This window comes from Mauremys mutica, chromosome 13 (assembly GCF_020497125.1).
Source record: "Mauremys mutica isolate MM-2020 ecotype Southern chromosome 13, ASM2049712v1, whole genome shotgun sequence".
In the NCBI taxonomy this organism is placed as follows: domain Eukaryota; kingdom Metazoa; phylum Chordata; order Testudines; family Geoemydidae; genus Mauremys; species Mauremys mutica.
In genome coordinates this window covers 58965899-59037987 of record NC_059084.1, presented here as the reverse complement: position 1 = coordinate 59037987, position 72089 = coordinate 58965899, and the positions used below count along the sequence as shown (strand labels likewise).

Sequence of the window (72089 nt, the reverse complement as noted above, 5' to 3'; positions counted from 1 at the left end):
GAAAAGTCAGACAGAGTAAAAAATCATCTGGTGGAGATAACAATCAATGACTGAGAGTGTATTTCTAGCCCCCAAAACAGCGAAAGAAAGTAGAAAGAAATCCCCACAGAAAGACACCACAATTTTCAACAGAAATGAATGCACACACAGTGGTGGTGAGAGATCAAACCTATTAGTGAGAGAACATTAACAGTCTCATGGCTTCTAGAAGGATATTTGAGCAGAGAGAAAGAGATACTCAATATGAGTGCATAAGAGAAGTCCTTAAGGCTTAATTATATAGAAGTAAGACTGACCAACAAAAACTGCCCCCTGAATTGCAGAATGCATTCAGAAAAGAAAGACAGTTGAGCCTCGCTGAGAGAGACTATATGCACAGACACAGGAGGCCATCAAGTTCCTGAATTAGAATCTCTGTTGAAGTATGGATTTAAACAAACTGTGCATTATTACCACCACCAAGTCAAAAGTGCTCTAGAGAACAAAGAGTCTAAGATTTTTTGGGATCTGGCAATTGTCACAGACTGAGTGGTGTAGAAAAACAGGCCAAGCATGTTAACTGATATCTCCATACCAGCAGACACCATTATAAAAGAATCAAGAACAGATACTAAAGTATGAAGAAGTTCCACAAAGTAGAACGATTATTGAAAACTAGAACAAAGAGTATCCCAGCAATTACTGGAATACTTAAAGTGATCCCTAAGGGTATCGCTGAGCAGCTGAAGAACACATTAGGAGTGCAAGACATCATGGTCAGTGACTTCCAGCAAACAGAACTCTCAGGCACTGTGAGAATGTCAGGGAAAATCAAAGGAAAATGAGTGCATTTCAGCATCTAATATGCAGGAATTCTGCGGAGGGGTTAAGAAAATTCCTGATTATCGAAACCTACACAGCAGGTGCTGGGCAGGATTTACTGGTGACTCATGGGGATAAATTTTGGATAGTAGCTTTCCCCTTTTTATACTTAAAGATCTTGTATATTGTGAAAGCTATTTGTTTTTAAAAATCCCCCTTATGTAATACCGAGGAATAATAATACTGAACATAACAGATGAATGTGCCCAGCAAATACTGTCTAGGTATGATGACATGATTTGAAACAAAGGTGTCGGATTGAAAGTTAATGAGAGTTTTGTTCCTATATCAGTTACAGTAACTCCTTGCTTAACATTGTAGTTCGTTCCTGAAAAATGCTACAGTACGTGCCTTTGAAAATTCAATCCAATGGGACTTTGGACTCAGGGTCCTGCACATCTGAATTTCAGGCTGTTCGTATATAAGAGAATCTCTCCTGCCCTCATGGAAGTGAGCAGCTACTTAGACATTGATTTTGAGTGGAAATGGGAAATAAGCTAATGTTCTGTCAAAAGTCAAATCTATGTTTAATCCTGTAGTCTCCCAGACAGAACCTAAAACTTATATCCATTATCAGTTTATCAGACAAATGCCTGAGCAAAGATGGACCTTTTCCTGGAACCTAAATGATAACAAAGGCAGAGAATGCCCTGCCCCTAACACACACACACACACACGCTCCAAAACCAGAAACTACTTCTATCACACACTCATTGAACCCAGTTTTCTCAGGGATACCTTGAGAGAGAGAGAGAGAGAGTTGTGCAACTTAAGTAGTCAATGCAACTCTGCACAGAGACCGATTCCTAGATAATGGGGGGCGGGGGGGGGGGGGCAGAATCTGGTCCTTTGGAATCAAAAGGATAATAAACGGTTAAAATGAATAAAAATATGAATCAGCTCACCAGCCTCTGAAAAGTGGATCATAATTATGATGAGAACTCCCAACCTGTGATTTTCTCTTTTTGTTTTTTAGTCTATCTACTTACTTATTGATTTTTCTGTCCAATTTATCTATCTGCCCCGGGACACAGCTTCTAAGGACGTTCCATACTCTTTACCAGTAACAATGAGACCCTTCAGGGTGTGCAGGCTTATCAGCGGGAATGGAGCAAAGACCCTTTTCTTAGCTGACTCCAAGACTAAGAGCTGTTTAAATGCTGTATTGTTCCCCTGGGACAAGATCCCTGGAGTTCACGCTCTAACACAAGCTACCAGTAACACTGTGCTGGGTCAGCTCTTAAGCAACAGTGTGTGGTTCATAAAAATGAGAGCACTGTGGCTTTGACTCTCAAAGAGCCCAAGTGATTTAGGTATCCAATCTAAGGGACAGTCAATAAAAAGGCATATGTTTGGGCTCAGATTTTCAAAGCAGCAGGAGTCAGACACCCAAATAACAAATCATTTCATCTCCTTCAGACTCCCGTGAAAATGATAATGTATGAAAATGTATGAAAAGCCATAATGTATGATCACCACAGGAGGGCAGCAGAGGTGAAAGCATAGGAAATGGCAATCCATCCTTAAACTGCACCAATGGATGGACACACAGATTAAGGAATCAGAAAGGAGTAAATAGATTATAAAATGGAAGGGAAAAGTAAGGGGTTAGACAAAAGAGCAGCTATATTGTATAGAGCTAGGGATCTTAGCCAGGTTATTCATTTCCGTTTTATAAGAGGGGTGCAAACCTTTTGCATTATCACCATACGCTCTGATGTTTTCCTCAGGTCCTCTGGAATTGGGTGTAGTTGGTCTGTCGTCTCTCCAAGTGAGGAAACATCATCCACATATTTAAGATCCAGTAAAGTTGAATATTTATATTTTTCACCCTCTACTTGGGCCTCAATCAGCCTTGTCATCAGCGAGTGCATTAGAACACTGATGTCTGTTAGTCTATAAGGGGCCACAGGATTCTTTGCTGCTTTCATACAACCTGTGGAACTCATGGCCAGCGGATGTTGTGAAGGCCAAGACTACAACAAGGTTAAAAAAAGAATAGATACATTTATGTAGGATAGGTCCATCAATGGCTATTAGCCAGGATGTGCAGAGCTGATGTCCCTAACCTCTGTTTGCCAGGACCTGAGAATGGGTGACAGGGGATGGATTGCTTGATGATTATCTGTTCTGTTCAGACTGGATTAGATGGAACTTTGGTCTGACCCAGTATGGCCAGTCTTATCCTCTTATGTTCTCCCGAGTGAGTGCCCTAGTCACTGAGATACAGAATCATTCTCACTCATGCCCAGTGGTTGGCCTTCAGCTAGCCACCAGGTTTTGAATAATTGGCATCCTGTCTCCTGTAGTAATGATGGCTTTGAGCTGCATATTCCCTTTCTGTCCTTCCAAAGAGATTGTCCATTTTTTTCATGATTTTATATCTGTTACAACTCACTTGTACTAATATCCACCAAGATGACTTTCTGTCTTTCATAGTGTCTGCCTTTACAGGTGTGGTCCATTTCTATCAACCCTGGCTTCCTACTATAAGAGCATCTTGAGCATCCGAAGGATCTCTTCACCTCAGAGAAGAGGAAAGCCTTCTAAACCTGGTTATCACACCTTCAGGTTATTTCTATTTTTAATGGGACTCTCATTGTCTGAGGCCACTGTAGAAAACAACTCACCAGATTTAAACACAATCTTCTCTATGCCCTATATAGTAATAACTCCCATGTCCAACCACCTCATCTACAGTTTGAGGAACAAGGAGGTCAAAGATGCCCTGGGAAAGGTTGGAAGCAAAGTGTTGACTTTCCTAAATAAGAGAAATATTCAATAAGGTGACACAAGTGGCTGGAATCAGAGAGGATTGAGCACCAGCACTGAGGCGCCACTCCACCAGCCATCCCACAAACTGCTCTGCCAGCTGCTCAGCAATATATCTTCAGTCCATCCTACTACTTAACACAACACTCAGTGATTTCAATTCTTAGTAATTTTAGCATGCTAGTGATTTCAGCTTGTAGTAGGGAAGCCTCAGTGCTGGTGCACCATTGGCCGAAAGTGAATTCAGCTCAGCAGTCTGTAACTAGACTCCTAAGAGAACCAAAATTAGCTCTGATATTCCATAGTGGAGAGAGGAGGCAATGCAAATGGTGTTTCAGGCCCTCAAAAGGGAGGGGTGCATACCATCAGGTACAAATGCCTCTCTCTAGCCTCTCTTAATTCACTGGGTTTTGGAACCCTTGTCCCTTGTCTAGCGAGTGCTACTTAGTTGATGGCAAGACCCTCTGTCATAAAACAGTCCCACTGTCCTTGATCCACATAATCAGGGTAACAACATTTTATTCTTCCTGCCCCAATAACAGAGAAACTGGGGATTCCACAGCAGCCAAAGTGACCAATTGGGCTGCTGTGGGCTCATGCTAGGCGGGATGGGTGTGCCTATGCAAACAAGATCGGCCCCTGAAGTTCTTTTCCACAACTCGCCACAATTCACCACCAGATGTCAGAGTAGAGCTCATCCTGATTCTGCTTAAATCCTCCCCCCAGCTGAGAATTTGTCGTCCGGAGAAATCACACTCCCTATTATACCAACTCACTGGTTCCCTCCAAAGGGCCTCAGATAGCCCACTTTAGCTTCCACAGGCATGTGTGCTAAATTTATTGGCTACTCACTAATCACCCCAGGTCCATCACAAGTTAACCATTTTATTGGTCTTATTATCCTGTCTCGTCTATTGAGAATCTCTGTTGCCGTGGTAGGGGGGACATCCTCTTGAGTGACGGATGGTGAGGTTTCCTTTGAGGGTTCCTCGGCTACTGGCATAGGCCCCTGCATTTCTAGTTCTAACAGCGGAGGGTCCAAGGTGCCCAGGTCATCCTCCACCTGTATGTCTCCACTGTCCAATAACCTGTGTGTGTCATCACACACGTGTCCCATCAGTGGCACAGGGGTGTCAGAAATGGGCCTAAATACTAGCGCCATGGGGTTTAGGGCAGAGGAGGGAGCTCTGTTTTGGTTCAGCTGATCAAGACTGAAATATTGTCTCCATTACAGGATACACCATGGTTGTGTCCTTCTCCTCAGACTCACTCTCGAATGTGCTGCATAGGGGTAGGTTAGCTGCAGGGGGTCGGCTGTCCATGTTGGATGGTGGCTTTCGTCTAGCACCTTTGTTCTGCCCGGTTGCCCTGTTGTGGCCCACCTCATAAGGGGTGCCTACCAATTCCCCCAAAGGGAGCAAAAGGTTTTTATGCACTGTCTTTATTTGCCCTGGACCCTCTTCAGGTTTGATCTTGTAGACCGGCAGGCATCCCAGCTTTTCCATCACCAAGTAAGGTATTGCCTTCCATCTGTCATCTATCTTGTGTTTGCCAGCAATACCCAAATTTTGCAGCAGGACTCTGTCCCCTGGCTGGAGCTCCTGCAAATGTACCCTAGCATCATATCAATGTTTGTTGTGGTCTGCATTCTTCCAAGCTGCAGATGTAGCTAAGTGATAAGCATCCCACAGCTTTTCTCTTAGTCGGGATACATATTGCTGATGAGTTTCATAGCTATCTCCATCCTCTGATATACCAAAGCACAAGTCTATGGGTAATCTTGGTTCTCGCCCAAACATCAAGAGATATGGCGTGACTCCTGTAGCATCGTTCTTTGTGGTGTTGTAGGCATGCACCAGAAATGCGACATGTTGGCTCTAGGTTGCCTTCTGCTCTGGTCGCAAAGTCCCCAACATATCTAATAGGGTTCAGTTGGAGTTCTCTGGCTGAGGATCATCTTGTGGGTGATAAGCTGTTGTCCTAGACTTTTTAATTCCTGCTAGCCTCAGCACCTCCTTCAGAAGGTGACTCTCAAAGTTCTGCCCCCTGATCCAAGTGTATCTGGGCTGGGAATCCATAAACTGAGAAATATTTTCCCATAGTACTCGAGCGACAGTGGTGGCCCTCTGATCACGTGTGGGATATGCCTGTGCATACCACGCGAAATGGTCACTATTAGAATGTTCCAAACATTCCTCTTGTCTACTTCTAAAGACAAGAAATCAATGCAAACCAGTTCCAAGAGTTGGTTGCTGGTGATGTTCTTGAGATATGCAGCCCTCGTGGGCAGAGTTTTCCTTTGAACACATCGAGCGCAAGTCTCACATTTCCTGTGAACATCTTCAGCCATCCAGGGCCAATAGAACCTACTATGAATAAGTTCCAGAGTCCTCTCCATCCCTAAATATCCAAAGTCATCATTCAGTGCCCTCATGACCAGGGCTCTGTACTCTTTTGGCAGCACAAGTTGTGCTCATTGCTTTTGTAAACGGTCAATGATCATTCAGTGTAGCACTCCCAAATCAGTTTTAGTTTGGGCCATTCTCTCAATAGTAATTTACCCTCCGGATTAGATGGGACAACCACAGCTGGGTTTCACCCCTACCTTTTGGCAAGTAGTATATAACAAATGTCAATATCTTGCAGCTAGGTTTTTTGCCAGTCAGTTGCATTGAGCATGGGCAATGGAGATTGGTCCAATGCAATATAGTTCACTGAAGCAGAAGGCAGATATTCAGGGGGCAGGCCCAAAGCTTCTGCAACACATCCATGAAGGCTCTCATGGGCCTCTGGCTCTCAGTGACTCACACTGCAAATAGCTCACTCCATCTGTGGGTATTACAGCAACTTCTGGTGTCTGTGGATGCCTGGACATTGCATCTGCATCTACATTGCTTCTCCCTGATTGGTACTGAATGCTGAAGTCATAGCTAGCCAAAGCGGCCACCCATCTTTGCCCTGTAGCATCCAGCTTAGTACTTGTTAACACATACGTCAGTGGGTTGTTGTCTGTCCACACCTGAACTGAGCACCATAAAGTAGTCTAGAAATTTCTCAGTGATGGCCCATTTCAAAGACAAGAACTCCAGCTTGTGGGTGGGATAGCGAGTTTCACTATCAGACAGCCCTCGGCTGGCAAAGGCTACAGGTTTATGTTTGCCTTCCACTTCCTGGTACAGGACTGCTCCCAGACCCTTCAAACTGACATCAGTATGCAGGGTAAACGGCTTGCTTGGGTCAGCAAAGACTAGGTTGGGAGCATGACTTAGGCAAGTAATGATTTCTCGAAAAGCCCTTTCACATCTCTCATCCAACTGTGGCCCAAATGGTTCAAGTGGCCATAGTGTCTCTGTACAGGAGGCTTTGGGGACCTCCCCTTATTCTTGGTCTTAGATTTGTTCTTGCTGGACTGGTATCCCCTGGTAAAATCATTCAGAGGTTTTACAATCGTAGCATAGTTCTTCACAAATCTGCGGTAGTAGCCACTAAACCCAAGAAAGGTCTTGAGTTCTCTGCAGTTACTTGGACACGGCCATGTAGTGACTGCTTCTATTTTATTGGGATCAGTACTCACACCCTCTTGGGATACAATGTGACCCACATACTTCACTGAGGTTCTGCAGAACTGGCATTTGTCAGTTGAAAGCTTCAAACCATAAACTTCCAACCTATCAAGCACTTTAAGAAGTCTTTCTTCATGCTCCTCCAAGGTTCTTCCAGACACAATCAGGTCATCCAAATAAACTAACACTTGCAGTAAATTCATGTCTCCCACGGCTTTCTCCATAAGATATTGAAATGTGGCATGTGCTCCAGAAATCCCATGGGGCATATGTTCGAACTGATAAAACCCTAATGGGCAGATGAAGGCTGTCTTCTCCTTATATTCTTCTCCCAAAGGGATCTGGTAGTATTCACTCTGAAGAGCCAACACAGAGAACCACTGGCTTCCCAGCAAACAGTCTCAGGCATCTTGGACTTGGGGCATAGTGTACTGGTCAAACCACAGTATGGCTGTTTAGGGTGCAGTAGTCAATACGCATCCGGATTTTCCCATTCATTTTACGGACCACCACAATGGGTGAGGCGGATGGACTGCAGGACTCTGTAATGATGCCATTCGCAGCCAGCTCCTGAAGATGTTGTCACACATCTTCCATCCCGGACGAGCCCCCCAAAATGTAACCCTTCTGCCTGTCTGAGTTGGCAGCAACAAGGGCTGGGTTCAGTATCTAGGAGTTTAATTTCAATAACACAACGCAAAACCGGCTCGAGCCCCCACCCAGTGACCTGGGACAATTACATGCCACCCCCTGGGCAACTCTAGGAGGCAATACTTCCCCTCTTGCAAGCACGGAGTCTGAGCGTGGCAAAATGCTTTTAATAAAGGAGGGAAACAATGCGGCATTATGTTGAGGAAACACCACAAACAGGATTCATAACACAAACCATGAGCAAAAGACCCACCCTCAAGTAAGTTTGGCAGTGTCCTTTTCTCCTCAGGGTCTTAAGTCCAGCAACCCCCAAATCACCCAAAAGTCCAACAACCCCAAAGTCTCTGTCCCTGGTCAGTGCAGCCCCAGAGTTCAAAAGTTTATCTGCAGAGTTTTACCTCCCAGCCTGGGTGGAAATGGGGAGGTGCGGGGGTGTTAAGGGGCACCTTACGTGGTCCGAGGCCGACTGCCCTGCCTCTCCATGGGGTTCTGCTACAGCCTTCACCAAGAGCCACTCCACCAGCCGCTCTGCTCCACCAGCCGTCCCTTGAGCCGCTACAGCTGTTCCACAAACTTTGAAGTGACTAGCCATAATATATATAATTACCAGATGAAGGCAACATGGCCAGCCAACCTTAAACTTTACTAATAAATGGATACGCAGGTTTGGGAATGGGAAAAGGAGTAAATAGACTGTATATTACGGAAGTAAATAATAGGAGTTGAGACAAAAATTTTCAGATGAACAGTTTATTTAAAAAAAAATAAAGAAAGTTTTGGTCACCCCCAAATTATCCATGATTTTAACACATATTTTTCTGAATTTTTTCAAGCAGAAGAAAAATATTGGGCTAAATTCACAAAATAGCATGAGGAAGAGGAGTCCCTCTGCTGCTGCTGTTTCTTGCTATTTTAGTTCATTGGTTAGGCCACACTCCTTCCAGACTGAACACAATATTTTTTTCCCCCTGTCTACCTGTTGGAGGGCAATGATTTGAAATGAGATCTCCCATTGTTCAGGAAAGTGCCTCAATCTCTGGGCTATAACATATTCTGGAGTATTGAAGCTGTTCCACATTCTATAAATAATTAAATAAAATACTTGATTGACCACGGACTTGAACCTCCAACCTGGCAAAGGAATCCACTAACTGTGAGCTATCATATAATTTTACTGAAGCTCTCTTCCCCTATGACTATTCAAGTATTTTCTATAAAGTGGAAAAGATTCAATAGGAGACCTTGAGAAAACTCCACTCCTGTATACTCACAGCCCAGTGGTTGGGGCCCTGAGCATAGCAGTCAAAGGTTCAGTCCCTGCTCTACATGAGGTAGAAGGAGGAATTGAACACAGGTCTATCAGAACACCAGTAAGTAACAGTGGGATAATGGTCAAAAGAAGGAGCACTACCTCTTCTTTCAGACACTTTCATCAACCAGGAACCATTGATTTGGCTCTAACTCATTACGTGCTTCTAGAAATGCCTCTTGCACTTTCCATTTCACGAGGAAAAATGTTGTAGTTTGTAATATAGGAGAAACACTGATGGTGCGCTCTCAAGCAACTTGAGTTTTTTCTTCCTTCTTCTATTGTTCATTTTAAGGCCCACAACAGAAAAGTATGATTGTGATATGCGTGCGTAAAGCAACAGAGGCTGGGATTTTCAAAAGGGACCTAAGGGATTTAGGTACCCAACTTGCATTGAAATGCAGTTTTCACTCAGTCAGTGGGAGTTTTCCTGGGACTAGGGTCTGAGTAAAATCTGAGACTAAGCCCAAAGATTTGACTATTAAGAAGTATGTTGGGTATGAGTCTTGCACATGAAGGCTTGTCAGTCAAGGAAGAAACCAACATCTATTGTCCAGCATAGCTGATCTCAAATGGTGATTCATTGTCCTCCAAAGGTCTATGGGCCAGATTTTTAAAGGTCTTTAGGTGACTGAAGACACATACAAATACCTAGAAGTGCCTAGCTAACAATCATTTCAAAACGACTTATGTACCTGGATGCTATTGAAAATCCCAGTAAGCATCTACCTGGCTCTTTAGATGCCTAAATATCTTCATTAATCTGGCTTTGTGGGAATCCATTTTTGTCTTTCTCCTTCTGTCTCTTTGTCAGTCCTTGGTGAGGGCTGCTAAGTGGCCCTTAACCAGCCATCTGACACCTTTCGGCCCATCCTCCTCCTCCTCCAGACCCATTCTGAGTTCACACGTTCCACCTGTCAGAGTTGCTGGTGGGAAGGTGTCAATTGTTCAGTCCCTGGGGCTCCAGTTGTTTCTCTGAATGCTCCACTGAAATGGGTCAGTTCCAGATGGTCCCTAAAGACCTATTCCTATCTAGGGTTGCCAGGTGTCCTATTTTCAACTGGAACCCTGACTGGGCCATTAAAAGTCTGGTTGGTGGTGTAGGCAGGCTCCCTACCTGGGTCCACGTGATTCTGGGAAGCTGCTAGCATCTCCCTATGGCTCCTAGGTGGAGTGACAGCCACAGGGGCTCTGCACTCTGCCCCTGTCTCCGGCACAAGCTCAGTGTTCCCATTGGCCAGGAACTGCAGTCAGTGGGAGCTGAGGGGGTGGTGCTGGCATGTGTGGGCAGCATGCAGAGCCATATGGTCGCTCCTCTGCTTAGGTGCCAGAGGGAGATGCCTCTGGTTCCTGGGAGCCCCCTGAGGTAAATGCCATCCGGAGCCCACACCCCAAACCCCCTCCTGTACCCCAAGCACCTGCCCCAGCCCTGAGCCCCCTCCTGCACTCCAAACCGTAGCCCCACCCCAGAGCCCACACCCCCATCTATAGCCCTCACCCCACCCTACCCCAGCCTGGATCCCCCTCCTGCACCCTGAACCCCTCATAGTTGGCCCCACCCCAGAGTCTGCACCCCCAGCCCAGACCCCCTCCCACACCCCAACCCCCTGCCTGAGCCTGAAGCCCCCTTCCAAACCCCAAACCTCTGCCGCAGCCTGGATCCCTCTCCTGCACCCTAAACCCCTCATCTCCAGCCCCATCCCAGAACTGGCAGCAGGAGCCCTCACCCCCTTTTGCACTCCCAACCCTCTGCCAGAGCCTGGTGAAAAGGAGCAAGTGAGCGAGGGCGGAGGAGAGTGAGGGGTGGTGGTGGAGTGAGTGGGAGCGTGGCCTTGGAGAAGGGGTGGGGCAGGTGTGTTTGGTTCTCTGCAAATAGAAAGTTGGCAACCCTATTCCTACCACCCAGACAGTTACATGATACAAGCACCTCCTGTCTCCTGCTCAGCCCCAAGAGCACTTTAACCCTTTTGAACCCACTGAGTACCCATCCCTAGCAGTGGGGGATTACTGCACCATGCCTAGGTCCCTCGGCCAAATTGGGGGCCCTGGCCAGGTTCTCCAGAATCTGGCCCCTCCACCCTACTCCTCGTCTTCCCCCTGAGGCCCCACCTCCTGGCCAGGCTGGAAGCCTGAGCCCATCTGTAGTTGTGAGCACGTTTCCGCCCCCTCCCCCAGGGGCAGAGAGCTGGCCCAGCCACTTGCTGGAGCCGCGCTCTCCTGCCCCCGTTCCCCCCTCAATTGCACCAAGCCACTGGTCAGAACCCCTCTCTCCATCCCTCCCACCTCTCCACATGGAGCTGCTGGCCATAGCCCCGCTCCCCACCCTTCCCCGCCACGTGGAGCTGCTGGCCAGAGCCCCTCTTTCCCCCGCTTCCCCAGCCCCATGCAGAGCTGTTTGTGGGAGCTCCTCTCTCCCCCCCACATTGTGTGGAGCTACTGACTTGAACCCCTCTTTCCCCGCCACGGAGGTGCAGACCAGAGCCCCACAGAGAGGGTCCAAGCCATTCCCTGACCCCCCTCCTCGCCCACGTGGGGCTGGTCCAAGCCCTGCCACTCCCACCCAGCCCCTTTTTGACAAAAGTGGATGTTAGCCTTGTTTGCTCTTGCCAACTAATGATCAGCTGGCAAAAGCAAAAGGGACACATGCCCACCTACACACACAGTAAGAGCTGGTCTATACTACGAGGTTAGGTCAAATTTAGCCATGTTAGGTCGATTTTATAAGCAATGCGGCTACACAACCAACCTCATTCTGCTGACCTAAAGGACTCTTAAAATCTACTCCTCCCCGAGTAAAATCACCTTCTTGGGTTGTCAGCTTCCATGTCAGCGCCACTGGCTACCACAAAGCGCACTGGTGCTAAGGAACTCCCTTGAAAGGTTTCTTTTTTAGTTTGGACATCATTACTGAGAGTCCCTTCCTGCTAGAGTCAAGTGTTCCAATTTAACGCTGATTGCCGCAAAAAGGAAATGATCTTTGGAAGAACTCTGGGCCTTTTCTGTGTCTTGGTGATCCATGATTATGGAAAGCTGTTATATGCTTTACGGTAGCCTTCCCACACAATCACTAATTCTTTTATTTCTTTGTTTTGTATCCTCTGTGATCCTCCTGCTCAGCTTGAGATGGTCTTGTGTCCCTTTCAGGTTTAGCGTGCTGTCTTTTTGCTCAGGAGGCAGCATTCCATTCTGAGCTGGCACTATCCGCCCACATCTTCTTTGTCAGAATTGTTGATAGAAATTTCTACATAGTTGCTAAAGCCATGGTTAGTCTTTAATTCATTGGATCATTGCAGCCTTCTTTTTGTTTGGTATGAGAAGAGTTGTGCCTGTCACCATTCATCTCAGAAACCCAGTCTTCAAACATTTATTACGTTGTTCAAATAAACAGTCAGGGCGGGCTGTGCTGTGGTGGGTACCCTGTTCACCAAGGAGTATAAACCTTGCTGAGGGTCAGAAAGATCCTAGGTTTGAATCTGTGATGTCATTGCTTTTTTCCCCTGTTATAGCTTGAAATCGGTGGGCTAGTTCTTTTGGAGTTCCTCCTTTAGCTAGGATGTGGAGTTGCAGGTCCTCAGTGCTGTATGCTGAGGCTTCAAGCCCAGCTGGTGACCTGAAGAGACTGTGGTTTGAGTAGGGGAAGACACACACATTTAAGTGCAGGTGTTTTCATTCATCTATTATGTCTTTTTCTGCATCTCTTCTTCTCTATATACGTGATATTGCATGAACTTGAGTATTTTGACTAAATGGACATATCTTCACAGTCTGTCTCCATACAGAACTCCAGCCGAGGCTCACAGGACACAATCTGCAGGATTGAGCCCAATCACATTTGTGTATAATCCCAGTCCTTCAGACAGATTCACTCTCATGCTAGTGTTCCATAGTCATGCTTAACTTCAATATGATTAATCATGGGTTCAACCTGTTCTCTGGGGTAAGCCTTGAGCAGACTGGGCAATATATGAATATTTAAATGAACTTTTAAGTTTTCAGTAAGCCTATCAAATTTAAATGTAAGAACTATAAGAGTGTAATTAGGTATGCACTTTGCCAGGGCTGCAAATATTGGGTACTGAGGAAGAGACAAGAGCAGATCTTGAATACAGTGGACATGAATATATTAAGATGGGTGGTTGGAGATACAAGAATGGACCATGTTCAAAACGAATGATATAGGTGAAGTGAAAAGGTGGTACTAGCTATTAAAAAGCTGAGGGAATCCAGGTTAGATGGTTTGGCCATGTGAAAAGAACACCAGAAGAATATATAGGGAACAGAGTGTTAAAAAGTTAGAATTGGAGGGTAAGAGAAGAATTGGGAGACCCATAACCAGATGGATGGACTTCATAGTAATGGATTTTATTTGCTGTGGAGTTTCTAAGGAACTGTCTTTAAGGCAGACCTGAATGGATAAGAAGGACCCCCAAAGCCCCTGAATTGCCCTGGTCTACACAAGTTTAGGTCAAATTTAGCAGTGTTAGATTGATTTAACCCTGCACCAGTCCACATGATGAAGCCATTTTTATCGACTTAAAGGGCTGTTAAAATCAGTTTCTGTACTCCTCCCTGACAAGGGGATTAGCGCTGAAATCAACATCATCGGGTCAGATTTGGGGTAGTGTGGATGCAATTTGATGGTATTGGCCTCCGGGAGCCATCCCACAGTGCACCATTGTGACCGCTCTGGACTGCACTTTGAACTCAGATGCAGTAGCCAGGTACACAGGAAAAGCCCTGGGAACTTTTGAATTTCATTTCCTGTTTGGCCAGCATGGCGAACTCAGCAGCACAGGTGACCTTGCAGTCCCCACAGAATGTTTCTACACTCCCCCTATCATCTCCATCCCTGAGGTTATCGCAGATTAGAAGTGAAAAAAAATGCACTCGCGATGACATGTTTTCCGAGCTCATGCAGTCCTCCCGCACTGATAGGGCACAGTGTAATGAATGGAGGCATTCAGTGGCAGAGGCCAGGAAAGAATTGCTGTGTTTGCTTAACGGCAAAAGTATCATGCCTCGCTAGTGATCCTGCCTGAGACAGGTCCCTGTGTCACATGCACTCCATGCTGTGTCAGCCTTAGGCAGAGGCATGACTGCTTTGTGAGCAGGAAGGCCACAGATATAGACATTGTATTAGGTAGCTTCTGTAGCTAGAGAAAACATTCGTGTCGATTTGGCAAAGTCTGTGGCAAAAAAAGAGAAGCCCCATAGTGTAGTGGTTATCACATTCACCTAACACATGAAAGCCCCATAGTGTAGTAGTTATCATGTTTACCTAACATGAAAAATGTCTCCGGATTGAAACTGGGCAGAAACAGGTCATTGTTCCTTTTTCTGACTTCTCTCCTGCATTTTTAGTCTTAGAACAGACCATGCTGTGAATTTTTACTTTGAATTATATCAATTATGAGTTAAATAATATGGAAGCTCTCTCTAAATTATAGTCCTGGGTTCCTTACCCTTTCAGCTACTCTGATAAATTAACATTTTTGTTAGGGGCAGGGAAAAATTTTCATGAAGCCTGTTATAGGAACTAAATGTTATCTAGGACTCTGAAGTAATCTTAATGTGGCCCATACAGTGCAATCCTTCGTTCTGGATTGGTCATTCCACAAGTTGAACTGCTCCTAACTACTGTCCAGGCTTCATGAACCGTGGGAGTAAGGGGCAGGCTGGAGTAGGTGCAACCACACAGTTCTGCCAGCTGGGAGAGCGGCCTGAGGCAGAAGGCTCCAGCTCGCATGATATTCCAGGCAGGACTGACTCTACATGAGACTAAACTTAAAGAAGAGAATGACCTGGAGTCACTCCCATTCGGTGCTCTAAGAGGAGGATAGCCATGTCTATCCAGGCACCCCTGATTGAACTCACCGAGGTCTGCCAGCTGAGCTGGGCTGAGCGAGACCCTGGCTGGCGGACAGAGCCCCAGACCAGCAGCAGGCTCAGTGGGTCCAGCGGACAGACCCCAGAAAAAAGGAGCAAAATGATTGTCTGCTGTTGCTTTCACAGAAGGGGGAAGGGGGAAGGGCTGATGACATGTACCCAAAAACCACCTGCAACAAAGTTTTTGCCCCATCAGGCATTGGGAGTTTAACCCAGAATTCCAATGAGCAGCAGAGACTGCAAGAACTGTGGGATAGCTACTCACAGTGCACTGCTCTGTAAGTCGATGCTAGCCACTGTAGTGAGGACACACTCCACTGACTTAATGCGCTTAGTGTAGACATATGCAATAGACTGTATAAAATACAATTCTAAAAAAATGACTTCTATAAAATTGACCTAATTTCATAGTGTAGGCATATCCTTAAATACAAGATCATAATTGTGACAGATAGCACACTGTCCTGTAACACGCTAGACAAACCCTTTTGAGTTAAATTAAACATTGAATTAACACCTTCTGAGTTGTTTGTATTAAAATACACATTTATGTACTATTGCAAGATTGTGTGGAGCTTATTTAGGAAGAAGTCATTATTAGTTCAGTCGCTGGAAGACATTAGGAAGGTGAAGGGAATTTTGGGGATAATACATGTGAAATGGATGTCCTGGGACATTTTGGTGGGTTAAGGAAATGCAAATTTTAAAGGTACTTTAGAAGATGCACTTTGGGCAGAGACCTATTGTCTGACTGATTACCTAGCCAAGGTCTTTTCAGAGAGCCCAACTGGATAAATGAGTGACTCTGAGTTACAAGTTATTCTGCTGCCCACAAATCCTTTCTCCAATGATGATTCCTTGTATGTCCTCTCACCCACCAATTAAATTGTTGCTTTAACCCGTCTATATATGTGTTGCAGATGGGATGTATTCAGACCACTCACCATTTTTTTGGATGTACCACCCATGTATTAGACTGAAAGGACACATTGAAAAGCACTGGGTGCGCCTGCTCCCACACGTTCACCCACAGGGGAGTATTTCCGGCTCCAGGCTGTGGCCAGTTTAAATCCAGATTCTTCCAGTTTGGCATCCATACTACCTGCAAGGTTACATTCTTCAAAGCGGTTAAATTGTCATATACCCAATGTCCCAGGGGAGATTTTATGCCCAGTGTGATAGGTACATAACAACTGCACACCCTGGGATTTTCCTCTATGGAGATTCCATTGTGATTAGACATGGTAACATCACACCCTAATTATGAGACCCCATAACCCAAAGGTGGTTCAAACAGTTGGGGAGACCAGAGGGTCATATTTTTGGGGCCCTCCATGACACATCACATGTCTGGATGACTATTTTTCCTATTGTCATTGATCATGGCATAGCCTAGGGAATACCACACAATATGTCCTGATAAATTTGATATTCTTCACTGGGTTGGGATCCCGCTCCACCATCTGATCTGTACACCATGTACCAACGCTGCCAAATTCCCATGGGAGGATTGGTGGTACAAACTTTTATAGGTTGATCTTTAAAGTCTTCATTTGCCTCATTACCATAACTTGGGGGTGTAGCAGTCCACGTGTTTCCTCCTTTTGACACCTCACATTGTGGGCTCCCGGTAGAGCTTACAATAGCGACAATTGTGATTAGCAGCAACGACTGTTACATTCCAGGCCAGGGGGGTCCTTGTTTTCCTTTGTGGGTTCACCTGTAAGATACATGCAATAGAATTTATACATCATTCTTCTTAACCTCCATTTTGTGCCTTTTATTTGTGTGCAATGAACCCATCCCCACTCTTCATCCTCTGTTCCCAATAGCAGCAGGCTGGGCCCTAATCTGCCAAGGGCTATGTAGAGACCCTCCAGTGAAGAGCTGAGAATGGATGGTGCTGCTCTGAAATCCGTGGATCATGCTTTTTGGGCAGGTCACATCATGCTTTGACCTTTGCTGCTCCTTGTTCCTCTTGCCAGGCCTCTGCCTGCTGTGATCCATGGTATTCTGGGTTCCTCTTCAGCTGGTATCAGATTTTCTAAAGTTCTGAAAGAAAAAATGCACATTTTTCTACCTCCTTTAGGGGGCAGTAGATTATTGCTTAAAATAACCCTTCCTTTTACAAACTTCCTTGCTGATTGCAGGAAAAAGAATAATTGCTGCCACACTTTCTTGGGTTTTTTTTGTTCTATCAGCGGACCAGGTTTCAATGGCTTCTATCCTTAAGAGGAAGGGTGGATTATCCTACTGTTCATTTATGAAATTCATGGAGGTGGTGTAATTCAGTTTCCCTTCTTCTACAGCCGACCAGGTTTGTAATGGTTTCTCTTCTGTGCCAAGATTTAGGTTTATTTACAGGTAATATCTGAGAGGCAGCATTACCATGAGACCTTTGAACATGAGGTTTGTTTTCAATTACCATTTTTAGGATGCTTATTCCCCCCCCCCCCCAAAGCCATACATATTATACATTATTGCATGGTTACTTACTAACATTAAATTTATCCCGAGGTTTAACATTTTGACAGTCTGATTACGCAGAGCCACCTTAAAGCTCAGTGTTTCTGACATTGCTTCTTTTGTCTATTCCACCCCTGTCTTTATGTCAGAGGTACACGGTCTTAACTTTTTGTTCTGCTCCTGCAGTTCTTATCTGCTACTGATTCCCCCCCCCCCCATCCACCCCCCCAACAAAAAGAATCCAGAATCTCACTTTATTCTCCTGGTTCTGTCTGCCCCAGCCATGGCCACATTCTCTGGTCCTTATTTTACAAGATATTAAACTTTATAAAAACATGGAAGTACCCAAAGGGTTAAATACTAAATGCCAAAGCCAAATCACACTAGCTACCTGTGTCTGGCAAAAGGGATGGTAAGTGTTGCAACTTTGACTGAGAAATTCAAATGGCGTTTTAGTGACATAACAATTTTAAAACAAACAAAATAAAATCAATTTATCTTAAAACCTACAAAACGTGTTGGTTTAGGTCCTTAAAACCTTACATAATACACACACAAAAATTCCCTTTTTCCAACATTCATTGCGCTGCTTTACTGCATTTTTATTACAACTATACCCAGACTACATTTCCATAGCTTACAATTGGAGACAGTCAAGTCAAATTCCAATGGAAAACCCTTATCTCTTTTAGCAATTCTGATTAAATCATCCAATAGTTAAATAAATTAAATCAGATTGTCTCTCTGCATGCTACCTGCAGCATCCCTTTACAATTGATTATTTACAGACCATTCCTTTGGGAAGAGGGCCCATTTTCCTTTAGATTACATGTAAAGATGTTGTACGGGATTTGAAGGTTGTGTAGACCCAGAACACAATCGTAGCAATGTGTGACTCACCCCTGCAGCTCCTCCTGCTGGTTGTCCAGGGAATTAGCTCTTCCAGCCTCTGGAGCACCCTCTGCAGGCCAGTGTCCCACTGCCACTGGCCCCCCCATGTCCCTCCCAGGACCCAGTGCCCCTTGTGTTTGGGGTGCTGCCCCCCAGCAGTACCCCCCTCAGTCTCAGGGTCTCCCCTCCCCAGGGAACCCCCACCCTCTATCCCCACCTCACCTCAGTCATAGGCTACTACCAGTAACCATTAACCCCCACTCTCTGGGGCAGACTGTATAAGCCACTCATCACAGGCAAAGGGGTTTGGACCTTCTGCCTCTGGCTACCTATGGGCTGCCCCTGCAACCCAGTACTTAATAGGCCTTACCATGCCTGCAGCCTGGGGCTTTCCTAGGCCAGAGTTCCCCAGCCCTGCTCAACTCCAGATAGGGTGACCAGACGTCCCGATTTTATCAGGACTGTCCCGATATTTGCTTGTTTGTCCAGTGTCCCGACCTAACATTGGCTCCGGAACCTGGAAGGGCTCGCGCCCTTCCCCGCCCCGACTCCGCCCCTTCCTTCGCCAATTGGATCCCTCCCCAAATCCCCGCCTCTTGCCAAGCAAACCATGCCCAGGAGACGCAGGGGAACGCGGGGCCGGGGTGAGTGTGAGTCCGGCCTGGCCCCGAGCAGGCAGGACTCGGGCGCGGTACCTGTAGGGAGATTAGGGGGTGGCCTGCGGGGCCAGGCGGTGGCTGTTCTCCCCACCTGGGCAGCGGGACGTGGGAGCAACTGCTGCTGCAGCTCCCACTGCCGCGGGGGGAGGAAGCGGCCAAGCATGTGGCGCCCGGGCCCGAACCCCCCGAGCCCGGGCCTGCTGCGGGGACCCAGCAGCACACACGCTGCGCCCAGCCGCTGGCCAGTCGCGTCTGGGCTGGCTGCCCAGCTGGTGCAATCCCGCGGCGGAGGCATCGGCAGCCCAGCCCCGTTCGTTCCCCTGTGGGACCCGAGCGGGATGGGGGGGCTGGGGCCTGCTGCCCCCACTCCAGGGCCGCCCGCGGAATTGCACCAGCTGGGCAGCCAGCCCAGACGCGAGTGGCCAGGGGCTGGGTATGCGCAGCGTGCGCGCTGGGTCCCCGCAGCAGGCCCGGGCTCGGGGGGTTCGTGGGCACAAGAGCCGCAGCTGCCAAGCTTGGCCAGCGGCCGCTTCCTCCCCCCGCGGATGTGGGAGCTGCAGCAGCGGCTGCTCTCAAGTCCCACTGCCCAGGTCGGGAGAACAGCCGCCGCCGCCTGGCCCCGCAGGCCACTCCCTACTCTCCCTACAGGTACCGAGCCCGAGTCCTGCCTGCTCGGGGCCAGGCCGGACTCACACTCACCCTGGCCCCGCGCTCCCCTGAGTCTCCCGGGCCTCCCTCCAGCACTTGTGGAGGGAGGAGGAATCGGGGGTGGGGGATTTATTTATTTTTTGCTCTGCCGCCATTTTTTCCCCCTCTGCCCCCCCCGCGTCCCGATATTTGACCTGGGTGATCTGGTCACCCTAACTCCAGATACCTGGTTAACCTCCCTGCAGCCAGGCCCTTCTCTCTGTGAACACAAAGGGAGACTGCTGAGCTCCTGGTTCCCAGCCTTTTCATACAAGCCAACTGTGGCCAGATTGGGGTGTGGCCCAACTGCAGCCACTTACCCAATCAGCCCAGCTTTTAGAGCTGCAGCCCTCTCCAGGGCTGCTTTTACCCTCTTTCAGGGCTGATTTCAAGCCCTTCAGGGCAGGAATGGGTGACCACCCCACTACAGCTTTCAAGCCAGTTGCAACCATATTAGTTAAGGGTTAATTGGAAAGCAGGTTTTCAGAAGCAAGGCCATATCTAGCTGGCCATTTCTGCTAATCAGAATGGGAGGAGGGGACAGACAAGCAGACAAGTGAGACTGAAAACCTTGGTGGTTGGAAAGCCTTGAATCTAGATGCCTCTGGTATTAAAAAAAATTGAAAGTTAGAAAAATAATGATACGGTAGGGCTTATCATGACCTATGTGTTTTGTAGAAGTTAGCTATAAAAAGTTTAGATAATAGTGTGTACTTTGGAGCAGTCCTTTGAAGCCATCTTGAGAGACTTTCCTGAAACCTTTTCTCCCCAGTGGGTGAGCAACTGGCCACTACAAACCTGCTGTTAACTGCTCAATACCATTCCAGATGTTCTAAACCTATTGCTTATGTTTTTGTGTGTGTGTAAATCTAATGAACTGCAGTGTTAGACAAGAACATTCTTATTTGCATTTAATCCTTGATAGGCAGAATTGCTCTGTTCCTGTTGATTTATTCCTGACACTGCCTGGAGTGAAATAGTTAAGCTACCAGTGTTGGGGATTCTGAAAACCCTGGGTAACAAAGGCTCCTGGGGACAAAAACATAGCTGTGCTAGTGGCCAGTACCTGACCCCCTTGTATAATTTAACTAACAGGATTTCACCCAGTGTGACTGTACTGAGTTGCACACATATTTATATTTACATGACTGGGTTTTATTATCAAAGCAAGAATTCTATTCTTATAACACCACAACTGTTACTCTTCAACATTTGCACAACTCTCAACTATTTACTTCCCTCCAAACTCTCTAATATTAATTTCTGCAACAGCTACTTTTATCTCTTCACGCTCTTTCTTTAAATCACTCACTTCTGCATTCATTTCTTTAAAGTGGTGCATTTTGCCTGTAAGGACTTAGCCACTAAATACAGTCCCTGCAACACAGCTACCTTAGTTTGTGCTTTCTTTACCATGGGATTGTTGGAAAAGGCAGTATTAATATTATTTCCATGGTTGCCCATGGGTCTTTTGCTTTAAAATTTCAGTGGAATACAGCGGACCTCTGTCAGGCTTTGCCAAAAATACTTTTCACATAAGTATCCAAAATAACCTCCCTGAAAACTTCAGAAAAACAAGTGCGAGGGGGTGGTGGTGGTGGAAAGCAACCAGTTAACTCTGTGAAGTCATTTTAAAGTATGGGCTAACAGCAGCAAATTTAGCAAACTGAAAAGAAGGACGAGAGAAAAATAATGAAAAAAAGGATATTATTAGCTCCGAGCAAAGAGTAGGGCTCCCCAGGTTAAAATAATTGGGAACCATTACCTGGCTCTGTTATCCTGGCTCTGGGGGAAAATTGAGTGTTTGTTACCTGCACTTGCAAACCTGAATTTGTTCTCCCAGTGTTGCTTTTGTTTGCATGCCAAATGAATTTCAGGAGTGCCATTGCCTGCTGCAGTTGACTGTTTCTGGGCAACCCCATATATTAATCCATTAATTCTAGATGTTAACCCACTCACTCGCAGGTTTTCACTTTGAAATTCCTTTGTATTCCCTTCCCTAGGATTTGAGTTGCAGTTCCTGGTTCTTAAGGTGGTCTATTAATTTTGCTACCATACATGATTCCTGCTGTTCCCTTCAGGGAAGGCATGGGGCAAGGGACTATGACTATCTGGGATCTGTCCCCTCAGGATAATAACATGGATTGGCTCCCCCCTCTGATGTATTTACCTCCACACATCCACCTGCTCCAAAAACTGAGGTTTGAGACCCCCAAGACCATTACTTCCATGCTTACATTGATAGAGCTCATCCTATAAATCTGCTACACTCCCCGGCCGTTCATGCCTCTCCTGACAAATTGCCTCACAGGACTCCTCTGTCCATACAGCATCGTGTCTCATTAGATTCACTACCTCTACTGCTAGTATGGATTTTTTCCATTAAAATCTATTGTTGGTCCACTCCAAAGCCTTAATATGTTGGAGGAGATCAGCTTCCCTTTTTACCCAGTACACCATGCTGGAGCACAGACCTTGTAATACCATTCCTCTTTTCCAATATTCCTTTCTCTTGGGATCCCCAATAACCCCCCATCTCCTTTTCAATCTCATCTCAGGTTGACCCCCCCCTTACCTGGTATGGGCCCTGATTCCTCTGTATCAATTTATTTTAAAAGGCTGTTACCTTAGGTTACCAGAGCCCACTGTATCACCATCAAGCAGCTTTGTGGACTATTATTGAGGGCGACTTATCTGGCTGTTACTCACCTGCCGAGCACGATGCATCTGAGTCATGGCAACGTGATATTGGGGCTTGACCTTTGCCTTCCCTTGGTTCTTGTCACACAGACAGAAAGCAGAAGACCAGAAATGCAGGTAATGTGATGTTTATTGGGGTTAATCAAGCAAACTTATCCATAGCTCTCCATACCAGTAGCGCCTTTTCCCTTCTCTTTCTCAGAAGACATAATTATACCTTTACTGCATGCCCTTGGCAGCACCCCTTACAATTATTAGTCATGTTCCATTTTAGCAGGTCTTGAGTCTTGGGGCTTCGATTCCACCTCTTTGTACCCCATGGGAGGGAGAGGAATGGAGGTTGTGTACTGGCCAGGCTTTTCTTTAGCTTTTAGTGTTTCTTATGTCACTCTCCCATCCCCCCTTGTCCCTCCTAACTGGTTGCTTGACCTTGGCTAGAGGGAGGAGTCAGGCAATCTTCAAGTGTATGCTTGTATATTACACTCCCCACCATACCCAGCAACATTTCAACTCTCTTCCTTATCTTTTCTCACTGTGCTATAAACCCTGTCTGGTTGTGAGCAGATCCAATACACCGTGTCTTTGTTCTCACATGTTAGTAAGACTATAAAAGTATCACAAGTCAAACGAGCAAAAAAAGCCCAAAATTCTATCTAAGGCAAATATACAGGCCTGAATACTATGTTATCATCACTAGCATGGACCTCCCACATAACTTTTATCCCAGTGCTTAGGGTAGTTAACTAGGATGTGGCAGACCCCCACTTCAAGTGTATGATGAAGAAAAATATTTGAACAAATCCCATACGTGTGCCTTGACCACTGGAATATGGGATCTCTCTCTCAATTTCTCCTGTTGAAGACCCTTTGTGAATCTAACTCCAGCACCCATTGGTTACCATGTAGTTATGCTATTTTACACATGCATGCTGGGGATCTGGCCAATTTACTTCACTGGATCTACACTGATTAAATTAGTGGAAGATTGGCTCAAAATGTCTGTCAGATACCTTAGCTGAGAATGTCTCAAACACCAGTTACCCAGAAATCTGTGGTCTCTGATTTTTGTTTTTTTTAAAGATAAGAACATCAACACTGGTTGAGAAACCTGAATTTCCCTAATAGATTCCTTAGAGCTGTTTTCACCTCCTTGTTTTTCAGGCTGTAGATGATGGGGTTTAACATGGGGGTCAAAATGCTGTACTGGACAGAGAACATTTCATCCAGAAGCACAGAGGAGACTGAGCTGGGCTTTGTGTACTGGAAAAAAGCTGTCAGATACAACAAACCAACCACAATCAAGTGGGAGCTGCAGGTGGAGAAGGCTTTCCGCCTGCCCTCCGCAGAGCGTATCCTCAAGATGGTGGAGATGACGTGAACGTAGGAGATGAGGGTGAAGAGGAAGGAGCTTGATCCTAGTATCACAACAGAAGTAAGAAGCACCATTTGATTGGTGAGAATGTCAGTACAGGAGAGTTGTAACAGAGGAGGGAGCTCACAGCAAAAATGGCTGATTTGATTGGGTCCACAGAAGTGCAACTCGAGGGCAAAAACTGTGTTAATTAAGGCATAAAAGAAGCCCGTGATCCATGCACCACTCACGAGCTGAACCCAGATCTCTTTGTTGATTGCATCCACGTAATGCAATGGGTCACAGATGGCAGCATAGCGGTCATAAGCCATGGCTGAGAGAATGAAAACTTCTGTACCAGCTAAGAGAAAAAAGAAGAACATCTGGGCAATGCAGCCATTGACTGAAATTGTTTTGTGGTCTGCAAGAAAGTTCATCAGCATATTAGGCACCGTGACTGAGGAATAGCAGATATCAACAAAGGATAAGTGGAAGAGGAAGAAATACATGGGGGTGTGAAGGTGAAAATCAGCTCTTATCACCAGCATGATCACTATGTTCCCAACCAGGGTGATTAGGTAAATAACTAAAAACACCAGGAAGAGGAAAATCTGTATCTGTGGTTCACTGGAAAGTCCGAGGAGAATAAATTCGGTCACTGCGGTTTGATTTTCCATTGACATATATTCAGGAAAACTGTGACCTGGGAAATGAGGGGATAAAACCCAAATGAAATTAGCATTTATAACCAAGGTAAATTGAAACAGCATGTGGAGATAATCTGATCAGCAGCATGAAAGTAAAAATAATCCTATTCCAGCCTGTAAAATATGTGTTTTACATCATTTAAATTGAGAGAGAGAGAGAGAGAGAGAGAGAGAGGGGCGGAATGAAATGTGTATATTTTAAATAGACAAAATGGGCTGGATATATGAAAGGACTTAAGCATCTAACTGCCCCTTTAGATGCTTAAAACCCAGAATCAGGCCCCACTGGTATTCACAAATACCCTGCTCAGCTGGGACTCTGGGACAGGCTGATGTGGGGCTCCTCAGTCTCATCTCTTCAAGCTGTTCCACTCTGGCTAAAGAATTAGAGAGGAAGTGCAATGGGCATGCTGGATACTGCGTTTTCCACATCCAGGGTGAGTGCTCTAGCCATGAGGCTATAGAGTCATTAATTTTCTCGCTCACTCTCTATGTTGTCCACTTCCTCTGGCCTAATATCGCTTTATCTGCCCCAGTGACGTCAATGCAGCCACAGCAAATTTGCACCAGCAGGGGATCTGGCTCATAGACACCAAAAGAACTATGTATGATTTACATCTACTGGGGATCTGGTCAATTACCACTTGGTCTATTATTTATGTCTACTGTTTTCAACTATTTTGCTGAAAATGCAATTTAATATCTTTAGTATCTTATTGGATTCATCCCTATTAAAATCACTAATATTTTTGAAGAAGAAGAAGAAATGAATGTGCCCAGCAAACATTCTCTAGTCACAGTGACATAATTTTGAAAAGAGCAAGATAGAAAATTAAGGGCATTTTTTTCCCCTAAATTACTTAAGCTCTTTTGAAAAATGACGTTGATTCATTGTTCTGCACAACTGAATGTCAGGCTGTACATACAGAAGAAAATCTTTTCTGCCCTCATGTAAGTGAGTAGCTATCTGACATCAGTTTTTAATAGAAATTGGAATGAAGCCAATATCCTCTGCAATGTCCAATCTTTGACCCCATATGACCCTAGAGAGAAACTAAACCTTTACTCCATTATCAGCTTAAGAGAGCAATACCTAAGAAAAGAAATAGACCTTGTAATCAAATGTTATTGTTAACACAGACAGACTCTATGCAGAGGGAAATTTCACAGTGGAGAGAGGTAAATAGCTGGGTTTCTCAAGGATCAGTACTGCTACCAGTGCTGTTTAACATACTCATAAATGATCTGGGAAAATGGGTAAATAGCAATGTTTGTAGATGATACAAAATTACTCAAGATAATTAAATCCAAAGGAGATTACAAAGAGTTACCAAGTCATCTAAAGAAACTGAATGACTGGGCAAGAAAAAGGCGGATGAAATTAAATGTTCATAAAGTGAAAATAAATCACATTGGAAAACAATCCCAATTATACATGCCTAACAATGATGTTTTAATTAGCTGTTACAGGAAAGAGATCTTGGAGTCATTGTGGATAGTTCTTAAAACACATCTGCTCATATGCAGCAGCAGTCAAAAAAGCTAATAGAATATTAGGAACCATTAAGAAAGAGAGAGAGAATAAGACAGAAAATATAATGCCGTTAAATGAATCCACGGTATGTCTACATCTTCATGCAGTTCTGGTCGGCCCATCTCAAAAAAAATTATGTTAGAATTGGAAAAAGTACAGAGAAGGGCAACAACAATGATTAACGGTATGGAACAGCTGCAGTATGAGGAGAGATTTAAAAGATTGGGACTGTTTGGCCTCTGTTTCCCAGAAACTGGGGATGAGCGACAGGGGATGGATCACTTGATGATTACTTGTTCTGTTCATTCCTTCTGGGGCACCTGGCACAGGCCACTGTCGGAAGACAGGATACTGGGTTAGATGGACCCTTGGGTCTGACCAGTAGGGCCATTCTTATGTTCTTATGAAAAGAGATGATGAAGGGGAATGTGATAGAGGGCTATACAATCATGAATGGTGTGGAGAAAGTGCATAAGGAAGTATTATTTATCCCTGCACATAACATACAAACAACGAATCACCTGATGAAATTAATAGGCATCAGCTTTTCATAGAATATTTGGGTTGGAAGAGACCTCAGGAGGTCATCTAGTCCAATCCCCTGCTCAAAGCAGGGCCAACACCCACTAAATCATTCCATCCAAGACTTTGTCAAGCTGGGCCTTAAAAACCTCTAAGGATGGAGATTCCACCACCTCCCTAGGTAACCCATTCCAGTGCTTCACCACTCTCTGAGTGAAATAGTGTTTCCTAATATCCAACCTAGACCTCCCCCATTGCAACTTGAGACCACTGCTCTTTGTTCTGTCATCTGACATCACTGAGACCAGCCAAGCTCCATCCTCTTTGGAATCCCCCTTCAGGTAGTTGAAGGCTGCTATCAAATCCCCCCTCACTCTTCTCTTCTGCAGACTAAATAACCCCAGTTCCCTCAGCATCTCTTCATAAGTCATGTGCCCCAGACCCCTAATCATTTTCATTGCCCTCTGCTGGACTCTCTCCAATTTGTCTACATCCCTTCTGTAGTGGGGGGGACCAAAACTGTACACAATACTCCAGGTGTGGCCTCACCAGTGCCGAATAGAGGGGAATGATCACTTTCCTCGATCTGCTGGCAATGCTCCTACAAATACAGCCCAATATGTCATTAGCCTTCTTGGCAACAAGGGCACACTGCTGACTCATATCCAGCTTCTTGTCCACTGTAATCCCCAGGTCCTTTTCTGCAGAACTGCTGCTTAGCCAGTCGGTCTCCAACCTGTGCATGGGATTCTTCTGTCCTAAGTGCAGGACTCTGCAAGACTCACTTGATAAATTGCTCTGTTCTCTTCACGCCTTCTGAAACATCTGACACTGGCCAATATTGGAAGGCAGGATAGTGGGCTAGATGGACCATTTATTGGACCTGGTATGGCCATTCTTAATATAGTTAAGAGGCTTCTCCAGAGGATGTCATACCCCTAACCTCTGCATGCCCATAAAACACAGACTCAAAGAAAAAAAACACCAGGTAACACTAACCAAATGATCTCAATTTGTGATAGACTTTAGACTTCAAGGTCAGAAGGGACAATTATGATCATCTAGTCTGACCTCCTGCACAACGCAGACCACAGAATCTCACCCACCCACTCCTGTAATAAACCCCTAACCTATGTCTGAGCTAGTTAAGTCCTCAAATCATAGTTTGAAGACTTCAAGGTGCAGAGAATCCTCCAGCAAGTGACCCGTGCCCCATGCTGCAGAGGAAGGCGAAAACCCCCTAGTGCCTCTGCCAATCTGCCCTGGAGGAAAATTCCTTCCCAACTCAAAATATGGCAATCAGCTAAACCCTGAGCATGTGGGCAAGACTCACCAGCCAGACACCAGGAAAGAATTCTTTGTAGTAACTCAGATCCCAACCCATCTAACAGCCCATCACACGCTATTGGCCATATTTACCGCTAATAGTCAAAGATCAATTAATTGTCAAAATTAGGCTATCCCATCATACTATTCCCTCCATAAACTTATCAAGCTTAGTCTTGAAGCCAGATATGACTTTTGCCCCCACTACTCCCCCTTGGAAGGCTGTTCCAGAACCTCACTGCTCTGATAGTTAGAAACTTTTGTCTAATTTCAAGTCTAAACTTCCTGATGACCATTAGTTCTTATGTCCATATTAATACTGAGCTTAAATAATTCCTCTCCCTCCCTGTATTTATCCCTCTGATATATTTATAGAGAGCTAAATAAGCCAAGCTCTTGGAATCTCCTTTCATAAGACAGGTTTTCCATTCCTCGTATCATCCTAGTAGCCCTTTTCTGTACCTGTTCCAGTTTAAATTCATCCTTCTTAAACATGGGAGACCAGAATTGTCTCAGTGGTATCTCAGAAAGACAGAGAGAGAGAGAGAGAGAGAGAGAGAGAGGGGTGATTGAAGTAATAGCCGAGTACTCAACTACAGCCCTTTGGTGGCAACTCACACTGTGTGAACATACAGTGTTGTTGTAGCTGTCTTGGTCCTAGGAGATTCAAGACTCAAGGTGAGTGAGAACAACTTTTGTGGGTGAAAGGGAAGAACTCTGTGTGGCTCAAAAACTTGTCTCTCTCACCAACAGAAGCTGGTCTAATAAAGAATATTACCTCACCCGGCTTGTCTCTGTGTGAGCAGACTGCTGCATGTGAGCAGAAGTCAATGGGACTCACCCATGGATACGAGAGAACAGAATCTGGTCCTTTGGCATGGAAAGGATAAAAAAAAGGTTAAAAAGGAATAAAACTATGAAACAACTCACCTGCCTTTTAAATGTGGATCATAAAAATGGTGAGATCACTCTGACCTGTGCTTTCATCTTTCTGTTGTCTTAGTCTATTTATCTCTCTACTTCCTGATTTGTCTGTCTGCCTCTGCAATACAGCATCTTAGGATATCAACTTTTCTTTATGCCAAACATTTAAATCTGACAAGGGAGGTAGGGTTATCCCTGTGAGTGAAGCAAAGAGCTGATTCTTGAGAGCTGTTTAAATGCTGTCCTATTTCCCCTGGTACAAGATCCCTGAAGTTCACACTCTGTAACAAAGTACAAGTAATGCCATGCTGGGTCAGTCCTTCAATAGCGATTTACCATGCATAAGAATGAGAGGACAGAAGCTTGGATTGCCAAAGGAGCCTAATGGATTTAGGTATCCAATCTCAGTGACAGTCAATAAAAAAGACACATATCTAGGCTTGGATTTTTAAAGTACCCTAGTAGCTAGACACCCACACAGCAAATCATTTCATCTCCCAAACACTCCTTTGAAGATGCTCACCATAATGTGAAAGGAACAACTAGACTGCATGAGGTGGCAGGAAAAAATTAGGTGATGAGACAAAGGTGGAGTTATATTATGCAGAACTTGGCAAAACTTTTCAGACAAATACTTTTTTTGAAAAAAAAAGCAGTTTTGGTTGATCCCATATTATTTGCAAATTTGATGCCCGTTCACCAAATATCTGCATGCAAGGACGGGGGGGGGGAGGGGCAGGAGAGTCTAAATTGACAACCCTAGCACCCACACCCAATACATTTAACCTATCATCTAGGCTACTCGGATGTTGGAGAAACTCATAAACTTCCCACCTCTGCTTTCTGTGGAGCAGATAAGTGTAGATAGGTCTCCCATTTCTCACGAAATTGCTTTAATCTTTGGGCTATAAGGCAATTTAGGGCACGACTTTTTAAGGCTTTCCTGTTGAAGCTGTTCATATTGTATAAATCAGCAGCACATCAGCAGCCGGAGAGACATATCACTATAATGAAGGTGGTGGTCCATGGGGAGTCATTCTGGGGGTGGCGAGATCCTGGGACAGAGAGAACTGTTGTCAGGCCCTGGGTGGTGCAGCCTCACCAGATGATGAGGGGCTGTGTGACCTTGGTGTAGGTGCCAGGGATGAAGCCCCTCGCCCTGCCTATGGCCCGGATCCCTGTGCAGACACAGGAGGGGTCAGGCTGGCTGGTAGTTGGGGCTCTCCAAGATATCGGCTGTAAAGTGCTGTTGGGACAGGATCCAGGCCCTGCTCCTGTAACAGCCAAGGATTTGAATTTGAATCCAGGGAACCAATCGGCTGAGACTGAAGTGGTCAGTGAAAATGCTAAGCTCAGGAAACCTGCGTCTCTGTAACCAGAGCCCTGGAGCTGAGTGGGACAGAGAGATGCTCCCCACGCCCCTGCAAATGCGGGAGGTGGCTCACGCTGGCTCTGATGCTGTGAACCAAGCAGTGGGCTCCCTGCCTGTCCTCACTGGGACAGCAGGGGCAAAGCTGAGCCCAAGCGGATCGGAGACCCCAGCTGAGTGTGGGGAAGCACAGCCAGGGTGGGACAACTGCCAACCAGGGCTGCCATGTCCAGAGGTGCAAATGGCCCAGGACAAGGCTAAAGCAGCCTTGGGAGACCTGCCTGTCCTAGAGGAGCCTTTTCAGAAGGTGGCCCTGGACTGGGTGAGGGACAGATGTGAGGGGAAGGCCTCTCCCGATGGGGAATCAGTGGTGGAGTATGTAGTGACTTTCCGGGAAAAGCTCGCTGAGCTCATGGGTCCGGTCAGGGAGAACCTAGCCAGGGCCCAAGGGAGACAGAAGGTCTGGTACGACCGCTCAGACTATGGCACCGGGGACCAGGTGAGGGGTCTCATCCTGGTGAGGAAGAATAAGCTACAAGCTGCCTGGGACGGGCCCTTCAAGGTCATCAAACAGCTGAATGAGGAGAATGATGTGGTGGAACAGCTCAGCTGGGCTCACAGCCACCGAGGGGACCAGGTTAACATGATGAAGCCGTACTGTGACAGGGAGAGGCTGGTACTGGCCGTGTGTGGCCAGTGGGAGAAGGAGGAAGATCTCCTGGTGGGTCTCTTCCCTGAGGCTGGAGCCAGGCTCTTGCTGGAATCAGCTCCCCTCTCTGACCAATTAACCCCTTCCCAGCAGGCAGAGATCAGAGAGATGCTGCATTCATACCAACCGATGTTTTCCAACCGGCCTGGGCTGACTAACTGAGCTGTCCACTGGGTGGAGACAGGAGCCGGCCCTCCCATCAAGTGTTCCCCATTCAGAGTAACAGGGAACACAGGCCAGGCCCTGGAGGGAGAGGTCAGAGACATACTGGCTTTAGGGGTGATCCAGCCATCCACCAGTCCTGGGGGCCTCTCCCGTGGTGCTGGTTCCCAGGAAAGATGGGTCGATCCAGTTCTGTGTGCTGTATCAGAAGCTCAGTGCCAGCACCATGTCTGGTACTTGCCCATACTAAGGCCTGATGAGATCCTAGACAAGTTGTGGGGGACTCACTACCTCATGACCAGGGATTTCACCAAAGGCTACTGGCAGGTGCCTTTGCATCCAGATGCCAGGTTGAAAGCTGGTTTTGTCACCCCTGTGGGGCTGTACAAGTTCCTAGTCCTACCTTTCAGCCTCAAGGAGGCGCCGGTCACCTGCCAGCACCAAGGGGATCAATTACTGAGGGGGAAGGATAATTTTACCCTAACGTACATTGATGATATTTGTGCCGTTAGCCAGACCTTTGGAGGACTGTGTGTCCCAGGTGAAGAGGGGCTGAGTCGCCTCCAGGATGCAGGGCTGACTGTAAAAGCTGGGATGTGCAAGGTGGGGATGGCAGAAGTTGTACCTGGGCCTCAAGGTGGGGAGCGGCTGCCTAAAGGCAGAGCCAGCCAAGGTGGGGGCGATGAGAGACTGGCCTGCTCCCCAGACTAAGAAACAGGCCCAGGCCTTTATTGGGAAGGCGGGGCACTACCGGAGGTTTGTGCCCCATTTTAGCTCTGTGTCAGCTCCCATCACTGAGCTATGCAGGAAGGGGAAGCCAGACAAACTTGTCTGGACCGGGCAGTGCCAGAGGGCTCTCTGCACACTGAAGGAGGATCTGGTCAAGGGCCTGGTGCAGGGAAACCCAGATTTGACAAGACCTTTGTAGTGTTCACTGATGTACCACACACAGGGCTTGGCACGGTGCCGAGGCAGGTCAATGCAAAGGGGGAGAAACAGCACATCATGTATCTAAGCAGGAAGCTGCTGTCCTGGGAGCAGGGCTATGCAGCCCTAGAGAAGGAATGCCTGGCCATGGAGTGGGCTCTTAAAAAGCTGTGGCCGGATCTATTTGGGCAGCGCTTCACTGTGTATCTGGACCACTCGCCCTGCCGAGGTCCTGAGGTGGATTCTGTCCTTCCAGGATTATGAGATGGAGGTGGTCCACATTAAGGGGAGTGCAAATGTTATAGCTGATGCTTTGTCCCGGAGAGGGGGGCCTGAACTTGCCCAGGTCACTGGCTAAAATGACCCCACTCAGTTCGGTCTCAAATTGGGGAGAGGTATGACAAAGTAGGGATTTTACCTTGTTATGTTGTATGTAAGCCTATGTGAGTCTCACTGTTTTGCATGAATGCTGTGTGTGCCTCAGTTTCCCTGTGTATTGCATCAGTGTCTAGGTGCATCCGACGAAGTGGATATTCACCCACGAAAGCTCATGCTCCAAAACATCTGTTAGTGTATAAGGTGCCACAAGACTCTTTGCTGCTTTTACAGATCCAGACTAACACGGCTACTCCTCTGATAAGTGTCTAGGTGGTAGGAATAAGGGGGTGTGACTTTTGTGGAGGCTGCTCCAGCTGCCTGCATGGATGCTATGGCTGCCCTTTTGTAACCTGAAACCCAGGACGGGGATGCAACCAGTTGACTCTTGGCCTGGAAAGTGAGACAAATGCTGGAGGAGGAGCAATGGGCAGGCAGGGGCCAGGAAGCTGGAAGAGAGTCAGTCTCAGCCGGCTTGGGGCTCAGGGGAGGACCAGAGCCCTGGCTCTGGGCTCTCTTCCCCCCAAGATGGACTTGGCTTAAAGTCACTGATTTCTGTCCTAAAAAGTTGTGTTCTGCGATGTGTTTCTTTCGACTAATAAACCTTCTGTTTTACTGGCTGGCTAAGAGCCATGTCTGACTGTGGAGTTGGGGTGAAGGGTGACACACCAGTAGCTGACGTAGCTCCAGTTGTTTCTTTCAGGTGCTGTCTTCCAGATAACCTACTGAATGGACAGTAAATGATTTCTGAAATATTGCTGTGTCAGGATTTAGTATAGGCCCCCGACCCTGAAGAAGATAATTTTGAATAACATGTGCCTCAGTTAGGATGCAATGTCACTGATCCAAATTGTGACCGGTACTAATAAGGAATTTGTTTACCTCTTTTGTAGTTACTGTATAACTTAATGATTTCTTTACCAATTTGTTTTTTCCTTGCCTGCATTTTGTTTGCTGTCATTCGTTTGTTGATTTTTACCTGTGTGTTGGTTAAAAAGATGAGCAAGTTCATGCACGTTGTTAATGTTGTACAGCAACACCGGCAGGGCCGGTGCAACCCATTAGGCGACCTAGTTGGTCGCCTAGGGCGCTTACATTTGGGGGGCGGCGACCACGGCGGCCGAATATTCGCGGTCGTCGGGGGTATTTCAGGGGCGGGACCTTCCGCTGCCTCTGTCGGGGGCGCCATTTTGGGGGCAGGACCTTTCGCCGCCTAGGGCACCAAAAAGGCTGCCGGCGCTCCTGAACACAGGTCTTACATGATGTCATGGGTTAGGCCCCCTGGGATGTCACCTGCGGTGCTGGGACACCACTGAGTCAGACTCTTCAGCCAGCCTGGGCCCCCTTTTTCCAGGACTTGCTGGTTGGTCTAGGCTCTCCAGCCTTTTCCAGCCAAGCAGTCATCTTTGATGGGGGTATCAGGGGAGAACTGAGGGCCTGGATTATGTCACTCCCCACCCTTAACGAGGATTTGCGTAAGGCGGGAGTTCTTGGTTTCCTAGTTTGACCCTCCCGCCCTAGCTTCTCCTTGAAAAGTACAGAATTCAAGATGGATTCCACTATAAGGTGACGTGGTCATATGCCTCTGCAAGGCCCCTTTTGCCATTCTTCACAGGTTGACCTACACATCCACAGGAAGACTAAGCTCTTTTAGAATTCATTGTCAGCGCTGATGGACCATTAGCACTGCCCGGCTTTTCCATGTTGTACCTGAAGTGTTAGCAGGGGCATCATCCAAAGTAACATAGTTGATATATAGATACATAGTCAAAATTCCTAATTTCAGATAGAGAAATGATACACGCATACAAATAGGATAATCATATTCAGTAAATCATAACTTTTCTAATGATACCTCACAAGCATTATACTGCATAAAGCATATCTTAGTTATGTCATATTCCTACCACGAGCATATTTTCATAAAGAATATGGAGTATAGTGTCACACATGACATACAGGACAAACTTATAATTAAAAACAGATGGCACCGGAATTCAATTTATAACTATACAAAATAAAAAAATAAAAAGGGTTAAACATTTAAATAAGCAAGTTATTACCTTGTTATTTAAAACTTTTAATAAAAATTGATAAAATGTATATGATTATTTCCCAAATTTGTTGTATTAATGCAGTAACTTAAGGCATTTTCCATTACTTTAATTAACTATATTTTAAAACTCTATGTGGTAATAAGGAAGGCCATGTTTCAAATATTAATCAGTGGTTAGGATTAGAAGCAGAGTCTGCATTTCTGTTGCTCAGCAACCATATCTTTAAGAAAGTTAGGAGTAATTTGAGCTGCTGCATTCCTGAAGGGTTAAAATTATTAATTTATTGGTTTTATTTAAAGTAAATTTTTACCTTGTTTTTTCTTTGTTTGATTGTTGTTTTGTTCTATTTTCAATTGTTTTATCTTTTGGAGGTTTCTGTAAAAACTATAACTTTTAACTTTTAAAACAGAGAGAGTGGAAGGTGTGGCGGGGGTGGGGGGGGGGGAGGGGAAGCAACCTAAGAAGGTAGCAAGACCTGAGCCAAGAGAGATTAACTCTAGCAAACTGTGAAAGGATATACAGGAAAACTTAACTGGTATGTAAAAGTATTTGAGAAAGAAAGTTATATTTTTAGCCATGAATGAGGAGTGTTGCTCTATGTGATTTCCTTAAGCGTCTTCACCAGCCTGGCATGGTCTCCCTTGATACGTTCCAGCAAGAATCTAGCTGTATCATTTGTTCCCACATGAAGGACAATCAGTGGATTTTTTCCCACTCCTGTTAGGATCCTCTTCAGCCTCAGGTCCACATCCCATATCTTAGCACCCGGCAAACAGCACACCCTTCTGTTCTCCGCATCAGCTCTGGTTACACATCTGTCTATTCTTCTCAGTAAGGAGTCTCCAATGACGTAGACCTGCCTTTTCCTGGTGATGGTGCGATTCTCCAGTCTATCCCTTGTTCCCTCTGACTGCAAATCCTCTCAATTCCTATTCACCCTTGCAATCTTCTGCAACCCATCCTGTACCCTCCTGCAGCTCATATTTGGTGTTGTTATCTCCATTGACTCTTCCCCTCTTCTTATAGAATTAGCTACTCTTCTCTTCTTCCTTGCCCTCTCACCTTCAGTGACCATCTGCTGTGCCCCTTCATTTTCCAACTCTGCAAACTTGTTCCTGAGCTCTATTTCTCCTTCACTAGCCCGTCTTTTCCTCTACCTGGTTCTCCTAGTCACATGCTTCCACCGTCCACTTTCCTCACCCAGCAGTCTCCCCTCAGAGTTCTTTGGTCCTGCTTCCATCTGCAAGTCTGAGCTTTTCCCTTCAGACTCCTCATGTCTTTGCTCCATCAACCACTAGAACCCCCTTCTAAACTCAACCAGAGTTTCCACCTGCATCTCCAGTCCTCAGATCTTTTCTTCCATCGGCTCTCTCAGGTGGCACTTCATGCAGACGAAACTCTTATCAGATACCCCCTCCAGGATCATGTACATGCCGCACCTTCCACATCCAGTCATCTTCATTATGTCTTCCACTGCTCGGGTCCCTACCACTCCTGCCTCTGTATCTGTCATAGGCTTCCCACCTAAATCCTGTAAATCTGGGAAACACAAACCAAACCGAAACACCACCACCCACTTCAAAACAAACCCCCAACAAGCACCAAAACACTGCTAGAACACTGCACACTCCCTTCACTAACCTGTCTGATCCTCTGCCTGCCTCTCTTAGTCTTCCCCCAAACTCCTCCAACAGAACTCCCACTCAAACTCCCCTGTTTACAGCTCTGTTTGCTGGCTCCTGTGCTGCTGCAGTTGTCTATGCCGCTGCCTGACTGGCTGGCTACCTTTATAGGACCCACTTCAAATGCCTGACAAGGAGAAAGATCTCTGTTTAAATCCTTTCTCCACCCAGGTGGGTGCCCTAACCCACTGGCATATGGGATATCCTAATCCGGGTCTCTTTCATATTCTCCTGTTCAAGGCTCAGTCCCTTTGAGTATATAGCACTACCTGGGGAGTAAACCCATTGACTTCATGGATTATTATTGAACCCCCCATAGATTTTAATAGGGTAGAATCCAATAAGATACTACACATATTAAATAAGGTTTTCTACAAATTAGGCCCAAAACAAAGAGAACAGAAATTAATAGATGAAGAGATTCCTTTTATAGAATTGGCTGGATGCCTGGCAGGTATAAATTGGCCATAGCTACCCTGAAGCCAGTGAGCCATATTAAAGAAAGATGCAGAGAGATGAAAGAGCAACATGTGCGAATGACTCCACATCTTGGTGGTCTGGGCACTCAATCCGAGTGAAGGTGACCCAGGCTCCAGTTCCCCAGGCTCTAGTGACTCTTGTATAATTAGGGGCCTGGCCTGCTGGCTTCCAAGGAGCCACACAATTTTAGCCCAGCCGAGGTTTTGTCCCATCATGTCCTTAATTCTGTGCTCTCTGATTTAAAAATAAATAAATAAAATAAGATCATCAACACTACTTGAGAAAGTTCAATTTCCCCAACATTTTCACCAGTGCCCTTTTCACCTCCTTGTTTTTCAGGCTGTAGATGATGGGGTTTAACATGGGGGTCAAGATGGTGTACTGGACAGAGAACATTTCATCCAGAGCCCCAGAAGAAATTGAGCTGGGTTTTGTGTACTGGAAGAAACCTGGCAGATACCATAAACCAACCACAATAAGGTGAGAGCTGCAGGTGGAGAAGACTTTACGCTTACCCTCCACAGAGCGTATCCTCATGATGGTAGAGATGACATGAATGTAGGAGATCAGGGTGAGGAGGAAGGAGCTTGATCCAAATATCACAATAGAAGTGAGAAGCACCACTTGATTGGTGAGGGTTTCAGCGCAGGACAATTTTAATAAATGAGGGAGTTCGCAGCTGAAATGGCTGATTTGATTGGGTCCACAAAAATACAAATTGAATGAGAAGACTGTGTTAAGAAGGGCATGAAAGAAGCCTATTGCCCATGCACCACTCACCAGCTGAAAACAAATCCCTTTGTTCATTTTCTTCACATAATGCAACGGGTCACAGATGGCAGCGTAGCGGTCATACGCCATGGCTGAGAGAATGAAAACTTCAGCACCGGCTGTGAAGAGGATGAAGAACATCTGGGCAATGCAGCCACTGACTGAAATAGTTTTGTGCTCTGCTAGGAAGTTCATCAGCATTTTAGGCACCGTGACTGAGGAATAGCAGGTATCAACAAAGGATAAATGGAAGAGGAAGAAATACATGGGGGTGTGAAGGTGGGAATCAGCTCTTATCACCAGCATGATCAGTATGTTCCCAACCAGAGTGATTAGGTAAATAACTAAAAACACCAGGAAGAGGAAAATCTGCATCTGTGGGTCACTGGAAAGTCCCAGGAGAATAAATTCAGTCACTCTGGTTTGATTTTCCATTGATATTAATTCAGGAAAACTGTGACCTGTAAGACAAGAAAACGAAATTAGCCGATATGCTAAAAGTGAATTGAAATGGATTGTGGAGACCATCTGTTCAGAAGTATGTATTAAAAGAGAACTCTATTCTAGTCTGTAATTTTTTTTTAAATAGACAAAATTTATAGAATGAGATAGCAATAAGATGTTTGGATTTTGTATGTTTTATGGTGACAAAATGGGCCAGAAACAGACAATGATTTAGGCCCCTAACTACCACTTTAAGTACCTAAATCCCAGAATCTGGCCCCACAATTATTCACAAAATCCCCACCCAGATGGGATTATGGAACAGTTTGATGCCGGCCTTGCTTAGTCTCTCATGTTGACTCTGTTCCACTGTGGTTCAAAAATTAAAGAGGCATTGGAGAAAGGGGACTGGACACTGCATCTGGGGTGAGGTCCCCAACCACCAGGCTATAAAGTCATCCACTCTCTTGCTGTTTCCTTCTGGCCTAATAATGTTTTAATCTGTCCCCCTAACATAGATAGAAATACAGTTGTTTCCCCTTCAACTGGGGATCTGGCCTTTTTACTATAATGGAACTATGGCTGAGTCACACCCTCTGGGGATCTGGCCAGTTCTATAAGAAGTACATCTTTCTCTGTTACATGTGGTAATTTGTGAAGAGTATTTATAGTATTTTAGTGGATTCATCCGTATCAAAATATCTGAGATTTCAAATAATAATAATAATAATAATAATAATTAGTAATTAATTAATCATTAATACCAACAGCAATAATCCCAGCCTAGAATTACTGGTTTCTGACCCAGCATGGTATAGGCAGACAACCCAACTAAGTATAGAGAATACAGACAAATTGATAAATATTATGAATGCCATAAAGAGGGTGTCAGAAGAGCATAGTTGTATGACAGGCTCCCACACTCAGGGCTGCCCAGAGGATTCAGGGGGCCTCGGGCAAAGCAATTTTGGAGGCCCCTCCCATAAAAAAAAAAGTTGCAATACTATAGAATACTATATTCTCTTGGGGGTCCCTGTGGGGCCCAGGGCCTGGGACAAATTGTCCCACTTCCCCCCGCCCCCGCCCCTGGGGGGTCCTGCCCACACTGGCAAACTGTGGTGTGTGGAGGCAAGTACCTCCAGGCTAATATCAAGCAACTGACCAAACAATCCAAGAAAAGCAGAGATAATTTTCAACAAAAGAGTGAAAAAGACTCACGGGGCAAACCAAGAAGTGACCTAAGGTTGGATTTTAGCAAAACTAGAAGAGAGAGGCTGCAGGAAGTGAATGCTCCAAGGCTTAAAGAAGAAAAACAACAACACAGAGAAAGAAATGACCAATCATAGACTCACTGGACAACTCAGATCTCAGTTGCAACAAGGACTATTTATGCAACTGGAGATTGAAAGCCTGAAAAGGGAGATTAGTTATATTGCACCACATGCAAACATTTTGGTAAAAGAAGTGATATAGGTGTGACATTCTATACCGTGGGGGAGCATCCTGTAACCCCCATATTCCTCATTTTCATATAATTGTGAGCTTATATACAAAGCATGCCTTGTAAGGTATCAGGGGAAAGGTTATGTCCTGCTGAAAGTCATTTTTCTATACATATACGTACATCATTGATGCATATCAAGTTATGAGAATTGTGTTGTATGGTGGTCACTAAAACATGCTGTAAGTTGAGGAATCAGCCAGACATTAGCTCCCCAGAGGCAACAGCAAGGAAAGTAGCCAACACACAGGTCGGGTATCAATCAACCCATCATCAACCATTGTCCAGGGAGCTATGTTGCAATGACTCACCTGCATGAGGCCACACCAGGGGAATTGCTCAACCTTGCCTGGAGACTCAGCAATGCCCCCAGATATGCCTGGACTTGTGTTTTCCAACCACATGGACTGAGGGTATAAAACAGACAGAGTGGGCACATACTGGTCCTTTTGTCCTGCCCTATGCTGCAAGCAACAAAGACACTAAGAAGAAGACTGAAGACTTCAACAGAGGAGACTGGCCCAGATTTAAGAGACAAATCTTTGTATAAAGGACTGCAATATCCAGAAGGGTGATAAAAACTGCTTAATCTAGTTGCTGCCCAGTCTAACAGGGTTGAGAGTTTAGACTGTGTGCTTATATTTTACTTCTTTTGGTAACTAACTCTGAACTAACTTTGCCTATCAATTAAAATCTACCTTTTAGAGTCAATACATTTAGTTTACTGTTTATCTTTGCCAGTGAGTTTGTATGAAGTGTGTGGCAAATCTGCTCAGGTTTGACAAAGGCTTGTGTATATCCACTTTCCATTGATGAAGTGAAGAACCAATTAATAAATCTGCATTGCTCCTCTTCAGCAGTGCAAGATGGTATATTCCTGAGGCATAGTGCTGGGAGCTGAGGGGATTTGGCTCTGGTGCCTTTCTTTGTATGATTCATTAGTGGCTCTGGGAGCATTCATTGCAATCTATCTGGGTGTGTGGGGCTCCACATACTCTTGTGATGAGTGATCACAGCCCCTGGAGGGGCTTGCTGCTAGTCACTAGCAAGGCATTGTGAGAGACAGACCAATCTGGAGACAGTTAAGGAGGCACAGAGGTCCCACAGTCCCACGCTGCTCCCCACAGGGATCCCATCACAATAGGACAAACAGAAACCACAAAAGAAAAAAAAGTTAAGGACAAATATTAATGAAACACCATCTGAAGAAAGTATAGGAAATATGAATTATTTGTTGATAGAGGTCATGCAGAGAGTAAGAGACATTGAGCACTGACTAGCACTACCAAGTATGAAATTTGTAGACCAGCAAAGACTGGATGATATAAAGAGAGCACTTAATGAAGTGCTTACGGAAATTGTGGAGTAAAACGAACAAGTATTAACCATCTGAATTAGATAATTTATACAGTAATTTATAATTTATAATTAGATAATTTATACAGTAGCAGCTCATCAGTTTAACATCAAGCCAATGAAGATGCAAACAATTGAAAAACAATCTATATCCAAAAACCTCCATGGAAACAAATAAGGTTGTACTTAGAGATACCAGCCCACTAGAAGAATATGAGAAAAAAAAATTTGAAGAGAAATAGCAGCAAATGGCCTTGGAGATGAAATATCTGCTGAAGGAAAGGGATGTGAAAATTTTAGAGGAACAATGTAAATGGAAGCTGATCACTCAGTGTCATGGACTTGAAAGATTTCCCACCAGTTATTAGTATGAGAAGAACAGTCACTCGACCTGAGACATTAGGAGATTCTTTGATCTGATTGAGAATTAAAAGCAGAATAAGAAAATAAATAGAGAGCCAATAAATGATGTGGAAGAGTTTCAGTGCTACTGGGAGAAGATCTAGTCTGAGGAAGTACAACATAATTAATTAACAATTTGTTAGACATGGGCAATCTGAAAATCCATAAATAGTCACAGTGGATGGGATTAAAATGCCAGAGTAAAATGTAGAAAACCACACCACAGATGAATACACAGAAAGATCAAAGAAAGAAATTTATGAGGTAGTGAAAGAAATAAAAAATTGGAAAACACCCAGATCAGATGGGGTGCATAGATTGTGGCTGAGTAATTGTTTCCTTGAACAACTTAATAAATATTTGAAGGATGGATTTCCAAGATAGAGGGTGACAGTGGCAACTCTTCTCATATAGGAAAAACAGAGAAGGCTGCAGTGATCCTATGAATTATAGCCTGACCACATATTGACCAACTATATGGACATTTCTATCAACAAATCTGGCAAAGAAGATCTGGACAGTGTGAGCTCACAATGGAATGCTGCCTCCTGAGCAAAAATACAGCACGCTAAACATGAAAGTGACAAACGACCACCGAGGCTAAACAGGAGGATCACAGAAGATACTAAACAAAGAAAGACAAAACTAGAGATTGTGTGGCTTGACTACCAGAAAATATAGAAGAACATCTCACTATCATGGACCATTGAGACATTGTGATTGTCCAAGGTTCATCCAAAGATCAATTCCTTTCTGCAACAATCTATGTTTAACTGGAGCACTTGACTTTATCATGGAGGGACTCTTACTGATGAGGTCCAAATTAAAAGAAATATTTCAAGGGGATTCCTTAGCACCAGTGCTGTTTGGGGTATCCATGCTGCTGCTGACGTGGATGCTTGTTGAGATAAATTGTGGTTAACACATCAGCAAAGAGAAACAATTAATTAACAATTTGTTAGACATGGGCAATCTGAAAATCCATAAATAGTCACAAGAAGGAGCTACAGAGATGTGTGGAACAGTTTGGTGAAGATATAAAGCTACTGGTTGGCTTGGCTAACTGTGCATCAGCATCTGTAAAGATGGCCAGACTGGTACAATCTGATGGCATACAAGTAAATGAAGGAACTTTCCATGATATCTCAGCATGACTTCTACAGATATCTTTGAATCAGGGAACTGTCACAGCTCCAACATAAGAAATTGAAAGAAAAATTGAGGAAAGAATATTACAGATGTATACAAATTATTTTAATAACAAAACTCAAGTCTAAGAATTTGATCTCAGCCATAAATATATCCATGATGCCAGCAGTACAGTACAGTAGTCACAGACCGAATGGTGTAGTCAAACAGGCCAGACAAAGTTGTAGAAAAGAAGACAAAACAAGCCTGTGTTAGTGGATGTTGCCATGCCAGCAGACAAAAACATAAAAAAAAACAGAGAGAGAAGATGCAGAAGTCTGAAGAACTCTGACTCAAAGGGGACAAGTAATGGAAAACTGGGACAAAGAGAACCCCAGCAGTTATTGGCGCACTTGGAGGGATTCCTAAGGGATTATGGACAAGCAGGGATATGGACATGTTTGAAGATAAGAACTTAAGAATGGCCGTACCGGGTCAGACCAAAGGTCCATCTAGCCCAGTATCTGTCTACTGACAGTGGCCAATGCCAGGTGCCCCAGAGGGAGTGAACCTAACAGGCAATGATCAAGTGATTTCTCTCCTGCCATCCATCTCCATCCTCTGACAAACAGAGGCTAGGGACACCATTCTTTACCCATCCTGGCTAATAGCCATTTATGGACTTAGCCACCATGAATTTATCCAGTTCTCTTTTAAACATTGTTATAGTCCTAGCCTTCACAACCTCCTCAGGTAAGGAGTTCCACAAGTTGACTGTGCGCTGCGTGAAGAAGAACTTCCTTTTATTTGTTTTAAACCTGCTGCCTATTAATTTCATTTGGTGACCCCTAGTTCTTGTATTATGGGAATAAGTAAATAACTTTTCCTTATCCACTTTCTCAACATCACTCATGATTTTATATACCTCCAACATATCCCCCCTTAGTCTCCTCTTTTCCAAGCTGAAGACTCCTAGCCTGGTTGTTTAGCAGGCTTCCTGCTTCTGATGTACTTAAAAAACATTTTGTTATTACCTTTGGAGTTTTTGGCTAGCCGTTCTTCAAACTCCTCTTTGGCTTTTCTTATTACACTCTTGCACTTAAGTTGGCAGTGTTTGTGCTCCTTTCTATTTGCCTCACTAGGATTTGATTGTGTCCCATTGATTGCTCTCAGTCCACCAGGTTTCTGTGATGCCTATTATATCAGTATCCTCCTTTATCACATGGCACCCATCTTATTATTTAGACTTCTAGCATTTGTGTACAAGCACTTTAAAAACTTGTCCCTGTTTATTTGTCTGCCCTTTTCTGATGTGCCAGATTCTTTTTTATGTGACTGTTTATCGTCTGATCCAGCCCTTACATTATCCTCTTCTGTCCTCTGCTCCTGACTATAACCTGGAGATTCCCTATCATCAGACTCTCCCCTAAGAGAAGTCTTTGTCCGATCCACATGCTCCTCTGCAGCGGTCAGCTTTCCCCCATCTCCTAGTTTAAAAACTGCTCTACAATCTTTTTAATGTTTAGTGCCAGCAGTCTGGTTCCACTTTGGTTTAGGTGGAGCCCATCTCTCCTGTATAGGCTCCCCCCATCCCAGAAGTTTCCCCAGTTCCTAATGAATGTGACCCCCTCCTCTCTACACCATCGTCTCATCCACGCATTGAGACTCTGAAGGTCTGCCTGCCTACCTGGCCCTGTGTGTGGAACTGGGAGCATTTCTGAGAATGCCACCATAGAGGTCCTGGATTTCAGTCTCTTCCCTAGCAGCCTAAATTTGGCTTCCAGGACATCTCTCCTACCCTTCCCTATGTCATTGGCACCTACATGTACCACGACCACCGGCTCCTCCCCAGCACTACACATAAGTCTCTCTAGATGCCTCGAGAGATCCGCAACCTTCGCACCAAGCAGGCAAGTCACCATGCGGTTCTCCCGGTCATCACAAACCCAGCTATCTACATTTCTAATAATCGAATCTCCCATTACTAACACCTGCCTTTTCCTAGAAACTGGAGTTTCCTCCCCCGGAGAGGTAACCTCCGTGTGAGAGGCAACCGCAGCACCATCTGGAAGGAGGGTCCCAACTATAGGAAGGTTTCCCTCTGCTCCCATTGACTGCTCTGCTTCCCTGGGCCTTTCTTCCTCCTCAACAGCGCAGGGGCTGTCTGAGTGGAGGTGGGACAATTCTACAGTGTCCCAGAAAGCCTCATCAACATACCTCTCTGCCTCTCTTAGCTCCTCCAGTTCCACCACCCTGGCCTCCAAAGTCCGTACATGGTCTCTGAGGGCCAGGAGCTCCTTGCACCGACTGCACACATACGCCACTCGCCCACAGGGCAGGTAATCATACATGCAACACTCAGCGCAATAAACTGGATAGCCTCCACTCTGCTGCTGGGCTTCTGCCTGCATTGTCTCCTAGTTAATGAAAGGGTGGTTTAAAGAAAGAAGTTTTGAAAAGTGGTTTGTATTATAGGTTTTAAGGGGACTACAGGGGAAGTGATAGGCTGACAAGGGACCCCTGCTCCCTTCCCACTCCCCTTCCAAACTCCCCTTGCGAAACTCCCTGTTAGCAGCCCCTGGTCACAAAGCTCCCTGGTCGCTTTATAAAGGACTGGCCTGAGTGAATGCCCCGCCTACTCATTAAGGCTCAGCCAATTACCAGAGGCTTCGAGCTTTCAAACCTTCCTTTGAAGCTCATGGCCTCCAACTGCCAGCCACAGCACACGGTCCTTCAAACAACCAACCAAACAGACTGACAAACACAAACTCAGCACACAGCAAGTAACCCCCAAACACAAACAAACACACACTACAGACAGACACTTACCCCACAGATGCTGTATTTTCTCCTCCTTCACCTGGAGAACTCCCTTGCGAAACTCCCTGTTAGCAGCCCCTGGTCGCTTGTGTGTGGCTTTATAAAGGCCTGGCCTGAGTGAATGCCCCACCCACTCATTAAGGCTCAGCCAATTACCAGAGGCTTTGAGCTTTTTTTTTATCTTGGACTGCAAGATATCATGGTCAGTGGCTTCCAGCAGACAGCGCTCTTAGGCTCTGTGAGAATGTGAAGGAAAGTCAAAGGCGAATGAGGGAATTTGAGCACCTAAAAGGCAGGAATTCTACAAAGGGTTTAACAAACCTCCTGACTACCCAAACCTTCAGAGTCCGTTCAGCCAGAATTGAATGGTGATTCACAGGGATACATTTTAGTCGGCAGCCTTCTCCTTTTTAAGCTTAAAGATTTTATATGTTGTGAAAACTATTTCTTTAAAAAAATACACCTTATATAATACTGAAGGACATTAATAATGATCATAATAAAGGAATGTGCCCAGAAAACACAATCTAGGCATGCTGATGGGAGTTGATGGGAGTCTTATATGTAAATCACATACATTTAATTCCTTTTAAAATCTGACTCAATGGGACCTGCAAGTTTGAATATCAGGCTGCTTATACATAAGAGTCTCTTTCCTGCCCTCTTGGAAGAGACTGGCTATTTTGATATTGATTTTAAATGAACATGGGAATGAAGCCAATGTTCTGTCCAATGTCAAATCTATGCTTAATCTTGAATGTCCCCCACAGATAAACTAAATCTTTTCCCCATTATCAGCTCATCAGACAAAGGCCCAAGCAATGAGATCTTGCACTAGAACATGAATGTCAATGCAGGCAGTTTCTGTGCAAAGTGAATTCCAAAGCTCAGTGCTGTCTGCAGAAACTTCCCTGCCCCTAACCTCCCCACCCACTAACACACGCGCACACACACACACATGCACATGCGCACACACCATAAATAGAAATTACTGCTAATGATCTCATTTGTCTCAGTGCTGTCCTGGGCCAGAGGGAGAGTAGCTGGGTTGCCAGCCATGGCCTCTGTGCTGTAACTCACTCTGCGAGAGCAGACTGTTGCCTCCAGGCAGAAGTCAATGGGACCCTGCAGAGTGACCAACATAAGTGGGGCAGATTCTGGTCCTTTGAAAGTGAAAGAATAAAAAAGATTAAAAAGGAATAAAAATATGAATCTACTCACCTGCCTTTTAAACATGGATCATACATATGGTGAGAACATTCTGACCTGTGATTTTCTCTTTCTGTTTTCTTAGATTATCTACCAATGTATGGATTTGGCTACCTAGTTTGTCTATCTGCATCTGGAATGCAGCATCCCACGACATCCAACGTGTCTATGGATGTGACTCTTACACGCGTTCCCCGGAGCAGTGCAACCCCTCAAGCTGTGTAGGGTTATCTGTGGAAGGGGAGCAAAGAGCCTTTCCTCATCTGAGTCCATGGACTAAAAGCTGATTTCTTGAGAACTGTTTAAATGCTGTTTTGTTCCCCCTGGGATAAGATCCCTGGAGTTCACGTGAATGTCACGTTGCATGAACTGGTAGATGTTACAACTTACCACGGCGGTTCCTTTATATCATGGTGATTTGTGGTGCTTTAAAGAAAGGCAGATCGTCTCTCTACATTAGGGCTGGGGGACACTGACTAGGATAAAGAAATGGGGAAGAATGTAATGCTTAGATTAATAGATTCTGATGCTAGGAAGGACTATTGTGCTAAACTAGTCTGTCCCCCTGTATAGCAAAGGACAGAGAACGTCTCCAAAATAATTCCTAGAACATATCCAGGATGGTGCCCACACTATATATATGTCCTGTGGATGAATATAAGGTTCAAGAAAAGCATGTGTGTTTTATCTGGCCAGCCTGATCCAGCACATCCAAAACACACAAGTTGTAATTTTCCAGGCTACCAGCGGGTATGATTTCCAGCAGGGTCTAAGGGAGTTAGGTATGATATTCTAAGATTCTTTGGAACCCCCCTTGAGGTAGTTGAAGGCTGCTATCAAATCCCTCCCTTCCCTCTTCTCTTCTGCAGACTAAATAACCCCAGTTCCCTCAACTTCTCCTCGTAAGTCATGTGCTCCAGCCTCCTAATCATTTTCATTGCCCTCTGCTGGACTCTCTCCAATTTGTCCACATCCCTTCTGTGTGTGTGGTGCGGGGTGGGGTGGGGTGGGGTGGGGGGGGCAGACAAAACTGGATGCAATACTCCAGATGTGGCCTCACCAGTGCAGACTATAGGGGAATAATCACTCCCCTCGATCTGCTGGCAATGCTCCTACTAATACAGCCCAAAATGCCATTGGCCTTCTTGGCAACAAGGGCACACTGCTGACTCATATCCAGCTTCTTGTCCACTATAATCCCCAGGTCCTTTTCTGTAGAACTGCTGCTTAGCCAGTCAGTCCCCAGCCTGTAGCAGTGCATGGGATTCTTCCTTCCTAAGTGCAGAACTCTGCACTTGTCCTTGTTGAACCTCACCAGATTTCTTTTGGCCCAATCCTCCAATTTTTCTAGGTCACTCTGGACCCTATTCCTACCCTCCAGCATATCTACCTCTCCCCACTGCTTAGATACATCAGGCCAAGTTCTCCCACCACTTTTATTGAGGCAAATCACAGGTGGCTGCATTGAAGTCATTGGGGAGAGATCAGTGCAAAAAACTGGCGTGAGTGAACTATTCGCTCAGGCGTTTGTCATTTTGTTAACCACACTAGTTAGGGGCTGAGTCCTGCACACCCTCATATAGGCCTAACCCTGAAAATCCTTACTTGTGTGAATAGGTCTGCTGACTCCAGTGGTTTCATTGATATCAATGAGATCACTGGGTTAAGAAGTACTTTCCTCAGTAACAGCTGGCAGGTCAGCCCACTGAATAGTTCTTAGTCAGGAACTGCTGATTGTGCCAGGTATTCCACTGCTATAGGCTGGCATAGCTCTGTTGGTTTACACCATCTGGGCATTTTATCCCTTTGACCTTGGTGGAGGTGACCCCACTGTCTGCATTGGAACTATGCGGATTCACACCAGCTGGGGATCTGGCTCCATTGGGAGGTATGGCCAATTTGCACCCACTGGGAATCTGGCCCATTGAGGTAAGGGGAGCTATTCCTGATTTAGACCAGAGAAAGCACGAAGGGGAGGGGGAAATCAGGCCCATAGACACGGACAACTCTAGTTTTTTGAAATAAGAATGCCTAGCACTGCTCAAGTGGGATTCTCAAATAGGTTAAGTGTCAATATCATCAGATGGAGAAGGTGAGGCACAGAATCCTAACCCACAGGAAATACCTGGCAGTGCTGTGACAAGAACGAAAAGACTCAAAATCTTCAGATCTCGTTCACTGCAGTGGAGTTTCTCTGAAATTATGTCAGTGTACCTGAGGTCATGGAGTGACCCAAACTCCTGGCTCACAGTTCAGTGCCCTAGACACCGAACCATAGCTGCTCATAGTTAGTCAGCACCTCTGATGGGATTTGGGTACCTGATCTCTTAGGCTCGTTTAGAAATCCAAGCTTCAGAGTAGATAGTTTTGTTTCAAAATTTATTTTCTTTTTCATGTTTATATTATTTCTGTGATTTTTCACAATATTTCACAACGTAAGTTGAAACAATCTATTATTGTATTGTATTTTTCTATTATTTTACTTAAAATAAACTAATGACAGCTACTGCTCAGTACAGATTGAAATATCTTCTTTCTAGATCAAAAGGGATCTTGCTTCTGTTTTCATGAGGCAGTTTGTCATTTTCACACATTATTGTATTTTCTGATCCGATCTGACCTAAGTAGCAGCTGCCCTCCAAAATGTGTTTGCTTGTTTGTGAAAAGGAAAAAGGGAAGAGAAAAAAGAAATGAGAAAAGAAAATAATATTTTGACTTTTTTATTGTCATAATATGAAGACAATATAATAAGGCATGTCATACTGACATGTCATGACCTATTGCTAAACTAATATAAGGAATAATAAAGTAAATTGCAAAACAAAAATTTCAGTTTGAAGGAGAGTTTTGATTTTTCCCCCAAAACAAATGCATTGAAATAACTTTGTTTAGCAATTTCCACTTAAAATGACATTTGGAAAATACTTGTTTCTGCTCTAGTTAGGAATGAAAACAAATTTCAAACATCAACATATCCCACAAAATGGAAATCCAGAGTTTCGACCAGCTCTCTTGCCTCCCAGAAATCTTGCCAATTGCCTTAGAAAGATGAGGAGTGTTATGCCGTTCTTTGTGGAATTCCCTACCTACAATAAGAACTTGTGTACAGAAGAAGTTAGTGGACAGCAAGCTTAGGGTAAGTTTACAATACATTAGTGTCTCTGCACTAACTCCCATGTGATCTCTCTTTCCATGTACTAAAGTGTCCTTGTCTTCCATATCTTAATGTACTTTCAAATACTTGGTGAGTTCTCATGTGGTGTGGACAGCACAGAGAACATTGAATAAATGTTGTTCCTCCATGAGATTCTGTCCTGAAACAAACCTGGCGTGTTACAAGGTGTAATGCCTGTATGGGGCAGGTGTCTATTGAACACCTAAAACATAATGGTTGATGGCATCAAGAGGGTCTTTTTGACCCTGCTTTCATTGGATAAAAGTCAAAGATGATTTCTCATGGGGAAGGTATGGTAGGCATTTAGAGCAAATGACCATTTGCTCTAAATGGTTGAGTGAATGGAACCTGTTTAAAGTATACTAAGTAGAAAAGCCCAAAATATAGGGCTATTGAGGGGATATTAAAAATACATAGGTAACCTTATCTATTTATATAAGTCAAAGCTACCATGTTTTCATGGGGATCCAGTATAACTCATTCTAATCAGGGTTTGTGGCCAGTTTCTGAACTCAGTTATCCCAATGAAGCCAATGGAATTAGGTATGGATTCTAATCTTAGTTACCTCAATGTAAATCCACAGCCTCCTCTCTGAAGTCAAAAGAATCAAGACGGAATCTGATCTCAATTATCTTATTATAAATTCAGAGTTAGCCTTCTTTAATCAATGAATTTAGACACAAATTCTGAACTCTGATAAGAGATTTCACTTGATCTGCTTAAGAAGCAAATGGCCTTGGAGATATCAGCTGGATGAGAGATTTGTGAAGGAACAATGTAAATGAAGGCTGAGCCATCAGAGTTATAGGCTTGAAAGATATTCAGCACAAAGTTATTAGTATCAAGAGAACAGTTTCTTCATCAGACACTCTAGGAGATTCTTTGATCTAATGGGTGTTAAAAACAGAATAGGCAAAAATAGAGAGCCAGTAAATGATGTGGAATAGTTTCAGCGCTACTAGAAGGAAATCTGGTCTGAGACTGCACAACATAATCAGACAGTGAACCAGATTAAAAACAAGAGGAAAAATTTACAAATTACACCACAAAGGAATAAACAGAAAAATGAAAGAAAGAAAAAGTTAGCAATTGTGTGGATAGACTATTCTAAAGCATACAACAGTGTCCCACAATCATGGCTCACTGAGACACTGAAAATGCCCATGGCTCATCCAAAGATCATTTCCTTTCTGCAGCAATCTATGTTGAACTGGAGCACTCGACTCTATGGGTAAGGGACTCATTGATGAGGTTCAAATTAAAAGAAATCTTTCAAAGGGATTCCTTAGCACCAGTGCTGTTTGTGGTAGCCATGCTGCCACTGGCATGGATACTTGTTGAGATATGATAAATTGTGGTGATCAGCAAAGAGCAATGATCAGTTAACCATTTGTTAGACATAGGCAATCTGAAATTCCATGAACAGTCACAAAAAGGCTCTATGGAGATGGAAGATGTGTGGAAAAGTTTGGTGAAGATATAAAGCTACGGGTTGGCTTGGCTAACTGTGTATCCACAGCTGTAAAGATGGCCAAACTGGTGCAATCTGATGGCATGCACTTTAGTGAAGGAATTGTCCGTGAAATCTCAGCATTGCCCCTAAAAATATCTTGGAATCAGGAAACTGTCAGCGATGCAACATCAGAAATTGAGAGAAAGAGGGAGGAAAGAATTTTATGGATGTGTAAGAACTACTCTAAGGACAAAACTCAAGTCTTAAGAATTTGATCTCAGCCATTTATGTGTAGGTGATGCCAGTAGTACAGCACATTGCTGGAGCAATCAAGTGGAATCAAGAGGAGAAGAAAAAAAATTATGCATCACCAGCAGTTGTCTTATTTGGATGTCAGAATATTGATTAGCAAGGAAGGCATGGAAAAGATGTACATCCCATGGTGTAATGAGAGAAAAATTCTGCTATCTATGGAGGAAGCAATTGATAATGAAGAATATAATATCAAAATATATGAGGCGTCAACCACAATAAAGCTCATCTGGTCATGTTAACAAGCAATTACTGAACTGCATCCTAGCCCAAGCAAGTGTGAAAGAATGAAGTCCCCCAAAAGACTCAATTTACAAGAAATTAGTGCATGGACAGTGGTGGAGCGAGATCAAACCTATTAGTGATAAAATATAAAAAAACTCATGACTTGTAGAAGGATCACTCAAAAGAGAATCAGAGAGCTTCATTGTGAGTGGACAGAGGAAGTCCTTAAGGCTTAATTATATAAGAAGTAAAAATGACTGACAGAACTTCTCCCTGAAGTGTAGCATGGATTCTAAAAAGGAAGAGATGGTGGAACAATATTGAGTAACTGCTAAAGTCTGTCTAGGAGAGAATATATGAACAAACACAGTGAGGTTGCCAAGTGTCTGCACTTGAGAAGCTGTGTTAAGTATGGATTTGTATGAACATTGCACTGTTACAAACACCCAACTGAAAGCACTCTAGAAAAAGAAGAGGGTAAGATTTAATGGGATCTGGCAAATGTCACAGACCAAATGGTCAGTCAAACAGGCCAGACAAGTTTTAGAAAAGAAGAAGGCACAAGCCTGTGTACATTGATTTTGTCATGCAAGCAGACAGAAACATAAAAAAGAAATAAGGAGAGACGATGGAGAAGTATGAAGGACTCTGCCTCAAAGGGAGCAGTTATGGAAAACTAGAACAAAGACAATCCCAGCAGTTATTAGAGCACTTGAAAAGATCCCTATGGCTATGGACATGTTTGGACTGTGAGACATCATGGTCAGTGACTTCCAGTAGACAGCACTCTAAGGCACTACGAGAATGTGAAGGAAAGTCAAAGGAGAATGAATAAATTTGAGCACCTACAATGCAGGATTTCTGCAAATGATTTAACAAATCTTCTGACTACCCAAACCTACAGAGTCCGTTCAGCGAGGATTTACTGATGACTCATGAGGATACATTTTAGTCAGCAGTTTTCTCCTTTTAAGCTTAAAGATTTAGTATGTTGTGAAAACTATTTCTTTTGTAAAAAATACACCTTATATAATATTGAGGGACATTAATAATCATAATAAAGGAATGTGCCCAGAAAACACTCTTTATGCACACTTACTTGATTTTAAAAAGAGGGGTCTGACTGAACGTCGATGGGACTTTTGTGCCTAAATCACTTAAGTTCCTTTAAAAGTCTGACCCAATGGCACATCTGGCTCAGCGTCCTGCAAGTCTGAATATCAGGCTGCTCATACATAAGATAATATCTCCTGCACTCTTGGAAGTGAGTGGCTATTTTGACATTGATTTTAAGTGGAACTGGGAATGGAGCCAGTGTTCTGTCCAATGTTAAATATCTCCCAGAAATAAATTAAACCTCTTTTCCCCATTATTAGCTCATCAGACAAATGCCTAAGCAAAGAGATCTTGCATTAGAACCTGAATGTCAACACATCCAGATTCTGTGTGAAGTGAACTCCAAAGCTAAGTGCTTTCTGCAGAGAATGCCCTGCCCCTAACCTCGCCACCCACTAACACACATGTCCAGTGAAGAAACCATTTTACCTGACATCCAGGAACTGTTTCTCACCCTGGACCTGGAGCTAGTACCCCCGAACGCACCCAAGGCTGCCTTCCGGATCCGCCAGGTGGAGAAGGGACCTCTGGTGAGCGTACCTTTGTAAATATTATACATGGTTTTAAAAGCAAGAGTGTTTAATGATTAATTTGCCCTGCATGCGTGGCCAGTACAGCTACTGGAAAAGTCTGTTAACGGGTCTGGGGATGGAATGGAAATCCTCCAGGGACATCTCCATAAAGCTCTCCTGGATGTACTCCCAAAGCCTTTGCAAAAGGTTTCTGGGGAGAGCAGTCTTATTCCGTCCTCCATGGTAGGACACTTTACCACGCCAGGCGAATAGCACATAGTCTGGAATCATTGCATAACACAGCGTATGGTCCCGGTGTTTTGCTGGCATTGAAACAACATCTGTTCTTTATCTCTCTGTGTTATCCTCAGGAGAGTGATATCATTCATGGTCACCTGGTTGAAATAGGGTGATTTTATTAAAGGGACATTCAGAGTTGCCCATTCCTGCTAGGCTGTTTGCCTGTGGCTGAACAGAAATGTTCCCTGCTGTTAGCCATGTGGTGGGGGGAGGGCTGAAGCGATCATCCCAGAGAATTGTGTGTGTGAGTGCGGAGGGGGGGGGCGGTTAGTTGGATTTGTGCTGCATATTGACCTGAAAACTGCAGCCCCTCTTTTTAAATTGCCAACCCATTTTAAATGGCCAACCCAACGGCTGCCTGGTATGAGAAATGAGGGTGCTGCTGTTTGAAACCATTCCCACATATTATGAAGGTTAAAGAAGCCAAAAGACTGTGCCTTACCATGGCTGCCTGCAAGCCAAATTCTGTTGCCTGGCCCTGCATGTGTGATCTCTCACTCTAAACTTGCACACCCTCAATAAGAGGCAAAATGCGCCCTTGTATCAAAAGCACATGTGCCATGTAATATTAACAGCAAGGTTTACCATGAAAGAGTCTACCCATTGTTCTCTAAAATGTGTCTTTTTATCTGCCACTCTCCCTTTTTTTCCCCTCCACCAACTGCAAATGTTTCAACGGTCACACTATCTTCTCCTTCCCAGAGGCTAGCGAAGATTAGAAGGCGAAAAAAATGCACTCGCGATGAAACATTCTCTGAGCTCATGCAGTCCTCCTGCACTGAAAGAGCACAGCAGAATGCGTGGAGGCAGACAATGTCAAAGTCCAGGAAAGCACAATATGAATGCGAGGACAGGTGGCAGGCTGAAGATGATAGGTGGCATCAGCTTGCTGAAAGAAGGCAAGAGGCAATGATGAGGCTACTGGAGGAACAAACTGATATGCTCTGGCGTATGGTTGAGGTTCAGGAAAGGCAGCATGAGCACAGACTGCTGCTACAGCCCCTGTGTAACCAACCACCCTCCTTCCCAGGTTCCATAGCCTCCTCACCCAGACGCCCAAGAACACGGTGGGGGGCCTCCCTGCACCCAACCACTCCACCCCAGAGGACTGCCCAAGCAACAGAAAGCTGGCATTCAATAAGTTTTAAAGTTCAGTGTGGCCTTGTCCTTTCCTCGTCCCCCACCCCACCTGGGCTACCTTGGCAGTTATCCCCCTATTTGTGTGATGAATTAATAAAGAATGCATGAATGTGAAGAAACAATGACTTTATTGCCTCTGCAAGCGATGATCGAAGGGGGGAGGGGAGGGTGGTTAGCTTACAGGGAAATAGAGTGAACCAAGGTGGGGGTCATCAAGGAGAAATAAACAGAACTTTCACACCGTAGCCTGGCCAGTCATGAAACTGGTTTTCCAAGCTTCTCTGATGTGCACCGTGCCCTCCTGTACTCTGCTAACTGCCCTGGTGTCTGGCTGCATGTAATCAGCAGCTACGCAATTTGCCTCAACCTCCCACCTCGTCATAAACGTCTCCCCCTTACTCTCACAGATATTGTGGAGTGCACAGCAAGCAGTAATAATAATGGGAATACTGGTTTCGCTGAGGTCTATCCAAGTCAGTAAACTGCACCAGCACACTTTTAAACATCCAAATGCACATTCTTCCACTATTCTGCACTTGCTCAGCCTATAGTTGAACAGCTCCTGACTACTGTCCAGGCTGCCTGGGTATGGCTTCATGAGCCCTGGCATTAAGGGGTAGTCTGGATCCCCAAGGATAACTATAGGCATTTCAACATCTCCAGTGGTTATTTTCTGGTCTGGGAAGAAAGTCCCTTGCTGCAGCTTTTGAAACAGACCAGAGTTCCTGAAGATGTGAGCGTCATGTACCTTTCCCAGCCGTCCCACGTTGATGTTGGTGAAACGTCCCTTGTGATCCACCAGTGCTTGCAGCACCACTGAAAAGTACCCCTTTCGGTTTAGGTACTCATTGCTTTGGTGCTCCAGTGCCAAGATAGGGATTTGGGTTCCGTCTATTGCCCCACCACAGTAAGGGAATCCCATTGCAACAAAGTATCCACTATGACCTGCACATTTCCCAGAGTCACTACCCTTGATATCAGCAGCTCTTTGATTGCATTGGCTACTTGGATCACAGCAGTCCCCCAGTAGATTTGCCCACTCCAAATTGATGCCCGACTGACCGGTAGCTGTCTGGCGTTGCAAGCTTCCATAGGGCTATCGCCACTCGCTTCTCAGCTGTGAGGGCTGCTCTCATCTTGGTATTCTTGCGCTTCAGGGCAGGGGAAAGCAAGTCACAAAGTTCCATGAAAGTGCCCTTACGCATGCAAAAGTTTTGCAGCCACCGGGAATCATCCCAGACCTGCAACACTATGCGGTCCCACCAGTCTGGGCTTGTTTCCTGGGCCCAGAATCGACATTCCACAGCATGAACCTGCCCCATTAACACCATGATGTCCACATTGTCGGGGCCCATACTTTGAGAGAAATCTATGTCTATGTCCTCATCACTCTTGTCACTGTGCTGCCATCACTGCCTCGCCTGGTTTTGCTTTTGCAGGTTCTGGTTCTGCATATACTGCAGGATAATGTGCATGCTGTTTACAGTGCTCATAATTGCCGCAGTGTTCTGAGAGGGCTCTATGCTTGCCATGCTATGGCTTCTGCACTGAAAAAAGGCACAAAACAATTGTTTGCTGTTGCTCTGATGGAGGGAGGGGTGACTGATGACATGGCTTACAGGGTATTAAAATCAACAAAGGGGGTGGGTTTGCATCAAGGAGAAACACACAGCTGTCACACAGAATGGCCCCCTCAAGTATTAAACTCAAAACCCCAAGTTTAGTAAGCCAAAGCTCAAACCATTGAGGTATCCCTCCTCCCACTATTCATGGAGGGAGGGAGAGCGGAGCAAATGAATACAAAACAAATCTGGTCTCTTTCCTGTTTTGATCCACTCCATCTCTCTTATACATCTTAGGCTGACAACAGATGGTGCAGTATGACTGCTAGCCGTCGTCATCTCCTGGGTGCTCTCCAGAAGATGGTGCAGTATGACTGCTAGCCATCATTGTCTCCTGGGTGCTCGCCAGAAGACAGTGCAGTACAACTGCAGGCAGGACTGAATCTCCATGAGACAAAACTTTAAAAGAGAATGACCTGGAGTCACTCCCATTTATGTCCAGGCACCCCTGACAGACCTTACCGAGGTCTGCCAGGAGCATCCATGTCTGCTCAGGTGCCCCTGAACAACCTCACCAAGGTCGGCTAAAAGAGCACCCAGGAGATGATGATGACAGCTACCAGTTGTAAAGCACCATCTGCTGCCAAAAGGCAATGAGCTGCTGGTGTGTAGCAATGCAGTACCACATCTGCCAGCACCCAGGAGGTGTACGGTGATGGTGAGCTGAGTGGGCTCCATGGGTAACCCAGGAAAAAAGGCTCAAAATGATTGTCTGCCATTGCTTTCACGGAGGGCAGGAGGGAGGGCCTGATAACATGTACCTAGAACCACCTGCGACACTGTTTTTGACCCATCAGGCACTAGGATCTCAACCCATAATTCCAATGGGCGGTGGAGACTGTGGGAACTGTGGGACAGCTACACAGTGCAACACTCTGGAATTTGATGCTAGCCTCGGTACTGTGGACGCACTCCACTGAGTTAATGGTCTTAAATGGGGACACACACAATCGACCGTACAAAATCGATTCCTAAAAAATTGACTTCTATAAATTCGACCGAATTTCGTAGTGTAGACATACCAAATATAAAGATATGGGGCAAAATGCAGTTCTTTGATTCATAGATTGTGACATTAGAAAGGACCACTGTGATCATCTAGTCTGACCTCCAGCATATCATAGGTAACACAACTTCCCAAAAATAATTCCTAGAGCAGATCTAGGATGCATCCCATACTGTACATTTCTTGTGGATGAACATAAGGTTCAAGAAATAAACTTATTTCATCTGGCCAGCTTGGTCCAGCACATCCCAAACTCCCAGCTTGTGATTTTCAAGGCTTTCTCAAAGTGTGATTTTCAGAAGGGCCTAAAGGAGTTAGGTGCTCAACTCCCACCTGATTCCTGTAGGTTTCTTTGTAAATGCCAGCCTAATGGATTCAGATGCCCGGTTCCATCAATGGGATTTGGACATCTTTGAAAATCTCAACCACACAATTTGCTCAGGAAAACTGCAGTTGAGATTTTCAAATGGGGATGAAGGAAGTTAGGTGTCCAAATCCTACAGAGAGTCAATGGGCGCTAGGCATCTAACAACCTTAGGCTCTGTGTAGCTGCGAGACCTGGAATTTTAAGTCATCACTAGATACATCAGGCCAAATTCTCCCATCATGTTCACTGAGGTAAATGGGGATTGGTTTCGTTAAATCACTGGAGATCTGTGCAAAGAAAATGGCAGGAGTGAATAATCAGGTCAGTCATTTGTCCTTTTAACCACACAAGTTATGGGCTGCATCCTGCAAATACTCAAATGGGCATAACCATGAAGATCCTTACTTGTGGGAATAGGCCTGTTGATGCCAGGGCTTTCATTGGGGTAAGAAATAGTTTCATGACTAACTGCTGGCAGAGTCTGCCCACAGAATAGTCAGAATAGTCAGAAAAAAACCTCTTTGTCCAACATATTCAGCTGGTGTAAACTGACATAGCTTCACTAATTTATACCAGATGGTGATCTGGTCCCACTGATCTTAATAGAGCTATGGCTGATTAAAACCATCTGAGCAACTGGCCCATTGAGTTCAACAGAAATAAATTAGTTTACATCAGCTGCAGATCTCACCCCTTTGACCTCAGTGGGTCTATGTTAGTTTACATCAGGTTGGGGAAATGGCCTATTGAATCCAATGGAGTTAGTTCACAGCAGCTGGGGATCTGGCACCACTGATTTCATTGGAACTATGTTGATGTCCACCAGCTGGGGATCTGCTCCCACTGATGTCAAGGTCATTATTCCTGATTTAGACCAGAAAAGGGGAAATCAGGCCCATAGACCCAGATATCAATTTTTTCAAATAATAATGCCTGATACTGTCTGAATAGGGATCTCAGATAGCTTAAGTGTCAGTAAGTCCAGATGGGTAGGGTGAGTGTCATGGGGCCCATCACTCACCACTGGGCTGGTGCCTCCTCCTGGTCAACTCCTGGGATTAGCTCGAGGCCGATGCTTTCTGTCTGTGGTTTGCACACTATCACTTTGTCTCTGCATCTTCCTGCAGCCCCTCTCACAGCCTCAGGAGCTGCAGCGCCCTCTTCTTGGCTTGGCTTTCTGGCCGTGTCATCATCTGTGTTTCCCCCTTCCAGGGGTTAGTATCGTAGTCCAATAATCATGCCACTTCTCCAGTAGTGAGTGGGGGGACCCGGACCCACCCATTACTCTGGGTCTTGACCCAGGGACCTTGTCAATGGCAGCCTCATGCTGCTCTCCTTGGAACTGCTCACTACTTTCCCCTGGGCCTGTTCCATGTAGCCTCTTTGCCTATTTCACCCTTACCTCTCGGCCTTCAAGCTCTGCAGTGCTAGTGGCCTTCCACCTACTGGGAGCCCCGTGTTCGCTTAATGAGCTCCAGGCAGCTACTCACCCTCCTCTGCCTTTCAGCTCCTCTTATCTGAGCTAGCTGGTCCTGGATTGGTTGCTCTCTGCAACTCCTGCCAGATTGGTTGCACCTCACCCAGCCTCCCTGGGCTGCTCAAAGGACTCACCTCTACTGCTAGCTGTTTAGGTTAACTCTTTCTACACCTGAGTGGGGCCACTACCCCATTGCAGTGAGGCACAGAATCTTAACCCACAGCAAGTAGTTGGCAGTGCTGTGATGAGAACCAAAAGACTGAAAATCTGATCGCATTCACTCTGGTGTCCACCTACTACATGCAGTGGATTTCCTCTGGAATTACATCAGTGTAACTAAGTAAGGCAACATGATATCTACAGTTTTAAAAAAATATAAGACAAAGCAGAAAATCTCTGGAGTCACTAGGCCAGACTATAATTGTCTTACTCACATGAGTAGCACCAGTGACTTACATTTGATGTATATGCATTGGCTTGGTGGAATTTGATGGATAATATCAATGTTTTCTCTTAAGCATTTCTCTTTTTTTTAGATTGATTTAAATTTTCACAATTTTGGAAATTATGGGGAAGCAAACAATTATTTAATGACAATAGACATTAAGATTCAATATGTTAAGCTTCATAAACCATTAAAGCAAAAAAAATGTCAACCTCTCCTATCAAAATATGCACATTAAATATCCTTAAATCAACAACTTGCACCTGTTTTTACTGTTCATTTGGTAGACCATTTGTAACAAACCTAATTCAAAAGTCTAAACCACTGCATTTTGACTCTCATAAGTGGTCAAGCAGCATTTTTCTTTCTTTGAATATCTATCATTTCTATGGTTATCAATGGAAATATGTTTTCATCAGTTTGTGTGTGTATACTGAGCTCGATATTTACCAATGTTTATGGATAAAATCGAAACCTTCGAAGCCTACATCCGCAGTATTGAAAATGTGAGGTTTACCAACATCTAGCTCCAATATGTTTTATTGTTATTTAGGTTGCAATTTTTAAAATCACTTAAGAGAGCTGGGCTCACAAATCCCATGAGAATGAGAGTTTCATGCCTAACTCCCTTAGGCTCATTTGAAAGTGCCAATCTGATTTTAGCACCTAAATATCTTTAAGGAGTTGGGCCGTAGACCCTTGTCAAAGGATGTAAGAGAGCGAGAGAGAGAGGTCAGATCATGTAAAAGTTTGTTAAACCACTTCAGGATTACATCAGTGTGACAAAGTATTGTCACAGCTTTGCAGTCATGTCGAATCTTCTTCAAGTTTTCAGACAGTCTGATCAAGGTTTTCTGGAATGTAAGCAAAGTGCTGCCAATGCATGAGGAGATTAGCCAAAAGTGTCTGAGTGCTAAATGTCACAAGCAACTATCTGGGTAAAATAGAGAAATATCTCCTATCAGACTTCTTTACACACAAACAATGAGGACATGATCTCATTGTAAATACAGCCTGTAATGAGGTGGTGTGACCGCCTTCCGAGCCAGAGCGGGAGAAACCACTCTCTGTACCTAAGTGGGCAGAGCTAGGCCTGCCTCACCCCTCCAACCAGGACAGGAAGCGTAAAGGACGGGGCCTCCCATTCAGTTGGTGCTGGGACACCGAGATAGGCAGATGGATCCTGCTCGCTCCTGGATGCTGACCCTGCTGCTGAGCCCAGCGACGCCCTGCCCACCAGGGAACTTGCTTCTGCCATGGACCCACTGGGACTGCTATGGGCCACCTACCCAGAAGAGCTGGAGGACGCCTGACCCAGGTACACCCTGAGAGGAGGAGGTGACCCAGGGATAGCCAACCTTAGTCTGGCTACAGCTCTGCCTGAGGCATGGTCAGTGTGCTGCAGTTGGGATCCCCGCTGACCCAGTAGTGGACTGGTTCGCCACAGTTAGGGCCCTGGATCGGGGTCCGGTGGAGTAGGGTGAGCCCAGACCCCACATGCCACTCCACTGCGGAGGTGGCAGCCTCCCCTTGCTGGGTCCAGTGGCCTGTGTCCGTGGGCCGTCCGCTGGAGCTAGGACACCCGACACCTAGAGTTTGCTCAGGCTCTGCATTAAGGGTCCTGAACTAATTGACTATGGGGTATACTCTGTCTCTGCAACCAGAGACCAGAGCTGATTGACTACTGGGTTTGCTCTGTCTCTGTATCAAGAGGCCAGGGCCAATTGACCAGGGTGTTTGCACAATCCCTGCTTAAAGGTCACATAGGCTATAGACTCTTGACTGTTCAGCCCCTGCCTCAGGGCGAGGGCATATGGGACCCTGTGAGAGCCTGTTTCTGCCTACAGGCAGAGGCTAGTTGCCTATCAGAGAATTCAATCCCGTTAGGCTAGTCAGGATACTAACACCTAAATGCTCATTCCCGCCAAATACTAGGCCAAGCTCCCAATGGTGTAGTGAGGTGGTGTGGCCTCCCTCCGACCTGAGGAGCACCACCCGCCTACTCGTCCCCTTTCTGTCATTCCATCAGTGTAAAGAAGTCTTCAAGAGCTTGAAAAATTAGTACAGCTCTACCTCGATATAACGCTGTCCTTGGGAACCAAAAAATCTTACCTCATTATGGGTGAAACTGCGTTATACTGAACTTGTTTTGATCCACCGGAGTGCGCAGTCCCCCCCCACCCGAGTGCTACTTTACCGTGTTATAGCTGAATTCGTGATATATCAGGTCACGTTATATTGGGGTACAGGTGTATTATACCCACTTTAAAGCCCATTTATACTGCCAAAAGGGTCCAGAGTTACTTTATTGTGAATGAGAAGCAGGCCCATGTAATATAGTTTCCGAACACTGGGACAAACTCTGTATTAATTATTATTAGTAGTAGTAGTATTTATTAGGATAACCAGATAAATGTATTTAATAGTGGTATGTTTTGATGTTTCACTTGATCCACTTGTTTCACTTTCTACCTGCCTAAATTAATGATATCCAGGTCATTGAACAATTATGTCATGTCCTACTGAAAGCCTTTATCATGACTTCTTTGACATCTTTGTTTCTTAGAGTGTAAATGAAAGGGTTAAGCAATGGTGTCACAATAGTATTGAAGACAGAGACAATTTTGTTCATGTCCAGTGAGTTCTGTTTAGAAGGCTTGACGTACAGAAAGATGGAGCAGCTGTACAACATAACCACAATGGTGAGATGGGCAGAGCAAGTGGAAAAGGCCTTTTTCTGGCCTTGGGCAGATGGGATTCTCACGATGGTGGAGATAATGTAAATGTAGGAGCCAAGGGTGACCGCACAGGACCCCAGAACAACAATAAAGGAAAGAGCAATGTACACCATTTCAACCAGGTGTGTATCTGTGCAGGACAGCGCTATCCAAGAACCTATGTCACAGAAGAAATGGTTGATGACTGTAGGGCCACAGAAGGACAACCTGGTGATCAGAAACATTGGCACAGAAATAGTCAGGAAACCACCTACCCATGAGCCAAGGGCCAACTGAGTGGACAAGGTGCTGTTCATGATGGAGTGATAACGCAATGGGTGGCATATGGCCAAATAGCGATCATAGGCCATGACTGCCAGGAGTAGAAATTCAATGCAGCCTAGGGAGAAAACAAAGTACATCTGCAGGAGGCAGCTGGGGAAGGAGATAGTTTTGCTTTGTGACATGAGATTGGCAAGAATTTTGGGAATGTAGGCTGTGGTGACCCAGATCTCCAGGAAGGAGAGATTGCAGAGGAAGTAGTACATAGGGGTGCGGAGACAACGGTGGGTCCACACTAAGGATATGATGATGGTGTTTCCTGTGAATGTCAGGAGGTATATTAACAAGAATATCATGAAGAGTGAGATCTGCAAATACCGAGAGCCAGGGAACCCAAGCAGAATAAATTCCTTCACATTGGTTTGATTTCCCTTCACCATTGGGGCCAGGTGGTGTACCTGCCAAAATACAAGAAACTGTAAAGGGAAGACAAATAAATAATAGGTGTTATTGTTAGATCCATATAATTGTTGATAGACAATGATGTGAGCAATGACACATATATCAGGATGCTGAATAGAACTTGTATGGTGTAGTGCACATTTATAGAATCATAGAAGATTAGGGTTGGATTAGACCTCAGGAGGTCATCTAGTCCAATCCCCTGCTCAGAGCTCTCAGTGGGAGCCCAGAGCCCTCAGCATATTGTCGGCTCAGAGCATTAGACAGAGATGGGCACCCATTTGACTCCCAGACATGGAAACAGAACCCTGATTCCCTGTTCCGTTGTCCGAGCTATTTAAACACACTCCTCACCCAACTCTAACACCGAAAAGGACAATCCACTGTTGCTGTTCATGATACCCTCATATTTGACTTATGCCTCCTTTGACCAATGGTAACTGTGATGATACCACAGATTGGCAGACTCCATTCACCTCTAACTTTGGTCATAGTATATTAATAAATAGTTCATGAAGGATTAGTAATTGATGTTTTCATAAATACTTAAGGCAATTTGTACTGAGTTCACTGGTCAAAATATGCTGCCTATAAATCTGATTTACAGCCATTTATAAAACTTTCTATTGATGTGCTTATAACCGTCTGGGACATATAATGCTCATGTCTCTAACATACTATTATTATTGTTGTTGTTATTATTATTATTACTACTACTACTATTATTTGGTCTATGCAATCCGGTCAAGCCAAGCCAGAGCGTTCTTATCAACAATGTTCAAGGCATGAAAACCTCCAGGAAATTGAGTCATTTTGCAGTCCTCAGCGATATGAGTCATGGTTTGTGGCTGCCTACAATGACATAATGCACTGAAAATGCTATCGGAATTCCGCTGCAGCACCAATGAAATCGCTTCAGAAGGCTCCATTGTCTTTGTGGTAAATCAAACCCTGGTTGACATTGAGTGTGGTCTGAGACAAGATACTTGTTTGTCACTTTCTCTGTGGACCATGAAGCTTGCCACACATCCTCTTTCATAAATCCCTCACCCAGAAAATGTATTCACAAGCAGCAACGTGAGGGCAGATGACCAAGTGGTGGATGAAACAAGTATTTAATTAACAGTATATGTGGTATAACATATATATAATCTATTAATCATTTATAGGAAGGCTGGACAGAATTTTTTTAAATAATTTCAGCACATAATATCAATGTTTATTTTTAAACATTTTTTCCTATGTTTAGCTATTTAAATTTTCACAGTTGTGCCAAATTATGAGAAGGGGGACAGACAATGGGTGGGTCAGACAATAATTATTTAATGCCTGTAAATATTGAGTTTCACATATTTAAAGCTTTATGTCCCTTAAAACACAAACTGTCAACTTCACATGTCAAAATACACAAAGTAAATAGCCTTAAATCAAACTCTAATAAGTTCTCAGGCAGCATTTTCTTTACTTTGCCTACTTGTACATTTAGATTATTATCAATGGAAATATTTTATCGGTTTGTGCGTGTAAGGTAAAATTGACGTTTATTCACATTTAGCAATAAAAATCTAATCCTGCTAAACTGATTTATAAAGCGTTTATAAATGGTACCCTAATATAAAGTTTGGCCGCATTTTCTTCAGTTTAATGACCCTTCTGCAAACTTCACTGTCTTCAGGATATTTTCAAGAGTGTAACTGATGTAAACTTAGTAAATAATTATGTTGATGATACAGAAGGTAGAAGGGAATCCATGTCCTTCTTTCTGAGCCGTACTGACTGCAGAACTACTTTTCTTTTCGGCAATTTTTTTCTCTCTCTAAAGTGATCAGATCTGATTCAGAGTAAATAGCGGGGAAGATGGTTTTATTTTGGAAAGTGGAGAGGCTGCATTATTTGCAAAACTGACATTCTGCAAGACAGAAAGATGGTGAAACTGATCAGAAACTGACTATAAGCACTTGTGAAATTGTCTAATCTTTTTTTATACTGGAGTGTGGGGACAAATGCGGAAACGTGGGCTGGCATTCTCAAAGAAGCTTGAGGGAATTAGGTACCTCAAACCACTGAATGTCAATGGAATTTATGCACCAAACTCCTTTAGAATCCAATGAAAATTCTAACCTAAACCCTTCCCTCCCACCCCCACACAAACAATGAAAAGAAAATCAGGCTGAAAAATTTGTTCCATTTAAGGAACAAATATTAACTTGAATGCTAGTAATAATAATAAAAACAACACATTTTCATTTCAATTAAACTGGTGTAAATGCTAAGTATTCTGGGAAGGTGTGACGCAGTAGGGAGCGGGGTGGATTGACCTGGGAATATCATTTAGTTTTACTGGGACTGTCTGAATGGGGGATGGGAGAGCAGGGGATGACTTTAGGTGAGGGACAGTAGCTAAGCCTGTAATCTGAGCCAGGAAGGGGGGTGGGGCGAGTCGCCACCTTTGCCCGGGAAACAGGACAAAAGGAGAGGGGGAGAGAAGGAGGGGGAGAGAGCCTGCTGGAGTGTTTTTTGTTTTCAGTTTTGGGCTGGCTGGGAAGAGGCAGGGAACCCTAAGTCTGGGGTCTAAGATTCTTGCCCCACAGAGGGACCTGGCTGAGGGGTCCTGGTTGTACCTACAAGCCCTGCTTGGGACTGTGTTCCTGTCATCTAATAAACCTTCTGTTTTACTGGCTGGCTGAGAGTCACAGTGAATTGCAGGAAGTGGGGGGTGCAGGGCCCTGACTCCCTCAAACTCTGTGACAGAAGGTACTCGAAGAATTTTCAAAACATACTCACTGTGTTTGTAGCAAACCTGTGGATGTATCCTGAATTGGAAAAACAAACAAACATTTGATATCACATCATATGCAGAAGAAAGTGATCTCTTAGCACCGTCAGAAAACCAAAACCAGTCAATCTGCTTCTCTAACACACACTTCTTTTGAAACTTGTCAAAAGGTCCAAGCACTCAGCCTGCCCTATTGGAGTCAAACGTCCAATATCTTAATAGAGTGTAGGCACATCACCTTGTAATTGAAAACCGAACTATCTGTATCTTATATGCTTAGGTTTTCCTGTATGCTCTATTCAGGCAAAATAACAGTGTTCAACTCAGGAAGGCTGATTTCATCTGCTCAGAGGCAGCGTTGGGACATGATCTACAGAGAAATTCACAAACTTTCTCCTGAGCTTTGGGGTGGATTGCTTGTGAGGTCATTAAATAAATAACTCAAGGGCCAGGCCTCAGAGAAGCTGGCTGTAATTCCCACATGTCTGTATGGGTGTTGTGAACTCACACATTTTCCGACATAGAGTTCCCCTGCACTAAATTCTGAGCAACGTCTTCATGCTCCTGCCTCATGTCAAACCTCCATCCATTATTCTTATATCTTGTCCCAAAAAGAGTGGGCTGAATAACAGAGCACAGTGGGACAGCCAAAGAATAGCAATAATACTTAGCTCTTGCACTAGGCTTTAAATTGGTAGATCTCAAAGCATTTTACCAAGGAAGGCAGGATTCTGATTTCACAGATGGGGAAACTGAAGCACAGAAATGGGACCAATTACACTGGAATGAGTGAGAGGGGAATCTGCCCCACTGACTGCAGTGGAGTTGCTCCTGATTTATATAGGGGTGAGTGAGGAGACAATCAGACCCACTGAATTCAGCAATTCATAGATATTAAAGCCAGACTGTACGGTTATGATCTGACCTCCTGTATCACCCCAGTCAGGGAATTTCACCCCATGATTCCTACAAGCCCCTAACTTCAGTTTGAGCAAGATCATCTCTTTTAGAAGAGACATCCAGTCCTCACTTAAAGACTTCAAGCGATGGAGAACTCACCACACCCATTATAAGTTGTTCCAGTGGTTAGTTACTTGCATGGTGCAAAATGTGCTTCTAATTTCCAGGCTGAATTGGATCTCATACTGCTTTTGTTCACTAGATTAAGGACACCTCTACTATTAGAAATCTTTTCCTTTGGCAGGTACGTAGCACTAGATTGTCAAAGGTATTTAGGCATCTGAAAATGCAGATGGGCACCTAGTGACATTCTCAAAAGTGCCAAGGCAAGTTAGGTTCCTAACTCCCATTTGACTCAATGGCACTGAGGTGTTTTTTTAAATCTACACTATGTCTAGCTGCATCTTTAGGCACCTAAATCCTTTACAAAGCTGACCGTTATAAACCATGTTCAAGCCACCTCTTTGGTAAACTAATAGATTAAACTTCAAGGAATAACTCTTCTTTTACACTAAGACATAAGAACATAAGAACGGCCATACTGGGTTAGGCCAATGGTCCCTCTAGCCCAGTATTCTGTCTTCTGACAGTGACCAATGCCAGATCCTTCAGGAGTGAAAAGAACAGGGCAATTATTGAGTGATCTATCTGCTGTAGTTGAATCCCAGCTTCTGGCAGAGATTTAGGGACACCCAGAGCATGGGGATGTGTCCTTGACCATCTTGGTTAATAGCCATTGATGGATCTATCCTCTAATCGGGGGAGGGATAGCTCAGTGGTTTGAGCATTGGCCTGCTAAACCAAGGGTTGTAAGTTCAATTCTTGAGGGGGCCATTTAGGGAACTGGGGTAAAAAATCTGTCTGGGGATTGGTCCTGCTTTGAGTAGGGGGTTGGACTAGATAACATCATGAGGTCCCTTCCAACCCTGAGATAAGTGAAAACAGAACTGGTGGAACCAGAGGCCCATCTGGTGCCATCCAGGAGAGCTATTGTGATGTAAACCAGTGAAGGGTCTGGCCAATGTATAACATTACAGAACACTCCTGTAACAGGGAGAAGCAAGCTGTGCCATGTCAAGCATACGAGGGAGAAAATGTGCCTTGTAGAGACACTGGGGAAAATGTTCACATGTGCCTGAATGCCAGATGTTCAAAGGTAGCTAGGCACCCCACTGAAATCCATAGGAATTAGGTGACTAACGTGCCTAAGTAGTCCTGTAAATCCCTTGAGACATCTGGCTGCATTTTCAGATGCCTAATCACCTTTGTCACTTTTGAATATTTTAACCACAAGGCCTACCAGAGTGAAACAGAGAATCTTGTGTTGCAAGTTCAGCCAGATTTATGCTACAGAGATGTACCCCTTTAAGACTAGAGATTGCTGGGAGTTGCAGGCTCTGGACAGGGCACATGATGTCGATCTGGTCAGCTGACAAAGGATCGTGTGACTATCACCCTGGAGACTATACAAGGAAAGACCCTGAGTCCAGTCCTTCCACGGGGACCTAGCAGAAGGCTGATAGAGTAGCTGTGAAGAGGTAACTACTTTTTGCCAACACAAAACACTGTAATATCAGAAAATGTGGCTTAGTTGAAATCAAAGTTTTCCAGCGGAAAATGTCAATTTTTACAAAATATCTCAATTTTCTGTTGGAAAATGAAAAGTATATATTTCATTAAGTTGGACATTAAAAATATTTCCAAAGGTCAAATTGAAACAAAACATTTTGTTTTTAAATAAGGGTTTGATTTTTTAAAATTGACATATTGACTTAAATTAAGACCGAGAAGGGATGGGAGGGGAAACAGAGATAAAAGGAGAGGGCAAGTGACTTGCTCAAAGTCCACACTGCAGGTCAGTGGCGGTATCAGGAACAGGACCCAGGTGCCCTGAGTCCTGGCCTTGTGCTCTAGTCAGAAGCCCACAATTCCTGCCACTGCACAACATCTGGATGGGCAGAAAATCGTAAAGGGGGTTGCACTTACAACTGTATTAATGATTTGGTTGCTGTGTCCCTAGAGGTATCTCTACACAACCCGTGGAAATGAGCCTCCAAGCTCAGGTCGACAGTCTTGATCTTGCGCTACTGCACTAAAAATAGGCGTGTACATGTTGTGGCCTGAACTGGAGTTTGGGCTCTGGTGTGTACAGAAGGGGGGTGGGCTTCAGAGCTCCAGCCCTAACTGGAACAGGTGCGCTGTTATTTTTAGCACGGTAGCATGAGCCCTGGGAGCCTCAGTCTGTGGACCCGGGCTCTGAGTCTTGCTGCCGCAGCCAGTGTAGACATACCTCAGGAGCACCAGTCATAGACCGAGACCCTGTTCTAATAGGCATTGTACAAACAGAGCAAAGAGATGGTCCCTGCTCCAGAGCATTTCAATGTAAGTCACTCTGTGGCTAGACCTCTGATGACTTATTAATGCTGATTCTTGTAGCTAGACACTCCACAACCCAAGGGATTCGATGGCAGCTCAATGACTAATTCCCTTAATCTCAACCTCACCCCATTTTGATTGGTGTGTACATTTTGTGCTGCCCCTCTTCACATTGGTGAATTTCAGCTTGAGTGGAAGATTCGCCACAGTATCTGAACGCATTCAAGACATTAGTGAACTATCGGAGCAACTTACTCAGGATTGTGGTGGATTCTCCATCACTGACAGTTTTTAAATCTAGAGTGGGGTTTTTTTTGTTTCTAAAAGCTCTGCTCTAGGAATTATTTTGGGGTAGTTCTCAGGCCTGTGTTATTGAGGAGTTTAGACTGGACAGGACCTTCTGGCCTTGGAATCTATGAATTTATGGGAGAAGAGCATGAAATGACAGTTAATTTGAACAGGTGGGAGTTTGAAGTCACCTGAGCGATTCAGGGCACCCATTTCCCATTAATGGGAACTGGACATGCATATCCCACAAAACCTCTTAACAGGTCCTATGTGACACTGCAGTAATGCCTAGGCCTTGGGTGGGCCCACTAGATGGGGGTGAATTTCACCCAGTGGGGAATAGACAAGACTTGGGTGTAATTAATAGAAATACGATTCCTTGAGGATGAAGATCCGGGACTGCCTGCTCTCAGAGACAGGATACCGGAATTGATGGACCCTGGTCTGGTCCAATCTGGCGATTCTAAGGCACTTATACTGGTTCTCTAGATCCCAGACTGCACTGTCAAATGGCACCACCCAGGGACTGGACTGGAGTAAACAGAGATGCGGGCTGGTATTTTAAAAGAAGGCCTAAGGGAGTTAGGTGCACAACTCCCTCTGAAGTACAATGGCATTTGAGTGCAAACTCCATTAGACTTCTTTGAAAATCCAACGTGGAGCAAACCTGCTGGCTCAGTTCCATGCATTGTGCTAACCCCCAGTGCAACAGTCATACTCCCTCCAGCACAGGACAGGAGGGGTAATATCCCGAGTTAGGAGGGGATCTGCAAGTTGCGTGGGAGCAGCTTCAGCAGCCTGAGAGCTGGCTGAAGAGGGAAGGCCGAGTAGCAGAACCCAAAGAGTTGGGGCTGTAGGGTCTGAGAGTTGCTGCTGCTGGGAGCTGGTTTGAGAACCCTGGTTTAACATAATCAGTATTTTTCATATACTTGAGTGGCCCAAAATTAGGGTGAAAATTGGTAAAAAAAATAGCAGGGCCTTTGTATATGATAGTGCTACTGTGTGTGTGTGCATGCATATTGCGTGTGTGGGCTTTTCTGTGAAACATCTTATGTGGAATATGCTTGTGTGTGCATGCTTTGTGTATTTCTGCATTGTGTGTGTATCTCTGGGTGTCTCCTTCTGCCTGCCCATGTAATTGTGTGTGCGTGCTGGGAAATGAATTCTTTGTGTGAGTTGTGATTTTCTGTGGAACAGATGGCTGAAGGCAGACCCTCAGCTGGTGTAAGTGAAAGTAGCTCCACTGTGGACAACTGAGTTAGGTGGTGAAAACGAGTGTGAAGATCTAGCCTGATGTTCCAAATGTCTCCCTGATTGCAGCCCTGTACCACTGATGTCCAGGCACAATGGTGCTCCACAGAGCTGCCCCTTCAACTGACTGAGAAATCCATGGGGAACATCATGGGAGACAGGAGAGATTCCAGAAGACTGGAAAAGGGCAAACATAGTGCCCATCTATAAAAAGGGAAATAAAAACAACCCAGGTAACTACAGACCAGTTAGTTTAACTTCTGTGACATGGAAGATAATGGAACAAGTAATTAAGGAAATCATCTGCAAACACTTGGAAGGTGGTAAGGTGATAGGGAATAGCCAGCATGGATTTGTAAAGACCAAATCGTGTAAACCAATCTGATAGCTTTCTTTGATAGGATAACGAGTCTTGTGGATAAGGGAGAAGGGGTGGACGTGGTATACCTAGACTTTAGTAAGGCATTTGATATGGTCTCACATGATATTCTTATCAATAAACAAGGCAAATACAACTTAGATGGGACTACTATAAGGTGGGGTTCCTAACTGACTGGATAACCATACTCAGAGAGTAGTTATTAATGGTTCCCAATCCTGCTGGAAAGGTATAACAAGTGGGGTTCCCTAGGAGTCTGTTTTGGGACTGGCTCTGTTCAATATCTTCATTAAGGGTTTAGATATTGGCATAGAAAGTATGCTTATTAAGTTTTCAGATGATACCAAACTGGGAGGGATTGCAACTGCTTTGGAGGACAGGGTCATAATTCAAAATGATCTGGACAAATTGGAGAAAGGGTCTGAGGTAAACAGGATGAAGTTTAATAAAGACAAATGCAAAGTGCTCTATTTAGGGAGGAACAATCAGTTTCACACATACAGAATGGGAAGAGACTGTCTAGGAAGGAGTATGTCAGAAAGGGATCTGGGGGTTATAGTGGACCACAAGCTAAATATGAGTCAACAGTGTGATGCTGTTGCAAAAAAAGCAAACATGATTCTGGGATGCATTAACAGGTGTGTTGTGAGCAAGACACGAGAAGTCATTCTTCCGCTCTACTCTGCGCTGCTTAGGCCTCAACTGGAGTATTGTGTACAGTTCTGGGCACTACATTTCAGGAAAGATGTGGAGAAATTGGAGAGGGTCCAGAGAAGAGCAACAAGAATGATTAAAGGTCTAGAGAACATGACCTATGAAGGAAGGCTGAAAGAATTGGCTTTGTTTAGTTTGGAAAAGAGAAGACTGAGAGGGGCCATGATAGCAGTTTTCAGGTATCTAAAAGGGTGTCATAAGGAGGAGAGAGAAAACTTGTTCACCTTAGCCTCTAAGGATAGAACAAGAAGCAATGGGCTTAAACTGCAGCACGGAAGGTTTAGGTTGGACATTAGGAAAAATTTCCTAACTGTCAGGGTGGTTAAACACTGGAATAAATTGCCTAGGGAGGTTGTGGAATCTCCATCTCTGGAGATATTTAAGGGTAGGTTAGATAAATGTCTATCTGGGATGGTCTAGACAGTATTTGGTCCTGCCATGAGGGCAGGGGACTGGACTCGATGACCTCTCGAGGTCCATTCCAGTCCTAGAATCTATGAATCTGCATCACTGGCAGCAATTGTTTATTGCC

At 44.8% G+C, this 72089-nt stretch overlaps 2 protein-coding genes and 1 pseudogene across 2 annotated transcripts; all 3 read right to left on the bottom strand.

Moving 5' to 3' along the window:
• Positions 1–23635: 23635 nt before the first annotated feature.
• On the bottom strand, positions 23636–24479 carry LOC123347895 (annotated as a pseudogene).
• A 12364-nt stretch (positions 24480–36843) lies between these two features.
• On the bottom strand, positions 36844–45044 carry LOC123348671 (olfactory receptor 1009-like). Its single transcript, XM_044986268.1, has 2 exons — positions 45002–45044; positions 36844–37802 (listed from the first exon to the last, which is right to left on the bottom strand). The coding sequence occupies exon 2, from the start codon at positions 37774–37776 to the stop codon at positions 36844–36846; it is 933 nt and encodes a 310-aa protein (XP_044842203.1). The 5' UTR covers positions 37777–37802; positions 45002–45044.
• Positions 45045–61864: 16820 nt separating this feature from the next.
• On the bottom strand, positions 61865–62791 carry LOC123347171 (olfactory receptor 6F1-like). The gene has a single exon (XM_044984547.1). The coding sequence runs from the start codon at positions 62789–62791 to the stop codon at positions 61865–61867; it is 927 nt and encodes a 308-aa protein (XP_044840482.1).
• Positions 62792–72089: the final 9298 nt, after the last annotated feature.

Excerpts from the sequence above, each read along its gene's own strand:
- LOC123347171 (XM_044984547.1), bottom strand. The coding sequence starts at position 62,791 with ATGGTGAAGGGAAATCAAACCAATGTGAAGGAATTTATTCTGCTTGGG.
- LOC123348671 (XM_044986268.1), bottom strand. The coding sequence starts at position 37,776 with ATGGAAAATCAAACCAGAGTGACTGAATTTATTCTCCTGGGACTTTCC.